This window comes from Procambarus clarkii, chromosome 17 (assembly GCF_040958095.1).
Source record: "Procambarus clarkii isolate CNS0578487 chromosome 17, FALCON_Pclarkii_2.0, whole genome shotgun sequence".
Lineage (NCBI taxonomy): Eukaryota > Metazoa > Arthropoda > Malacostraca > Decapoda > Cambaridae > Procambarus > Procambarus clarkii.
The window spans coordinates 19,496,715-19,568,803 of record NC_091166.1 but is presented as its reverse complement, the minus strand read 5'-3'; the positions used below and the strand labels follow the sequence as shown (position 1 = coordinate 19,568,803).

The window sequence follows — 72,089 nt, the reverse complement described above, 5'->3', positions numbered from 1 at the left end:
GCGCCATCTGTTGTATGTAGGAGCAACACACACCAAAATCTTTGAAAGTTCTTCACCGATTGCTTTGAAATTTTGACACAACGTTTCGTTCGAATAGGAGCGTGGTTTAATTTGCTCACTATATAGATGCCATCCCTGTGACAGGTAAAAACAAGCGTTTTTAAAAAAACAGCGCCATCTGTTGCACATAATAGCACCATGCACGCTATACTGAATATGTCACGAATTCCACTTCAATGTTTCCGATTGCATTGATAAATTTTATTTTCATAGATTTCGATTTATTAAATTTTTTCTTGAATTATTTTGTGTGATATTGATTTGGAATTGAGCTGTGTTGTTTACCATACCGTTCATTTCGTATATATAAGTATAGATACCACATCTGTGACAGGTAAAACTATGCTTTTCTTGAAAAACAGCGCCATCTGTTGCATGTAAGAGCAACACACATACTGTACTAAATATCTTTAATTCCTTTTCAATGTTTCTGATTGCATTGATAAATTGAATTTTCATAGATTTTGATTTATTTTCATCTTGATTTAATTACTTTGTGGGAATTGCATTGGAATTGAGCTGTGTTGTTTACCATACAGTTCAGTTCATGAGTACAGTTTATTTTTATATTTTGTTCATATTTTCATTTCATTTTTTAACTGTTTTTCTTATATTTCAGTGATGGGAACTTCAGATCACTTGATGTTCCCAATTCTCTGATGGGAACATCAGACCATTTGAGAAGGCATCGGACAAGGGAGTGGGGAATGTTGGGGATGATGAGAGGACAGAAGTGAGAGATGGTGGGGAGGACAAGGGGACTGGGGTGTGGGGCATGGTGGGAAGGAAGAGGGGATGGTGGAGTGTCTAGCAACCTAAAATAAACTATACTCACGAAATGAACGGTATGGTAAACAACACAGGTCAATTCCAAATCAATATCACACAACGCTTGGACCGTTGGTATAATCCAAAACCTAGAACAGAAACCACAACACCTCCAATAAAATTATATTACAAATCAACCATGCACAGTGAACATATAAAAGAGGAAAGAATAATGAAAGAAATAATCCGTAAAGGAGTAAAAAGCACTACTCCTAACCAAAACATAAACCAGATAATATTCTACAAAACCAGAAGACTTCCGAACTCCTTATCAAAAACAGCCCGAAGCCGACGGAGAACCCTCTACAGCAGTCAAGCTTTATATACATGTACACTTGCCCCCACGAAGGATGTAACCTTCAATCTAAGTACATAGGTATGACGTCGACCAAGCTGACGAGGCGTTTGACATGCCATCTTCAATCCGGGTCCCCTAGGAATCACATGAGACAAGCCCATGACATCACTCTAACAAGAGAAAAGTTGAACAAAAATACCTGCATAATAGACAAAACCCAAGATGCAAGAAGATTACAAATTCTTGAGGCAATTCACATAAGAATGGAACAACCTACCATGAACACCCAAATCACGGAACTATTTACTCTACCCACCATGAGAGTAAAGACAAGACCAGAACATAACGATGCCAACACAGAAGACAATGTCCAACATAACAGGCCAATTACACTGGATTAATCTTTGTGTTTAGATAGGAGCTGCCTCGTATGGGCCAATAAGCCTTCTGCAGTTACCTCTATGTTTCACCTTACATTTATCCTTTATGTATCCCCCCATGTTTTCACCTTTATTGTATTATCACCTGACCCAGTGCGGGTATAAAATCAACCAGCATTGCAAGATCTATTCACTTGAGAATGAACCATGGAGGTTCGAAACGTTGTGCAAATTGTATAAATAAATGTAATACACTCTATAGTAAATCACTTCTTTTCTTCACCTTAAAAGTACGAAAATGAGTTTTGGAGAACTCCTATTTCAACTAAGCCCAGATGCTAAGAAAACAGTTAGAGGGATAGAAGCCCTAAACCAGAAAATAATAACTACAGAATATGTGGTCATATTCAATGAAACATGTTTGAAAGAAAACCTGCTGCCAGTATACACCTATATATATATATATATATATATATATATATATATATATATATATATATATATATATATATATATATATATATATATATATATATATATATTCATATATATATATATATATATATATATATATATATATATATATATATATATATATATATATATATATATATATACTTTGGGAACCGACCTGTGAGATTTATATATATATATAATTTGTGTACATTTATATATATTTAATATTTGTGTACATTGAAGAGGTTCCTTATCTTATTTGTACAGCAGGCCTTAGTCCACCAGGTATAACTAGGATGTAGACACCAAATTTTCCTCGTGTGAGGTAGCTTCCATCACCCTGGTAACTGATACACAAATCATGCTTCCTCATCTTGGCCTGTCAAAAGGGCACTAGCTATGAAGCCGGAATCATAATATATGACAGCTATATCAGAGAAAACACTGTACAATGAACCATAAAGACCAAGGCTTAATTACCTTGTTTGAGTCGATCATTTGTGATCTCACCGGCTCACCCAATATCTACCTAACATTAATGGCCAAAAGTGAATAGATAAACGGGTTTCGGAAAAACACCTCTCTTGTATTTGCTGACAGCGTGTTGATGATGGAAGACCACTACTCTGATCTTCGTCACACTTTGTCCAAGAGAATTTATAGGAGCAGTTACTAGCTCCAATGACTCTGGTCTTAAAAACAATAACAATGGCTGACTACTTCTTTCTCACTCCAGACGCCTCCCTCACTTTGTAGAGATGTCAGGAAGTGATAGAGAGGACACATTTACTCTATTTTAATATTGATAATTAAGTTAATTTATATGAGATGTTTTATGATGGTAAAGTCCAAAGACTAATGTATTTAAGAAATAATTCCCAGCAGAATAGCTGGTGAATTTATAATAGTATGTGGCAATGATATCCCATTTTCTATAGACGGAAAGTTCCACTACAAGCTACATTTTCTATGGGGTAACTTGTTTATACAATACAGCAGCAATATTATCTGCCTGCATGTAATATTATTAAATGGTGCTCGATTTTCCGACATAATTCCCCAGGGGCTGCTCACGGGTCGCAGTCCTATTTAGAACAGATGAACACCGATACTCCTCCTTCGAATTATTAGATTAATTTGATGTTAGGAGTTAGTAATCTCACATTTGTGCGTCTGTTCGCACAGGACGTATGTCCAGTACTAGACTTACAGGGGTTAGAAGTCTATTACGAATTCATTTCCCTGTTAACTCTTGAAAGGCTAAAATTCAAGCCTAATTACATATTATTTAACCCAGAAGACTGGATGTGATCAAGTACTACAGTCAAGTATGATTCAGGGACTGCAATGAGATCAGTGACATTAGATATAACTTGAAGCTTGTTCAGGTAACTGGTCACTGATATATAAACACTGAGGCCCATGGAATTCATCTTGATTAAATAATAAATGTATCAAATCAGTCATCAGATTTATTGGGGTTTAATTTAGTTAATTGATTCAGAGGATTGAATAGCCCATCATTAAAGTAAAGAATGGTTCTGAGACTGCAGTGGGTTCAGTGACATTGGTCGCAGTGACTTGTAGCTGTTTAGGCTACTGTTCACTGATTTGCCACTGAGGCCTCATGAACTCATCTTCAGCTTTAAAATGATTATGTTATCAACCTCTGTTACGATAGTCAGCTGTAATCTCCTTAGTATAATGCTACTGGAGAAATATAATCAGCTGACAAATTAGATTTCTACTAGTATTGTTTATCTGCAGCCATAGGTCTCCTCAGGCTTGATACTGGGCTTGAGAGTAATTTACCTCCTGCAGAATTTAACATGGTTATGCCCTGATATTTAGTAGAGCTACCGATGAATCGATGGCAATAGTCTGTCTCTACAAGGAGACCTATTTGGCATTTGATTTGCTAAAATTTACCTGCAGCTGCTTGATAATAGCTTTCCAGGTCAGCATAATCAACTTGAGATTGTTGTGACAAATCTTCACATTTCTTGATCTGTCTTGTTAAGTGGCCTTTAAGACCTGCAAGGGTTCTTTTCATTCTCCCTGCATTATCCATATTGGCTAGTTGGTAAAGCCTTGTGGGGCTTGTACTTGGGTCGCTCATAATACTGAACAAGCCAAACCAAACTAAGCCAAATTAGTTTAGCCAAACGTACTAACAGGAAAGTGTTAGATGCCTTGAGAGTCACGTTGAATTTTGATAACAACAATTGGGATGATTTTATACCCTTAATTCAGTGTGCTATAAATTCTTCAATTAATGTTTCTACAGGTGACACACCTCATGCTATTCTTTATGGTACAGATAAGATCCTCTCTAATGAATTGATTAACGTACCTCCTACTCCCTTATATAACGTAGATGATTTTGTTCAAGTGAAGCGTAGACAGATGCAATTAGTATTCAAGAAAATACGAGAACAACTGTCCAAAGCTACAGCCGAGTTCACTCTAGCAAGGAATGCACGAGCTAAACCCCGTAAAATAACTATCGGATCTGTAGTAATGATACTTAACCAACACAGGTCTGGCCCTACGTACAAGTTAACTAAGAAATTTTTGGGTCCATATACGGTAACCGAGCTTATCAAAGGTAACAAGTACAGACTTAAGAACTTAGTAACAGGAGAGTATATAAATGAACATCTAGACCACATGAAGTTAGCTAAAATGACTGTTGATGAGACTGATGAGGAAGATGACAATGAACTTACCCAGACAGATCCTCCTATTGGGACACCACCTTCTGTGGTTGACAGACCACTTGATGTTCAGCAACCCCATACTAGCACTTATAATCTTAGATCTAGACCTCTCGTTTCAACTGTGCACTCACCACATGTCCATTGGCTAGATGTTAACGAGGTTATCTCTCAAGATGATAGTTTGTCACATGCAGTTTCATCTGTTCCTGACCTTCAGTCAGCCAGAGTTGTATAGTGCTCTGGATGAGCTAAGTGTAGATATCCGCAGAATTTATAATTGAGTGCACTCTGCAGTTATTCTGTTTTGCTTTGAAAAATTCATTTGCAGTATTTCCACCACATGTGTCTTATTATTACCATTATATATATATAGTATAATGAAGTTTTCTCAACTTTATTTTGTGTTATAAATTAGATGCCATTGTTAAGTCTACTGCCATTTGTATTTTTACAGTGCTTGTCTTAAGAGTTTATTAATGTTCTAGAAACCACACTGAGGCCAGTGAATCCTGACTGCAATCACGCAGATGTTAGTCTTCTTGATCCAGGTCTTGTATATAGCTTGTAAATATATTGTACATTAAATATATTGTACATTGGTCTTATAAATATATTGTACATTAACAAAAAAAAATCCACATTATCTAATCTTAAAATTCATTTGTGGTTGTTAAGTCAGAACTTTGTTCCATTAATGTAATAATTGTTTAATTTTGTATTGTTTCAAGCACATGCCATTGATACATGTTACTAATTTGTTTAGGCAATACCTTAAGTTGTATTGTTCATATCTGATCAGTAGACATACACATGTTCTTAATACTCTGGTTTATATAAAGCATTGTTACCATGATTTTCACCTATTATGTTCAATTTTTTTTGGTGCATATGCCGAGGTGTTAGTATTACGCACACCTGATCACCTTTTCAATGTTTATTATGCAAATTTCACATGTAAGCCATTATTGAATGCCACCGAGGTCCTTTCAGCTTCATTGTAACTATATAGCTAGCCAAAGCTTGTCGACAAGGGACGTCGACTTGGTAGCGTGTCCGAGCGGTGTTATACTCAAATAATATGGTGGTTGAGATATAACCAATCACAGGCGAGTAGGCCTCTGACGTCATGCCAGACAGACAGTCACTAGCCGTGCTCCCAGCAGGCTCAGTATTCCCGACAGACTCAGAGTGGGTGGACCTCGGCTGGCCAGTTATACACCTTGCTGTCTTAGTCAATAAAACTACAGAAGTGCCTACTGTGTATAATATTCAACCCAACAAGGCAACGGATAAATATAATAAGTAACTGTGATCAGAATTAGTGTCACATGTACTCACCTAGTGAGTACATGTGACTTAGTGACGAGTACATGTGTCTTAGAGCAGGTGATTGCCTATGTAGCAGTGAAGAATCATTAGCGACAATCGCTGTGAAGAGATCTAAGAGCAATGTTAAAAACTTGATGGTTTTGAAACTCGTGAAAGTTCGTATAATCGGAGTCGAGGGGAGAGTGTGCGTTTCTTACCCAGGACCGAGCGTGCTCGCACATGCCAAGTCAAACCCGTCATGCGATGTGTGTGTGTGTGTGTGTGTGTGTCTGTAGGATAGTGGGTGGGTGTAGGAGAGTGGGTCCAAAGTGACCCAGGAGTCATGACGGACAATAATTAATGTGGAAGTTTCAGGACTATGCTGGAGCTCTTTATGGTCGGTGTCTGCTGATTGGCCAGCTCGTGTGGTGAAATCAAGTTACTCCTGTGACGTGGAAGGAAAAATGGGCAACCGGAAGTGTAGAAATTAATCTGATGCAGCTTGAAGTGGTAGTAAATCGACTTTGTGTGGATTCAAGGTCGGGCTGTGGGATATTTGGGGCCTGACTCAAATATTTTAATTTTTAAATTAATGAAATCAATTACGAAGGACCACCCAATTTTAAGAAAAGAGGTAAACCAATAATAAGTGATCATTAGAAACACAAAGAAGAACCAGTGTCTATGGATAAATGGATAAATGGACCAGTGTCTATGGATAAATATTATGAAGCATAATCACTTAAATAATGAATGGGCTGTATAGTTAATTAACTTAAATCAAAGCCTCAAACACCTACATTGGGGGGTATTGCTAGAACTTCATATACGTCTAGGAACTAGTGTTTTCGTGCACCAGTTCATTGTGTAATAACTAATCTTATAACCAAATTATTAAAGAATCAGAAGACGATTATCACCAGAAATTATAAAGATTATTAGCATTGGAAAATAATCATCAAAATAAACACATTTTGTCTCCAGTGTACATGACGAGCATCCTATTAAATAGAATCGTGACTAAGTAACAAGATTTGGAGTAATTAAATGGGTACAAAAAAGTCTTAGCTTTAAGACGATTTCTAAGACATCATTCACATCTCGTCCTAGTGATCTCCGGAATTCCTCGTAGAAGCACTTAGAGGTGAATAACACGAAGTTAGGTAAAAGCTCATTGACTCCTTACATGCGAGCTGTAATTTAAGGGATATTATGTAGCATTGAACTAGGCTACTTGAATCACAATATCCATGAAATATAAATTAAAATTTAGTGCGGTACTAACGTTGGATTTGTTATAGTCGTACGATAAAACGACAAGCTGCCCACGACACATACAATCTCTAATGATGCATCAAAAAAGAACTATATACTTATCAGAGGGTGCAAATTATGCTGAAGCTTGCCGGTATCGCGTCCCAGGCTCAAACTTCCACAATGTCGTACACGTGGTTGATAGCTTGGCCTGAATATCGACGCGCTATTAGTTGACCGAGCTCTGAAGATCACGTAGAACAATAATAATCCATTCAGGGTTGAGTATCAGGGTAATTCTTGCTGACAATCTCAACGTCACGTGTCTCAGACTCTGACGCCACGACCTATATTGCTCAATTCCGCAACACGAGACTACCACGCGACACACAATGGCGTCTCGATACACAATGGCTTCTCCCTCCTCAACCGCGTCCCGCATTCGCCACAGAAATTATTTATCACGAATATTATTATTTCACGCAATTGTGGTTGAAATATTTAAAAAAAGACTGGGTTGTAATTCTAGGGATTTAAATATTATTACTTTCTCGTCTTATGGTAGTAAACAAGAAATGGAGAAGATTTTAGTTTTCTCCATGGCATTCAAAATTGACGGTAAAATTATTACTCGATAACAATTGTAACTAAAAACTCTCAATTTTGAATTATTTGGGAGTTTTGTTATCCATAAATAATAATCACACGGAATACTGATGATTTTAGAGAATCACATTCAATTCTGTAACACACTGGTTACAAATGTGTTTAATTAGATATAATCTGACGCAATACTGGTGCTTGGTTTCGTAAGAATTCCAGTATCCATATGCAGATATATTGGTTAGTTTATGTGAACATTACTGTTAGTAAGTTTTAGTAACTACAGTAGTTAGTATATTTTAATACTAATTTATTATAATACAATAGTATTGTATTAGTGTTGGAAATTTCCAACATAACTCCGGGGGGAGATTTCTCGGGTCGCAGTGCAATGTTGAGTACTGACATATTTATCCCGAAGTTAGTATTAAGGTTAATATGTTAGTATGTTTGTACACACATAACGGATGTCCCGTAATTGTCAAGGACATACAAGAAACTTAAGTCTTACAAGGAAATTCATGTTGAATGGAACATGTTATTGGAAATCATCTAAAGTTAATGACTAATAATGCCTACAATAAACTCTGTGACTGGTGTCGCTATGACATGTAATGTTTATGTTACTAAGTCTTAGAGTCTTGTAAACTCTAAGATACTCTAGTCGAAATAATGTTATTATTAATAGCCTATACAAACAAATTAAGAATTAAATCAAACAATTTAAAGTAACTAATTTGTCACTTGACATCACAACACAGTATCATCATGATTACTCAAATTGGATGGGAAATTATTTGCTCTTAGAGCTATAATAGGCTTGTAGTTTCCGTTTGCATTGTTGAACAACTGCTCTAGTGGAAACGTGTATTAAATATTGAAATATTAAATGATTAGGTTATCGGTAATCAGGAACTCTCTAAAGCTTACAATAAACTCAACAACTAGAATCGCAGTGACATGTAATGGTGTATTACGTAGTAGCTGAATCGTAGGCAAACTCAGAAAAAGTTCCTAAGAACTGATAACATTATTGGATAAGTTGTATTCTACATTATTATACAGTAAAGTATTATTGGGTCATTCAAGATCAAGGAGACTATGACACTACAGTAAGGTCACTGTCTAGGGTCGCTGTGACTTGTAACTATTGAGTTACTAGACAATAACATCACGCAGCATCATGATCACCCCAAAATCAAATGAGGAAATTTAATTTAATGTGCACTGCCGTGCAGTAGTCATTCTGACTAATGGTACAACTAATTTGCTAACTAGCTAAAATAGTGGAAAATTAGAAAACTGAAAAGGTTTGTTCATTAAATCAAGGAAGATTCTGAGTCGACAGTGAGATTAGTAGCCTAGTCATTCTGACTTATGAGCTAATTGAATTGCAGCTCATAGGCTTGACACTGTAAACTCATTAATACATCCTCAACTTTTAGATAAAAATTGAGTTTATTAAATCAGTCTCTATAAGTATAGTCAACTGTAATTGATGGTGAGTACAGACTAGGCTAGTACTTAGTTGACACTAACTAAAGTCCCTAAACCTACCTAAATAAATGGTTTAAATTTCTAACCTACCTAAGTAAGGGACTAAGCTAATTGTAAGTAAAAATATACTCAAATTAACATTATGAGCTGTATTGAGCTCGTTAACAGGTTGAGCTATATTGAGCTCATTAACAGTTAACAGAGAGAGCTATATTGAGCTCGTTAACAGTTAACAGGGCGAGCTATATTGAGCTCGTGAACATGGTGAGCTATATTGAGCTCGTTAACAGAGTTAACAGGGTGAGCTATATTGAGCTCGTTAAAATGGGGAGCTATATTGAGCTCATTAAGCATGTCAACAGGGTGAGTTATATTGAACTCGTTAACAGGGTGAGTTATATTGAACTCGAATTAACGAGGTGGAGGGTTGTATCGTTCAATTATCATGGCGAGCAGTGCTCATGACATGGTGTTACGGACCCGAGCACAGCGTCCGAGCACGGAGCAGTGACGACCACGCCATCTGTGGGTCAGCTCCCGAAACCCCCTCCAAATGGACGACGCCATCTCATGAGGACGAGATATATCGGCCACAAGGGCAAGTTTCCCGTCCTGATCAGCTCATAACACAGCTGCTGCTGACCTCTGGTGAGGTGACGCTTAGACAGCAACGCCATCTATGGAGTGGATAGGTGGGCGTTTGTGTCTAAGCCAGTAAGTGAGGTGCACCAGAGTGTAACCGGTACTGATGACATGCCTGATTACAGAGTCGACCTGGGACTGCTGTAATGAACATTGGATCAGTCTACCCAAGGCAGCCGTAGAACCTCCACGCATTTGCCACTGAAACTGTGAGTCACCCCCCCAGATGAACACTGTTGTGTTAGCCTGCCTGTGAGGTGGCAGATGCAGGGATTGTCGTACCCGGGGCTGACTAGTGGAGAAGACTAACCACTGGGGTGTTGTGGTGAGGAGAGTGACCTGTAAAGTCACATGAGGCTCCTGCCTAGGGCTCGCAACCCTAGTATCGGTCGTGGAGTGGCCTAACCAACGGAACTGATTGGAACCTGCCAGCTACAGGCTGGATTTGTGGTTGATGGCCTCCACGACAGTGCCCCCAGTGGAGCTGTGATTTGGCTGGCCTGTGGCCAGGGTAGACTCGAGAGAATCAAAGGATTCATCGTGAGGCCACAAGAGGACCAAGGGCTAAGCATCGTTGAGCACTGTGGAACACTCCGCGTCTTCAGAGGAAGACCATATTGTACATAATAGTGTTTATACCTCCCCCGTGTGATAAAATATATATTATTTATGGTGACGGTGATAATTATATATTTAAGTTGTTGCCTTTGTCTCCCTTCCCCTTTAATTTACTTGCGTTACGGAACGCACCCCTTGAAAGCCACTACTAACTTGGGGCCGGATACCCAAACTCTATTGACATCAGAGAAAGAACCCAGTTGCGACCCAATAGGGCCGTAACACATGGGGAACATTAAAGCGTTCAATTATCATGGCGAGCAATATTGAGCTCGTATTCACATGGGGAACAATAAGCACTCAATTGTTACGTTAATTCTAAGGTGAGCTATATTGAGCTCATTAAGCATGTTAATTAACAATGCTGATGTTTAATGATAATGCATTAAACAAAGGGAAACCTAAGATTGCTGGAAATTAAATTACTGCTGAGATTAATCCTATTCAAGATAATTTGTAACATTTTCCCAACCTAAACGTTTCATGGGTTATTAGTTCTCTGTAGACTCACGTATAGGTAAGTTTGCAAGTTTGTTCGTGCTGCACTCCTACAATAATTAAGCAGAAACGAAAGAAAAACAACTCAAACAAAATTGATGCAAGTATTTATCGCTAACTCTTAGTGCAGAAAACATTGTATTAATAAGGTTTTCTTGGCAAACCTCAAGCGCAAGTATTGTGGACCTTGGTCCCAGTGAATTTATAATTATAGAAGTTGCTTGATGACTTCACAGTATTGCTAAATTCAGGAAATGCTAGACGCATTGATTGCTAGATTCTCTAGCCTAATATCATTAATTACCTAGGGAGTGCTAGATTCTCTAGCCTAATATTATTAATTACCTAGGGAGTGCTAGATTCTCTAGCCTAATATTATCAATTACCTAGGGAGACTGAGTGTGGTCAATTATTACTTGTCGAGAATAATTCTAGCTCTGCAGTGGATTCAATGGCTTGGTCGCGGTGACTTGTACTTGTTTAGGTACGGACCACTGGTTTTCCACTGAGAGCTATGAAACATCTCGGCGAATTCTTATTGCACCACATTCAATCTGAGTTTATTACTCAGCTGTGTTACTCCTTTTAGCTTGCTGCTGGGGAATTGATTTACTGCTGACTAATTTATTATTGTTGGCAGGCTTAGGCTTGTTCACATTCAGAACTTTACCAGTAAGTAAGTAGCCACCTGCAGATTGGAGCATATTCATGCCCAATCGTTTAACATGTCCAGTTATGAACTGGTAATAGTAGTCTGCTCCTATTAGTACATTTACATTGTTAAGGCGGTCAGACGTTAACTTGTTGTCAGCCAAATTAATTTCACGTTCCTGCAGGAAGTGGGCTGTGTACCCCAGACCCTTAATATTTAAGTCAAAAGGTATTTGATCTACATTTATGGCTTGAACAGCCTTGGCATGACTACCTAGTCGTACAAGCGGTTGAACTACTGAGTATTCATGGGTTCCTCGATTTATCATGAACCCTGACCAGTTTAATTTTACCTGTCTGATTGGTTGCAAATTGAGTGCCTCTGCCGCTTTCTGAGTTATGAAAGTTCTCTGGGAACCTTGATCAAATAGTCCACGAGTGGTGATCTTGGCTTCTCTGTTCTTTACTTGAAGTTGGGCATTAGGCAATGCAGCATCCACTTGAGATGTTTGTGAAATTACGCTGTACACATCTCGCACCTTGCAGCACTGTACTGGTGTAGATTCTCTACCTCCTATTCTAGGATTGGCATAATTTGTCCTAACTAATTTGCACAGTCCAGCATGATGCTTGCCCCTTCTGCACCTATTGCAGGTGTTCAAGGGGGTGTCACAGCTATTAACATTATGTGATTTGAGACACCTAGTACATTTGTGTAACTGTTTGAGTCGTCTGACTCTTGTGTCTCCATTAGGGTAATTAGTACATTTGTACAGAGAATGTTTTTGATTGCAAAACAGGCACATTCCCCATCCTACAGCTCGTTTAGGGGTTACCGGTTTAGGTAAAACAGTACTTGCAGGTTGAGATGGTTTTGCTGCTTGCATTTGCTTGTTATTTATTCTCTTGTGAGTACTTGGTGTACTCTGGGGAGCCATTACTGGGCTCTTGGGAGTGCTCTTTGGACTATTAGGTCTCTTAGGAGCACCTGTGGAGTTATTGGGAGTGCTCTTTGGACTATTAGGTCTCTTAGGAGCATCTGTGGGGCTCTTGGGCCTTACTGATGGATCAGTGTTTGACTTATTGTTATTACATTGATTATTAGTACCCTTATTACCTGGTGACAGTGTCACGTTAGGAGTTTCAGGTAAGGAAACTGATGTGGATACAGTTTCAGTGCATTCAGATGAGGTATTAAGTGCCTGGTTTGCTGAATGATTGCTTATATTGCGCAAACCTGTAAATATATCCTGCATTGACAGGGCATTACCATTCTGGTATACATATAATTTATTGAGTGTGTCACCAGACAATTTTTTTTGGATGATAATTTTAGTCATCCATTCAGCAGTTGGGTGATCCACCTCTTTATTGAAGGAATTTAACAGTGACTCAAGCTGAAAACTAAAGGCTTGTAAAGAGTCAACTGATTGTTCTGGTGGAGATAAATCTAATAATTGGTGTACAAGGTTTATAATAGTCTTCTCATTGTTAGCACTTACTTTAGAAGGCTGGTGTGAGCAATTGTGACCATTACGTGTGTTGCTTAAGGCTTCTTGCTTAGCCTCAGCTTTAATTACAGCTTCGGCTGCTGCTGCAGCATTAGCTTTATCATTTTCTGGTTCAGATTCACTGATTATTGCAGCTTCACTAAGAGTTTCATCTGCAGTTTCACTTGTTTCTCTGGGTTCTTGTGAGGAGCTAGCTAATTCAGTAGCCTCATGCATTGAATTTATAGAATCCAGGGAACATTGAGAAGAGCTGTCTGAAAATTGATCAGACTCTGTAAACAAATTATTACGTGAAGTTGTATTAAATGAGATGTTAGAAAATGAAGGTTGAACTTCAGTTGTTGATCCTATATAGTGATCAGTATTGATTAGAGGATTCTCCTCATCTTGAGGTAGCTCATGTATTTCATCTGAGCTGGGTGCTTGCTCGGGTGTAGGTCTACTACGAAAATGTTCTATCCACTCAGGAACATTTTGTTTCGCAAGCACTTTGTTATAATGATCTAACTTGTTTTGAATTGTATTCTCATAGTTGGTAAGATCAGATTCTATCAGACGTAATTCGTCTGGGTCTGTATTACTGCTAAGGAGTTTGTTCCTATAAGACTCGATTGTATCCTTCACCTGGACATATTTTTGGCTAGCCGCCTCTGTGGAAAGGTTGAATTCAAAGAAGTCAATTGGGTTGGTTTCTAAACAGTTGTCACATTCGTCAAGTAGTTTTGACAGGTGATTTTGAAAACCTCTGAGGATAATACCGATTCTCCTTAATATTGCAGGAGTAGCCATTCTGGCTGTAAATTTGAGCCTTATAGGGCTTATATAGCTACTTGTACAGCTATGGATTTGCTCCTTTATGTAGAGCAGGTATAATTATTGACAGCCTGATATTTTCTTGAGGCTGATTGGAATTTACCTCATTTAGAGGTTAGCTACCTACCTAATAATAAGCAACTAAGATTTGAGTGGTACCTTGGTCTCACTACAGGTGTTCCTTAGCTTAGCTCTTCAAAATCAGCCTTGGATGGGTAGTGAACTTACAGTAACACTCAAAGATGTACATAGAAATAATATGGATATACTCTAATCAGAGTTATCTTAAGGTTTAATCCCACCCTTGATAGGGTCAGCACATGAATGAATAATATATGTACCACTAACTAGCTCAAGCCTAGTCGTGAGAATTTCTACTTAAGAAACTACAAATTTTTTAGTCTGCGTTTGTGCCAAATTCAGCACAATCACAGCCTAAATTCCTACCTAATAAAGGTTGGCAAAGATTATATTGTGGTGCAGTAATATGTAAATAGTTGTGCTGTATTTTTTTTTTTTTTTTAATTTTATATAATATATACACTGGTAGAACTTATGTGTATAAGAAATTAAATGAACACAAGAGAATTAATTGTGTTTGGCAAGTATTCTACTGCCGTAAATAACATTTAACTCCTGAATGTATATCCTAATTGTGGAATAAAATATGATCAGGGTTAGTAATGATTAATTAGTATGAGATCAGCAATTTATATTAGTATACTGGATCCTAAAATGTTAATGAATCCACTGACTTGAGTGAATCAGTAATTATGGATTGAATTTAGGCTATAATGGACAGTCTGCTGACAGCCGTATATTGAAATATTTGTATAGCCCAAATAGTTAACACATAATTGGTGTTAGTGAGGAATTAATATATAAATTATGAGCTGTTGCTCCTGGTGACCTAAAGATTCTTACCTTAGTATGAGGTATAGGTCTAAGTGTTGTGGGTAATTGACTGTGTCCCACGAGTGCTACCTTATACATAAGGTATAAGTAGCATTGACTTGGTGTGAATTAGGCTAACCTATGTGTTACGCTGCCGGTAGACACAATTAATTAAAATGGTTAGTCTAGACTACTTCACACGGTGATTAGTTATTACTAATTAGTATATTTATATTTATATCTATCCGGTTCGATAAGGACCATAATGTGGGATATTTGGGGCCTGACTCAATTTATTTAATTATTAAATTAATGAAATCAATTACGAAAGACCACCCACTTTTAAGAAAAGAGGGAAACTAATAAAAAGTGATCATTAGAAACACAAAGAAGAACCAGTGTCTATGGATAATTGGATAAATGGACCAGTGTCTATGAATAAATATCATGAAGCATAATCACTTAAATAATTAATGGGCTGTACAGTTAATTAACTTAAATCAAAGCCTCAAACACCTACATTGGGGGGGTATTGCTAGAACTTCATATACGTCTAGGAACTAGTGTGGTTCATGCACCAGTTCATTGTGTAATAACTAATCTTATGACCAAATTATTAAAGAATCAGAAGACGATTATCACCAGAAATTATAAAGATTATTAGCATTGGAAAATAATCATCAAAATAAACACATATTGTTTCCAGTGTACATGACGAGCATCCTATTAAATAGAATCGTGACTAAGTAACAAGATTTGGAGTAATTAAATGGGTACAAAAAAGTCTTAGCTTTAAGACGATATCTAAGACATCATTCACGTCTCGTCCTCATGATCTCCGGAATTCCTCGTAGAAGCACTTAGAGGTGAATAACACGAAGTTAGGTAACAGCTCGTTGACTCCTCACATGCGAGCTGTAATTTAAGGGATAATACGTAGCATTGAACTAGGCTACTTAAATCACAATATCCATGAAATATAAATTAAAATTTAGTGCGGTACTAACGTTGGATTTGCTGTAGTCGTACAATATAACGACAAGCTGCCCACAACATATACAATCTCTAATGATGCATCAAAAAAGAACTATATACTTATCAGAGGGTGCAAATTTTGCTGAAGTTTGCCGGTATCGCGTCCCAGGCTCAAACTTCCACAACGTCGTACACGTGGTTGATAGCTTGGCCTGAATATCGATGCGCTATTAGTTGACCAAGCTCTGAAGATCATGTAGAACAGTAATAATCTGTTCAGGGTTGAGTATCAGGGTAATTCTTGCTGACAATCTCAACGTCACGTGTCTCAGACTCTGACGCCACGACCTTTGTTGCTCAATTCCGCAACACGAGACTACCACGCCACACACAATGGCGTCTCGATACACAATGGCTTCTCCCTCCTCAACCGCGTCCCGCATTCGCCACAGAAACTATTTATCACGAATATTATTATTTCGTTCAATTATGGTTGAAATACTTTAATAGAGACTGGGTTGTAATTCTAGTGATTTAAATTTTATTACTTTCTCGTCTTATGGTAGTAAACAAGAAATGGAGAAGATTTTAGTTTTCTCCGTGGCATTCACGCGTGACGGTAAAATTATTACTCGATAACAATTGTAACTAAAAACTCTCGATTTTGAATTATTTGGGAGTTTTGTTATCCATAAATAATAATCACACGGAATACTGATGATTTTAGAGAATCACATTCAATTCTGTAACACACTGGTTACAAATGTGTTTAATTAGATATAATCTGACGCAATACTGGTGCTTGGTTTCGTAAGAATTCCAGTATCCATATGCAGATATATTGGTTAGTTTATGTGAACATTACTGTTAGTAAGTTTTAGTAACTACAGTAGTTAGTATATTTTAATACTAATTTATTATAATACAATAGTATTGTATTAGTGTTGGAAATTTCCAACACGGGCTTCCTCGCTGACGAAGTAGATATTCTTATCAGCATAACTCACCACCAGAGTAGCAACAGCCTGCTTGTCGTCTGAGGCCACCTATATCATCGTCGGGGAGAATGAATGTCAGTGTATTAAGAAGTAATCGAATGTAAAACGGGCCCATATCTCTTTTTGTAATATTTTAGGGATAAGTAATCACCCAATCTCTGATGGATCAACCAGAGTATATCTTGCGACGTGCTTCCTCTGTGCTGGGATCTATTGAGATTGTGAAGAGTCAAACTGTCATCTCGGTGTGAGTGACAGGTTTTAAGATTTCAAGGTGGTGTTGCACCACTGTGGAGTGACCGATGTGTGTGTGCCTCACTAGCCTCACATCTTGTCCGCAAAGTCTCGACATCTCATATCATGTCTCTTATTTACATATTTATTCTCTGCCCATGCTTCTAAACTATTCATCAATATTAGCCAAGCATCTAGTATTTATTCACATGTCTATATTTCCCTTGACCTCTCAGTTGGGTCTGGTTTGCTGAATACCTCTCACAGGGGGTAGACTCGTTTTTCAAGCTACCTGGGATCAAATAACTGCTCTCGCACAAGACTCACATATATGACTTATTGCTTATAGTCAATATTTTGCTTATGAATTAGTATATATGTGGTATATTCCCAGTTATATTTTTTCAAGGCCCAAACTCTTCCTCACGTACCAATTTACTTCTCACAGTACCCGTCCATCACTGTAGACAGCAGAATACAGAGCAGCTACATCCTATTGAAGGTTCGTAGTTTTGTTTTGAGAAATATTAGTTGTTCTTAGTAAATTATAATAAGCACTATAATTTATTACATAAAATAAAATTGCTTCACCAATCAAAATTATATACAGTAGTTTGTGCTATAAAGATCTTTAAAGAGTGTAGTGTTGGTACGTCAACAGAAAACGATATTATGTTGAAATGTCTATGGAGTAAACTACTGCAAACAGGATGGTATAGTGTCAACTACCAACTGTAGGATGGGTATAGGGGTCCACTTCCACCTGTTAGGTGGGTAAGGGGTCCATACCACTTGTAGGATGGGTCTGGGCCCATCAACTGCCCATAAGATGGGTATAGGGACCACTATCATCCACAGGATATCCATGGGGTGCACTACTGCCCACTGGATGGGTATGTGTTCCACTTCCACCCAAAGGATGTGTGTGGCATCCACTATACCGCCCACAGGCTGGGTATGGGGTCCACAATTACCCACAGGATGAAAATTTTGTCAACTACCACCCACAGGATGGGTATGGCCTCCCTTGCCGCCCACAGCGTGAAAATAGGGTCCAGTACTGTCCACGGAATGAGTATATGCTTAACTACTGCCGACATTATGAGTATATCGTCTACTACAGCCCACAGGATGGGTGTGGGGTTAACTACCACCCATAGGACGCATATGGAGTAAATTACCGCCCTTAGGGTGGGTATTGGGTCCATTACCGCCCACAGGATGGGCACGGTTCCCACTGCCGCCCACACGATAAGTATGGTGTCCACTAACGCCCAAAGGATGGGTATGGCCTCCACTGTCACATACAGGATGAGTATAGGGTCCAGTACCACCCACAGGTTGGGCATGGGTTCATTACACCCCACAATATGCTAATGGAATCAAACACCGCCCATAAGATAAGTATGGGGTCCACTACCGACCACAGGATGTGTTTGGGGACCACTATCTTCCACGGGATGGGTATGGGGGGTCGACGTCCGCCCACAGGGTAGGTATGGGGGTCATGGCCATCCACAGGATGGGTATATGCGCCACTACCGCCCACAAAATGAGTATGGGGTCCACTACCGCCTACAAGATGGGTATGAAGTCCACTACCGCCCACATGATGGATATTGGGTCAACAACCACTCACAGGATGGGTATGGGTTGGGGGCACTACTACCCCCCAGGATGGGTATGGGGTCACTACCACCCACAGGATTGATATGGGGTCCAATACCGCCAACAGGATGGGCATTGGGTACAATATCACCCACAGGATGCGTATGGGGTCCATTACCGCCCACAGGTAATGGGGTAATGAGCAAGGGGTCCTCTACCACCATCAGGAAGAGTATATTGGGTCCACTACTGCCCACAGGATGAGCATTGGGTCCAATGTCACCCACAGGATGGGTATGGGGTCCATTACCGCCCACAGGTAATGGGGTAATGAGCAAGGGGTCTTCTACCACCATCAGGATGAGTATTTTGGGTCCACCACTGCCCATAGGATGGGTATATGGGATTTATAATTATAATAAGCACTAATAGTTTATTATAATTTATTAGGTAAATTATTACTACCTAATTATTATAATTAAGTACCTATTTTCATCTTCATAGTTTCCTACTCTGTGATTTAAAATTGCTCTGTATCTAGTGTTACCCCAATCTCCCAATCTTTATGTACTTAATCCAATCAACTTTACCATTGTGATCATTGCTGTCTTCTTATATGTGCTAGCAATATGCTGTATTGTGCCTATTAATCTTTGTTAAATTATTATTCAAACTGTCAATGCAATCCATCTGAGCTACCTATGTGCTTTAATATACATTCAAATCTCTATCATCTCATTTTTTTCTTGCAATGTACCTGTTATCAATTTACAAATTTTGCTAGTGTTTACCTACTTAAAATTTTCTGTAAGATTAAGGACCTGCCCGAAATACTGCACTTTACAGTGTCTTTACAAGAATGTAATCACTATGCTATGTATCCTTACAATCCCAATATACCTTCCTGTATATATATATATATATATATATATATATATATATATATATATATATATATATATATATATATATATATATATATATATATATATATATATATATATATATATATAACTGAAAACTCACACCCCAGAAGTGACTCGAACCCATATTCCCAGAAGCAACGCAACTGGTATGTACAAGACGCCTTAATCCACTTGACCATCATGACCGGACAAAATGAGGTGATAGCCGAGGCTATTTGAACCACCCCACCGCCGGCACTCGGATAGTAATCTTGGGCATAGCATTTTACCAAATCACCTCATTCTTTGGGGCACACGTGAGGAACACAAATGCGAACAAGCCTGAATGGTCCCCAGGACAATATGCAACTGAAAACTCACACCCCAGAAGTGACTCGAACCCATACTCCCAGAAGCAACGCAACTGGTATGTACAAGACGCCTTAATCCACTTGACCATCACGACCGGACAAAATGAGGTGATAGCCGAGGCTATTTGAACCACCCCACCGCCGGCACTCGGATAGTAATCTTGGGCATAGCATTTTACCAAATCACCTCATTCTTTGGGGCACACGTGAGGAACACAAATGCGAACAAGCCTGAATGGTCCCCAGGACAATAAAAATGGTAAAATGCTATGCCCAAGATTACTATCCGAGTGCCGGCGGTGGGGTGGTTCAAATAGCCTCGGCTATCACCTCATTTTGTCCGGTCGTGATGGTCAAGTGGATTAAGGCGTCTTGTACATACCAGTTGCGTTGCTTCTGGGAGTATGGGTTCGAGTCACTTCTGGGGTGTGAGTTTTCAGTTGCATATTGTCCTGGGGACCATTCAGGCTTGTTCGCATTTGTGTTCCTCACGTGTGCCCCAAAGAATGAGGTGATTTGGTAAAATGCTATGCCCAAGATTACTATCCGAGTGCCGGCGGTGGGGTGGTTCAAATAGCCTCGGCTATCACCTCATTTTGTCCGGTCGTGATGGTCAAGTGGATTAAGGCGTCTTGTACATTCCAGTTGCGTTGCTTCTGGGAGTATGGGTTCGAGTCACTTCTGGGGTGTGAGTTTTCAGTTGCATATTGTCCTGGGGACCATTCAGGCTTGTTCGCATATATATATATATATATATATATATATATATATATATATATATATATATATATATATATATATATATATATATATATATATATATATAAATGGAAATGTTTGTTTGTTCAAAATCGCTAATCTCCGAAAGCTCTTCAACTATTACTTTGAAATTTTCACACAACGTTCCATTCGCATCCGCCCAGGTTTATATATATATATACTACATAGATGTCACGTCTGTGACGGTAAAAGCATGCTTTTTCGGAAAAACTGTGTTTTTCATGTTAGGAAAATTTTCGAAACCTCTTTTCCGATTGCTTTGAAATTTTGACACAAAGTTGCATTCGAATAAGCACGTCTTTTTATATATCTACTATATTCATGCCTCACCTGTGACAGGAAAAAACATGCTTTTTAGAAAAAAAAACGCCATCTGTTGGATGAAAGAGCAACACACGCTGTAATCTTTGAAAGTACTTCACCAATTGCTTCAAAATCTTGACACAACGTTGCGTTCGAATAGGAGCGTGGTTTTATATACCTACTATATAGATGCCACCACTGTGACAGGCAAAAACATGCGTTTTTTACAAAAACAGCGCCATCTGTTGCACATAATAGCAACATGCACGCTTTACTGATATGTCACGAATTCCACTTCAATGTTTCCGATTGCATTAATAAATTTTATTTTCATAGATTTCGATTTATTAAATTTTTTCTTGAATTATTTTGTGTGATATTGATTTGAAATTGAGCTGTGTTGTTCACCATACCGTTCATTTCGTAAATATAATTATAGATGCCACACCTGTGACAGGTAAAACTATGCTTTTTTTGAAAAACAGTGCCATCTGTTGCATGTAAGAGCAACACACATATTATACTAAATACCTTTAATTCCATTTCAAGGTTTCTGATTGCATTGATAAATTGAATTTTATTAGATTTTCATTTATTTTCATCTTGATTTAATTATTTTGTGGGAATTGCATTGGAATTGAGCTGTGTTGTTTACCATACAGTTCATTTCGTGAGTATAGTTTATTTATATATTTTTTCATATTTTCATTTCATTTTTTAACTGTTTTTCTTATATTTCAGTGATGGGAACATCAGATCACTTGATGTTCCCAATTCTCTGATGGGAACATCAGACCATTTGGGAAGGCATCGGACGAGGGAGTAGGGAATGTTGGGGATGAGGAGGGGACAGAAGTGGGAGATGTTGGGGAGTACGAAGGGGTAATGGTGGGGAAGGACAAGGGAAGGGGGAGTTTGGGATGGTGGGGACGAAGGGATGGGAGGAAATGAAAATGGTGGGGAGGACAAAGGGACTGAGGTGTGGGGCATGGTGGGAAGGAAGATGGGATGGTGGAGTGGCTAGCAACCTAAAATAAACTATACTCACGAAATGAACGGTATGGTAAACAACACAGCTCAATTCCAACAGAATTCAAACAAAATAATTATATCAAAATGAAAATAAATCAAAACCTATGAAAATTCTATTAATCAGTGAAATCAGAAACATTGAAATGGAATTGAAACATATTTAGTATAGCATGTGTGTTGCTCCTACATGCAACAGATGGTGCTGCTTTTCAAGAAAAACATAGTTTTACCTGTTTCAGGCGTGGCATATATACTTATACTTACAAAATGAACGGTATGGTAAACAACACAGCTCAATTCCAACAGAATTCAAACAAAATAATTATATCAAAATGAAAATAAATCAAAACCTATGAAAATTCAATTAATCAGTGAAATCAGAAACATTGAAATGGAATTGAAACATATTTAGTATAGAATGTGTGTTGCTCCTACATGGAAAATAGGTGCTGCTTTTCAAGAAAAACATAGTTTTACCTGTTTCAGGTGTGGCATATATACTTATACTTACAAAATGAACGGTATGGTAAACAACACAGCTGAATTCCAACACAATGTCACACAAAATAATAAAAAAAATAATAAAATAAATCAAAATCTATAAAAATAAAATTTATCAATGCAATCGGAAACATTGAAATGGAATTGTAACATATTTAGTATTGCGAATGTTTCTCCTACGTGCAACAGATGGCGCTGTTTAAAAAAACATGGTTTTACCTGTCATGGGTGTAGTATCTATATAGTAGGTATATAAAAACACACGTGCATTCGAATGAATCGTTGTGTCTAAATTTCAAAGCAATCGGTGAAAAACTTTCGAAGATTACATCGTGTGTTGCTCTCACATTCAACAGATGGCGCTGTTTTTTAAAAAAAATATTTTTTTCTTGTCAAATGTGAGGCATAAATATAGTAGATATAAAAAAAGATTCGCCAATTCGAATGCAATGTTGTGTCAAAATTTCAAAGCAGTCGGTAAAGAGGTTTTGAAGATTTCCCCTCATGAAAAACACAGTATTCCAAAAAAGCATGTGCTTCCCCGTCACAAGCATGACATCTATATAGCATATACATAAAAACGTGCTCGGATGCGAATGGAACGTTGTGTGAAAATTTAAAAGAATTTCGGTGAAAGAACTTTCGGAGATTAGCGATATTGAAAAAACGAACATTTCCATTTTTATTTGTATAGATTTACTAGCAGTACCCAGCCACGCGTTGCTGTGGCTTAGAAACACATGTGCGTTGCTGAGGCACAGTAACCTTCCCAGTCCTCCCCACCATTTCCCTCTCACCCATCTCCTCTGCCTCCCAACCGTTCCTCACTCCACTGTCCCCTCGTCCTCCCCACCATTCCCATCTCCCCACCATCTTCACCACCCTCTGCACCACCATCTTCACCACCACCTTCACCACCATCTTCACCACCACCTTCACCACCACCTTCACCACCATCTTCACCACCACCTTCACCACCATCTTCACCACCATCTTCACCACCATCTTCACCACCATCTTCACCACCACCTTCACCACCATCTTTACCACCATCTTCACCACCACCTTCACCACCACCTTCACCACCATCTTCACCACCACCTTCACCACCATCTTCACCACCATCTTCAACACCATCTTCACCACCATCTTCACCACCACCTTCACCACCACCTTCACCACCATCTTCAACACCATCTTCACCACCATCTTCACCACCACCTTCACCACCATCTTCACCACCACCTTCACCACCATCTTCACCACCATCTTCAACACCATCTTCACCACCACCTTCACCACCATCTTCACCACCACCTTCACCACCACCTTCACCACCATCTTCACCACCATCTTCAACACCATCTTCACCACCATCTTCACAACCATCTTCACCACAACTTTCGCCACCATCTTCACCACCCTCTGCACCACCATCTTCACCACCACCTTCACCACCACCTTCACCACCACCTTCACCACCACCTTCACCACCATCTTCACCACCATCTGCACCACCACCTTCACCACCCTCTTCACCACCACCTTCACCACCATCTGCACCACCATCTTCACCACCATCTGCACCACCATCTTCACCACCACCTTCACCACCATCTTCACCACCATCTTCACCACCATCTTCACCACCACCTTCACCACCATCTTCACCACCATCTGCACCACCAACATCACCACCACCTTCACCACCACCTTCACCACCATCTTCACCACCATCTTCAACACCAACTTCACCACCACCTTCACCACCACCTTCACCACCATCTTCACCACCATCTTCACCACCACCTGCACCACCACCTTCACCACCATCTTCACCACCATCTGCACCACCACCTTCACCACCATCTTCACCACCATCTGCACCACCACCTTCACCACCATCTTCACCACCATCTTCACCACCCTCTACACCACCATCTTCACCACCATCTTCACCACCACCTTCACCACCATCTTCACCACCATCTTCACCACCATCTTCACTACCACCTTCACCACCACCTTCACCACCACCTTCACCACCATCTTCACCACCATCTTCACCACCCTCTACACCACCATCTTCACCATTACCTTCACCACCATCTTCACCACCATCTTCACTACCACCTTCACCACCACCTTCACCACCACCTTCACCACCACCTTCACCACCATCTTCACCACCCTCTACACCACCATCTGCACCACCATCTTCACAACCACCTTCACCACCACCTTCACAGCCCTACTTCCAGTATTCCTAAATTTTAAAACCATTTCCCTTCCCTCTATCACTGATGGCTCTTAAGTCTTCTGGACAGAGCTCTCCTCCTCGCACTATATTACTGCTCCACATCTATATATATAATATATATAAATAAAAATGGAAATGTTCGTTTGTTCAAAATCGCTAATCTCCGAAAGTTCTTTCACCGAAATTCTTTGAAATTTTCGCACAACGTTCCGTTCGCATCCGAGCACGTTTTTATATACATGCTATATAGATGTCACGTCTGTGACGGGAAAGCACATGCTTTTTTGGATTACTGTGTTTTCATGTGAGGGGAAATCTTCGAAACCTCTTTACCGACTGCTTTGAAATTTTGACACAACGTTGCATTCGAATAGGCGAATGTTTTTATATACCTAATATATACATGTCTCACATTTGACAGGAAAAAACATACTTTTTTGAAAAACAGCGCCATCTGTTGAATGTAAGACTCAACTCAAAGAGTGTATTCTCCGAAAGTTCTTCACCGATTGCTTTGAAATTTTGACACAACGATCCATTTGAATACACGTGTGTCTTTATACACCTACTTTATAGATGCCACACCTGTGACAGGTAAAAACATGTTTTTTTTTTTAAACAGCGTTATCTTTTGCATGTACGAGCAACATTCGCAATGCTAAATATCTTACAATTCCATTTCAATGTTTCTGATTGCGTTGATAAATTTTATTTATATAGATTTCGATTTTATTTTTAATTATTTTGTGTTACAATGTGCTGGAATTCAGCTGTGTTGTTTACCATACCGTTCATTCTGTAAGTATAAGTATAGATGCCACACCTGTAACAGGTAAAACAATGTTTTTCTTGAAAAGCAGCACCATCTGTTGCATGTAGGAGCAACACACATGCTATACTAAATATGTTTCAATTCCATTTCAATGTTTCTGATTGCACTGATAAATTCAATTTTCATAGGTTTTGATTTATTTTCATTTAGATTTTATTATTTTGTTTGAATTGTGTTGGAATTGAGCTGTGTTGTTTATCATACCGTTCATTTTGTGAGTATAGTTTATTTTAGGTTGCTAGCCACTCCACCATCCCCTCTTCCTTCCCACCATGCCCCACACGACTCCTGGTTCTACCTTGAGGCCGAGCGGACGTCTGGACACCTCCTCCGCCTGGGAGCCGCCTGTTCACGTCTTGTTTTCGCGTTTTGGTTTTGCTACTGCCTTTTGGCATCCCTTTTCAACGGTCTGATTGTACGACGCCTGGCGCACATATCCCCTTGGGTCACGGGATTGTTGATAGATTTTTTTATTTTTTTTTGGCGTGTTCTGGCTGGATCTCCTGGTTTTTCAAAACAAGCATGTTTTTTTCCTGTCACAGGTGAGGCATGAATATAGTAGATATATAAAAAGACGTGTTTATTCGAATGCAACGTTGTGTTAAAATTTCAAAGCAATCGGTAATGTGGTTTTGAAGATTTTCCTCACATGAAAAACATGAAAAACACAGTTTTTCAGAAAAAGCATGCTTTTTACTTTCACAGACTATATAGTATATATATAAAAACCTGGCCGGATGCGAATGGAATGTTGTGTGAAAATTTCGAAGCAATCGATGAAGAACTTTCGGAGATTAGCGATTTTGAACAAACGAACATTTCCATTTTTATTTATATAGATACTAGATGTACCCGCCACGCGTTGCTGTGGTTCAGTCTGGGTAAATGGAAAGGAAAGAAAACAGAAAGCGCACAATTCTAATATGATTGATTTCACAATGCTTGTAGGTATACAATACTTTTTGTTGTTCCATTGTCTGGGAAGATATAGAGATTGTCTGTTTTGTCGACTCAAGAACACGCAACATATAATTGTCCATGTGAGAAGCAATCTGTGTCTAGATATAAACTGCACAATTCGAAAGATTGGCCCTGAGCTTTGTTGATGGTGATTGCAAACTCCAATCGAATTGGAAATTACAATCTCTTAAATTGAAATGGCATATCTGTTGGAATCATAGGAATGCGAGGAATAAGGACATCTTCACCTTTGTAAGGTCCTGTCAAGAATGTTGCTTCTACGACGTTGCTGAATATTTTTTTCACTGCAAGCCACGTGACGTTGCAAAGCTTTTCAATTGCAGTAAGTGCGGTGTTATTCCTGGCAGATCGAGTGAATTAATAAATTCTGTTTGGATAATTAACTGCTTCATCTGCTTCCACAACAATGACGACGGACTTGAATGTGACTTCCACACTTTGAATATAAGACTGAATAATATTGTTAAGTTCATAGACGTCTTCGTTCTTGGTCGCAAGAATAGCTCGTTCACTCAGCCAATCATGATTCTTATAATTGGTCTGAATATTGGGAAATACTTTTTCAACCAATTCCTCTTTTGACGTCACTAAATTGCAGAAGTTATGACGCAATGAAATTCGTCCTGAGGTCAGATGAACCGGCACGTTTCCGTTCCCTATCTCCAGAAATTGATGTGAGAATATCTCAACTGATGGATCGTTTTGCAGCTGGACATGCAAATTTGTAGTTAATTTTAACGTCTTTACGTGGCGCCACAAAGTTGAGTGTTTCAGGCAAGCATTTATTTCATCCGCTGGTGTCGATCGAGGAATTACAGGTAATGTTTGCCTGAAATCTCCTGCAACCAGTATTAATGCATTCCCAAATAGTCTGATGTTTCCACGCAAATCTTTCAATGATCGATCAGGAGCCTTGAGTGATTTTTTGTAGTCCATTGTGCATTCATCCCAAACAATAAGTTTGCATTTCTGCAATACTTTTCCCATGCTGGATGCTTTGGAAATATTGCACTTGGGAGTTTCAATAAATTTCATGTTCAATGTCAATTTAAAAGCCGAATGAGTAGTTCTTCCCCCTGGTAGTAATGTCGCAGCTATTCAGGACGATGCAAGAGCTAAGACTATGCCATTTTGGGATCGAATTGCTGCCAGAATCAATCTAATTAGGAAGGTTTTACCAGTTCCTCCTGGCACGTCTAAGAAGAAGATTTCTTCAAGCCCGTTATTGAAAATTTGAATTATATGATCGTAAATGACTTTTTGCTCAAACGTTAGCTTAGGGATATTTGATTGCACATACAACAACCGATCACCCGTGCTGTAATTTTGTTCACGACGCAATTCTACATCGAACGAAACAGCAGCAGATCGATTCGGTGACGGCATTCCCCATTGACTGAAAACTTTGTTCGCAATTTATAAGCACAAATCCTTAATCATTATCAATGCTTCGCTGTAGATTTCTGCTGTGAAATCCATGTTCATATTTAAATTTTCCTTGCGTATTCGACGGACAATATTTTAAGCTAAGTGCAATTTATATTTCTCCCATAACTCTGTTTGAGATGAAGGAAAAATGGCGGTCAATATGATTGCAAACAATACACGAATTTGATTTGGATGTGACGTGTTTGATGCATCATTAATGCATACATCCCAGTGTCTGTCGTTCTCCAATAAATACAGAGTTTGACATGCACTACGGAAAGTGGCATGTGTAACGCCGTTGAAAAATCTCAGTTGCTGGAAAGATGTTGGACTGAGCACATTTACCAACAGCATGCGAATAAAGAAGCATTTATCATGATTGGGATACATGGTGTACAGTGTGCCTATCATAGTTTATTTGAATATACCAGGTTGTCCATCGACTTGCTCTCCTCTTCTGCGTCGTTCAAATGATTTTCTGCTCGCATTCCATATGTAATATAAAGGCACTTCCGAATACAGCAGTGTTTTCACAAACGGGTCATTTTGACATAACGTTAAGAAAGCAGTTAACGTTGTAGCCGGTAGATTCATAGCTATTTGTTGCACATTTGCAGCAGTGAAATATACGCGTTGTCCATTTTCTTGTTTTTAAAAACAAAACAAAAAATACTAAAAAAATATTTCAATTAAAATGCAGATCAATTGACACAGTTCAATTCCTCCGCCAATAGCACTGAAAAATAAGAACAGTTAAAAAAAAACGAAATGAAAAAATAAAAAAATATACTATACTCACGAAATGAAAAGTATGATAAACAATACAGCTCAATTCCAATGCAATGTCACACAAAATAATTAAATCAAAATGAAAATCAATCGAAATCTATGAAAATTCAATTTATCAATGCAATCGGAAACATTGAAATGGGAATCAAAACATATTTTACACAACTTGTGTTGCTATTACGTGCAACAGATGACGCCGTTTTTCCAGCAAAGCATGTTTTTACCTGTCACAGGTGTGGCATATATATCGTAGGTACATCAAAACACACGCGAATTCGAAAAAAACGTTGTGTCAAAATTTCAAAGCAATTGGTGATGAGCTTTCGGAGATTACAGCGTTTGTTGCTCTTACGTCCATCAGATGGTGGCATTTTTCACAAAAAGCATGTTTTTTTCCTGTCCAAGGTGAGTCATGTATATAGTAGGTATATAAAAACATGCGCCTATTTCAATGAAACGTTGTGTCAAAATTTCAAAGCAATCGGTAAAGAGATTTCGAAGATTTCCCTCACATGAAAAACACATGACAATCACAGTTTTTCAGAAAAAGCATGTTTTTTCTGTCACAGACGTGATATTTATATAGTATGTATATAAAATCCTGCTCGGATGCGAATGGAACGTTATGTGAAAATTTCAAAGCAATCGGTGAGGAACTTTCGGAGATTAGCGATTTTGAACAAACGAAAATTTACATGGTTATTTATATAGATATAGTTGTGGAGCAGTAATATAGTGCGAGGAGGAGAGCTCTGTCCAGAAGACTTAAGAGCCATCAGTGATAGAGGGAAGGGAAATGGTTTTAAAATTTAGGAATACTGGAAGTAGGGCTGTGAAGGTGGTGGTGGTGAAGGTGGTGGTGAAGATGGTGGTGAAGATGCTGATGAAGGTGGTGGTGAAGGTGGTGGTGAAGGTGGTGGTGGTGAAGGTGGTGGTGAAGGTGGTAGTGAAGATGGTGGTGAAGATGGTGGTGAAGGTGGTGGTGAAGATGGTGGTGAAGGTGGTGGTGAAGATGGTGGTGAAGGGGGTGGTGAAGGGGGTGGTGAAGGTGGTGGTGAAGGTGGTGGTGAAGGTGGTGGTGAAGATGGTGGTGAAGGTGGTGGTGAAGGTGGTGGTGAAGATGGTGGTGAAGATGGTGGTGAAAGTGGTGGTGAAGATGGTGGTGAAGGTGGTGGTGAAGGTGGTAGTGAAGATGGTGGTGAAGATGGTGGTGAAGGTGGTGGTGAAGATGGTGGTGAAGGTGGTGGTGAAGATGGTGGTGAAGGTGGTGGTGAAGGTGGTGGTGAAGGTGATGGTGAAGATAGTGGTGAAGGTGGTGGTGAAGATGGTGGTGAAGATGGTGGTGAAGGTGGTGGTGAAGGTGGTAGTGAAGGTGGTAGTGAAGATGGTGGTGAAGATGGTGGTGAAGATGGTGGTGAAGGTGGTGGTGAAGGTGGTAGTGAAGGTGGTAGTGAAGATGGTGGTGAAGATGGTGGTGAAAATGGTGGTGAAGGTGGTGGTGAAGATGGTGGTGAAGGTGGTGGTGAAGATGGTGGTGAAGATGGTGGTGAAGATGGTGGTGAAGGTGGTGGTGAAGATGGTGGTGAAGGTGGTGGTGAAAGTGGTGGTGAAGATGGTGGTGAAGGTGGTGGTGAAGGTGGTGGTGAAGATGGTGGTGAAGGTGGTGGTGCAGATGGTGGTGAAGGTGGTGGTGAAGGTGATGGTGAAGGTGGTGGTGAAGGTGGTGGTGAAGGTGGTGGTGAAGGTGGTGGTGAAGATGGTGGTGAAGATGGTGGTGAAGGTGGTGGTGAAGATGGTGGTGAAAGGGGTGGTGAAGGTGGTGGTGAAGATGGTGGTGAAGGTGGTGGTGAAGGTGGTGGTGAAGGTGGTGGTGAAGGTGGTAGTGAAGATGGTGGTGAAGATGGTGGTGAAGGTGGTGGTGAAGATGGTGGTGAAGATGGTGGTGAAGGTGGTGGTGAAGGTGGTGGTGAAGGTGGTAGTGAAGATGGTGGTGAGGATGGTGGTGAAGATGGTGGTGAAGGTGGTGGTGAAGATGGTGGTGAAGGTGGTGGTGAAGATGGTGGTGAAGATGGTGGTGAAGATGGTGGTGAAGATGGTGGTGAAGGTGGTGGTGAAGATGGTGGTGAAGGTGGTGGTGAAGGTGGTGGTGAAGGTGGTAGTGAAGATGGTGGTGAAGATGGTGGTGAAGATGGTGGTGAAGGTGGTGGTGAAGATGGTGGTGAAGAGGGTGGTGAAGGTGGTGGTGAAGATGGTGGTGAAGGTGGTGGTGAAGGTGGTGGTGAAGGTGGTGGTGAAGGTGGTAGTGAAGATGGTGGTGAAGATGGTGGTGAAGATGGTGGTGAAGATGGTGGTGAAGGTGGTGGTGAAGGTGGTGGTGAAGGTGGTGGTGAAGGTGGTGGAGAAGGTGGTAGTGAAGATGGTGGTGAAGGTGGTAGTGAAGATGGTGGTGAAGGTGGTGGTGAAGGTGGTGGTGAAGGTGGTGGTGAAGGTGGTGGTGAAGGTGGTAGTGAAGATGGTGGTGAAGATGGTGGTGAAGGTGGTGGTGAAGATGGTGGTGAAGATGGTGGTGAAGGTGGTGGTGAAGGTGGTGGTGAAGGTGGTGGTGAAGATGGTGGTGAAGATGGTGGTGAAGGTGGTGGTGAAGATGGTGGTGACGGTGGTAGTGAAGATGGTGGTGAAGATGGTGGTGAAGATGGTGGTGAAGGTGGTGGTGAAGATGGTGGTGAAGGTGGTGGTGAAGATGGTGGTGAAGATGGTGGTGAAGATGGTGGTGAAGGTGGTGGTGAAGATGGTGGTGAACGTGGTGGTGAAGGTGGTGGTGAAGATGGTGGTGAAGGTGGTGGTGAAGGTGGTGGTGAAGATGGTGGTGAAGGTGGTGGTGAAGATGGTGGTGAAGGAGGTGGTGAAGGTGATGGTGAAGGTGGTGGTGAAGGTGGTGGTGAAGGTGGTGGTGAAGATGGTGGTGAAGGTGGTGGTGAAGATGGTGGTGAAGGTGGTGGTGAAGATGGTGGTGAAGATGGTGCTGAAGGTGGTGGTGAAGATGGTGGTGAAGGTGGTGGTGAAGATGGTGGTGAAGGGGGTGGTGAAGATGGTGGTGAAGGTGGTGGTGAAGGTGGTGGTGAAGATGCTGGTGAAGGTGGTAGTGAAGATGGTGGTGCAGAGGGTAGTACAGATGGTGGGGAGATGGGAATGGTGGGAAGGACGAGGGGACAGTGGAGTGGGGAATGGTTGGGAGGCCGAGGAGATGGAAGAGGGGGAAATGGTGGGGAGGACTGGGAAGGTTACTGTGGCTCAGCAACGCACATGCGTTTCTGAGCCACAGCAACACGTGGCCGGGTACTGCTAGTACATAAATAAATAAACAAATAAACAAATAAATAAATGAATCTATATAAATAAAATGGAAATGTTCGTTTGTTGAAAATCGATAATCTCCGAAAGTTCTTCACTGATTGGTTTGAAATTTTTACATAACGTTCCATTCGCATCCGAGCAGGTTTTTTATATACAAACTGTATAGGTGTCACGTCTGTGACGGTGTCGGAAAATCCGACACCATTTAATATCATACAGATAATAGCTGCTGTATTACCAACAAGTTAACCATAGAAAACGTAACTTGTAGTGGAATTACCGTCTAAAGAAAACGGGATATCATCACCACACACTATTATAATTCACCACCTATTCTGCTGGGAATTATTCTTAAATACATTAGTCTTTGGACTTTACCATCATAAAAACATCTTATATAAATTAACTTAATTATCAATATTAAAGTAGAGTAAATGTGACCCTTCTATCACTTTCTGAAATCTGGACAAAGTAGGCCAGGCGTCAGAGTGAGGAAGGAGGGAGCCATTGTTGTGTCACCTCCGAGACGTGTGGAGCAAACGGCTCCTATCATTCTGGACAATGTCGGCCAGTAACGTCAATAGTATGGAGTGTTAAACAGCCATTGTGTATACGAGACCAGAGGCACACGGGAGCAAATACGGCTCCTGTTAATTTTACTTGGACGTAGTGTTATGGAAACCAAAGGTACCATCTCCAACACGATGTCTACAATTCAAGTTAAGTGTCTATCCGAAACCCGTTTATCATTCATTTATGGCCATTAATGTCAGGATATAGGGTGACCCGGTTAGATCGCGAAATCGCCTCAAACTAAAGGTAATTAAGCCAGGTCTTCATGTTCCATGTACTGTATAGTGTTTTCTCTGATATACTTGTCATATATAGGATTCTGGCTTCACAGCTAGCGCACTTTTGACAGGTCAAGACGAGGAAGCAAGATTTGTGCACCAGTTACTGGGTGATATGGAAGCTACCTCAAAGAGGATAATTTGGTGTCTACACCCTAGTTATACCTGGTGGACTAACCTGCTGTACTATAAGATAAGGAACCTTTTCAATGTATGTAGTTACTGTAGTTTGATTGGCTGCATATATATATAAATATAAACCCCCCTAATGTGTAGAGGATCGATTTGTGAGATTATAAGAATATTGCAGAAATACAGTCCACTTATCATTATACAAATTGCTATCGAAGTATATAAATTAACGTAAATATAAATTCATATAAATTAAATAAATATAAATCTCACAGGTCGGTTCCCACATTATTTGGACCTTCGGAACCGGATTATTCGGTCCTTTGAACCCACATTTGGTCATCTTAGTACCGGATGAACCAGTTATCCAGTGGATTCATTAAATATACTAGTGCAGTGTTATTTAAACAAAGCCAGCAGTCAAGACGGCAGCGTAGCCTCGAGGGAGCTCAGGAGCCTCCCTCAGCCGAGTTCAGCTTCGTCAGCGGTTTCATGCACACCCACAGATATTTGGTGGTGTGTTATTCTGTGAAATGACAGCGCTATTATAGAAGCCAGCCAAATTAGTGACTGTGTCTTCGCGAGATTGTTCACGGATTTCGTGGTGTTACATTTCGCGAGAGATTATCCACGAATTTTGTGGACTTTATTTCGCGAGGTCACTAATAATATTTAATACTTCTAGATAATATTAGAAGTTTCATAGAGGCTAATTAAGAGGCTATTATCAATAATTGTGTATATTATTTCTCCAAAATAGAGAATTATTTAATATATATTACACTAGTGATCACAGTATAATATTTACTAATTGCCAACCCACAACAGGGTTGGATACTGAGTAGTTGAACTATTATCGTTCATCTTAGTCCCATTATTACCATAGTCAGTTGTACTATATTCAACAACCTAACACCATTAATGAATGGTCCAGACCCTATTTTGGGTGTAATTTTTATCAACTCGAGTTGAGTTGTGTATATAATAATTTACTTATGATCATTACACCTTTGAGTGATTAATTAGTGTCTCTACCATCCTAGGGTGATATAGAAGAGCTAACCTAAAGGTACTTCCAGTGACACTGGTTTATCACTCAAATTATTAGTGTGTATGATTGTATATATATAATGTGTATTAATTTTAAGTGCTAACCTCTAGTAGAGGTAGGATTATTGCCTAGTGAGTGCAGAATTTACCCTAGGCTACCATTAGTGTTTGTTCAGTATTATGAGCAGCCCAAGTACAAGTCCCACAAGGCTTCACCAACGAGCCAGTATGGATAATGCAGGGAGAATGAAAAGAACCCTTGCAGGTCTTAAAGGCCACTTAACAAGACAGATCAAGAAATGTGAAGATTTGTCACAACAATCTCAAGTTGATTATGCTGACCTGGAAAGCTATTATCAAGCAGCTGCAGGTAAATTTGAGCAAATCAAATGCCAAATGGCTGTCCTTGTGGGGGCAGACTACTACCATCGATTCATCGGTAGCCCTACTAAATATCAGGGCATAACCATGTTAAAGTCTGCAGGAGGTAAATTACTCTCAGGTCCAGTATCAAGCCTGAGGAGACCTAAGCCTGCAGATAAACAATACCAATAGAAATCTAAATTTGTCAGCTGATTATATTTCTCCAGTAGCATTATACTAAGGAGATTACAGCTGACTATACCAACAGAGGTTGATGTTAGTATCATCATTTGAAGCTGAAGATGAGTTCATGAGGCCTCAGTGGCAAATCAGTGAACAGTAGCCTAAAACAGCTACAAGTCACTGCGACCAATGTCACTGAACCCACTGCAGTCTCAGAACCATACTTTACATTAATGATGAGCTATTCAATCTTCTGAATCAATTAACTAAATTAAACCCTAATAAATCTGATGACTGATTTGATACATTTATTATTTAATCAAGATGTATTCCATGGGCCTCAGTGTTTATATATCAGTGACCAGTTACCTGAACAAACTTCAAGTTATATCTAATGTCACTGATCTCACTGCAGTCCCTGAATCATACTTGACTGTAGTACTTGATCACATCCAGTCTTCTGGGTTAAATAATATGTAATAAGGCTTGAATATTAGCCTTTCAAGAGTTGACAGGGAAATGAAATCGCATTAGACTTCTAACCCCTGCAACTCTAGTACGGGACATCCGTCCTGTACGAACAGACACACAAATGTGTGATTACTAACTACTAACATCAAATTAATGTAATAATTCGAAGGAGGAGTATCGGTGTTCGTCTGTTCTAAAGAGGACTTCGACCCGTGAGCAGCCCCCTGGGGAATTATGTCGGAAAATCCGACACCATTTAATATCATACAGATAATAGCTGCTGTATTACCAACAAGTTAACCATAGAAAACGTAACTTGTAGTGGAATTACCGTCTAAAGAAAACGGGATATCATCACCACACACTATTATAATTCACCACCTATTCTGCTGGGAATTATTCTTAAATACATTAGTCTTTGGACTTTACCATCATAAAAACATCTTATATAAATTAACTTAATTATCAATATTAAAGTAGAGTAAATGTGACCCTTCTATCACTTTCTGAAATCTGGACAAAGTAGGCCAGGCGTCAGAGTGAGGAAGGAGGGAGCCATTGTTGTGTCACCTCCGAGACGTGTGGAGCAAACGGCTCCTATCATTCTGGACAATGTCGGCCAGTAACGTCAATAGTATGGAGTGTTAAACAGCCATTGTGTATACGAGACCAGAGGCACACGGGAGCAAATACGGCTCCTGTTAATTTTACTTGGACGTAGTGTTATGGAAACCAAAGGTACCATCTCCAACACGATGTCTACAATTCAAGTTAAGTGTCTATCCGAAACCCGTTTATCATTCATTTATGGCCATTAATGTCAGGATATAGGGTGACCCGGTTAGATCGCGAAATCGCCTCAAACTAAAGGTAATTAAGCCAGGTCTTCATGTTCCATGTACTGTATAGTGTTTTCTCTGATATACTTGTCATATATAGGATTCTGGCTTCACAGCTAGCGCACTTTTGACAGGTCAAGACGAGGAAGCAAGATTTGTGCACCAGTTACTGGGTGATATGGAAGCTACCTCAAAGAGGATAATTTGGTGTCTACACCCTAGTTATACCTGGTGGACTAACCTGCTGTACTATAAGATAAGGAACCTTTTCAATGTATGTAGTTACTGTAGTTTGATTGGCTGCATATATATATAAATATAAACCCCCCTAATGTGTAGAGGATCGATTTGTGAGATTATAAGAATATTGCAGAAATACAGTCCACTTATCATTATACAAATTGCTATCGAAGTATATAAATTAACGTAAATATAAATTCATATAAATTAAATAAATATAAATCTCACAGGTCGGTTCCCACAGACGGGGAAAAACATGCTTTTTTGAAAGACTGTGTTTTTCATGTTTTTTTTATGTAAAGGAAATCTTTGGAACCTCTTTACCGATTGCATTGAAATTTTGACACAACGTTGCATTCGAAGAGGCGAGAGTTTTTATATACATACTATATACATGCCTCACATGTGAAAGGAAAAACATTATGAGAAGGATTAAGACTGATGAGGACAGCTTGAGGCTTCAAGAAGACCTAGACAAGCTGCAGGAATGATCGTGTGTGTGTACTTACCTAGTTGCACTCACCTAGTTGTGCTTGCGGGGGTTGAGCTCTGGCTCTTTGGTCCCGCCTCTCAACCGTCAATCAACAGGTGTACAGATTCCTGAGCCTATTGGGATCTATCATATCTACACTTGAAACTGTGTATGGAGTCAGCCTCCACCACATCACTTCCTAATGCATTCCATTTGTCAACCACTCTGACACTAAAAAAGTTCTTTCTAATATCTCTGTGGCTCATTTGGGCACTCAGTTTCCACCTGTGTCCCCTTGTGCGTGTTTCCCTTGTGTTAAATAGACTGTCTTTATCTACCCTATCAATTCCCTTCAGAATCTTGAATGTGGTGATCATGTCCCCCCTAACTCTTCTGTCTTCCAGCGAAGTGAGGTTTAATTCCCTTAGTCTCTCCTCGTAGCTCATACCTCTCAGCTCAGGTACTAGTCTGGTGGCAAACCTTTGAACCTTTTCCAGTTTAGTCTTATCCTTGACTAGATATTGACTGCATGCTGGGGTTGCATACTCCACGATTGCCCTGACATATGTGGTATACAATGTTCTGAATGATTCTATACACAAGTTTCTGAATGCCGTTCGTATGTTGGCCAGCCTGGCATATGCCGCTGATGTTATCCGCTTGATATGTGCTGCAGGAGACAGGTCTGGCGTGATATCAACCCCCAAGTCTTTTTCCTTCTCTGACTCCTGAAGAATTTCCTCTCCCAGATGATACCTTGTATTTGGCCTCCTGCTCCCTACACCTATCTTCATTACTTTACATTTGGTTGGGTTAAACTCTAACAAACCATTTGTTCGACCATTCCTTCAGCTTGTCTAGGTCTTCTTGAAGCCTCAAACAGTCCTCTTCTGTTTTAATCCTTTTCATAATTTTAGCAACGTCAGCAAACATTGAGAGAAATTAATCGATACCCTCCGGGAGATCATTTACATATATCAGAAACAAGATAGGACCGAGTACAGAGCCCTGTGGGACTCCACTGGTGACTTCACGCCAATCTGAGGTCTCACCCCTCACCGTAACTCTCTGCTTCCTATTGCTTAGATACTCCCTTATCCACTGGAGCACCTTACCAGCTACACCTGCCTGTCTCTCCAGCTTATGTACCAGCCTCCTATGCGGTACTGTGTCAAAGGCTTTCCGACAATCCAAGAAAATGCAGTCCGCCCAGCCCTCTCTTTCTTGCTTAATCTTTGTCTCCTGATCGTAGAATTCTATCAAACCTGTAAGGCAAGATTTACCCTCCCTGAACCCATGTTGGCGATTTGTCACGAAGTCCCTTCTCTCCAGATGTGTTACCAGGTTTTTTCTCACGATCTTCTCCATCACCTTGCATGGTATACAAGTCAAGGACACTGGCCTCTAGTTCAGTGCCTCTTGCCTGTCGCCCTTTTTGTATATTGGGACCACATTCGCCGTCTTCCATATTTCTGGTAGGTCTCCCGTCTCCAGTGACTTACTATACACTATGGAGAGTGGCAAGCAAAGTGCCTCTGCACACTCTTTCAGTATCCATGGTGAGATCCCATCTGGACCAACAGCCTTTCTAACATCCAGATCCAGCAGGTGTCTCTTGACCTCCTCTCTCATAATTTCGAACTCTTCCAAGGCCGCCTAGTTTACCTCCCTTTCTCCTAGCACAGTGACCTCACCTTGTTCTATTGTGAAGACCTCCTGGAACCTCTTGTTGAGTTCTTCATACACCTCTCTGTCATTCTCTGTATACCTGTCCTCGCCTGTTCGAAGTTTCAATACCTGTTCTTTCACTGTTGTTTTCCTTCTGATGTGACTGTGGAGTAGCTTTGGTTCGGTCTTGGCTTTGTTTGCTATATCATTTTCAAAACTTTTCTCTGCTTCTCTTCTCACCCTGACGTACTCATTCCTGGTTCTCTGGTATCTCTCTCTGCTTTCTGGTGTTCTGTTATTCCCGAAGTTCCTCCACGCCCTTTTGTTCAGTTTCTTCGCTTCCATACATGCCCTATTATACCATGGATTCTTCTGTTGCTTCTCGGATTTTTCCCTTTGGGCCAGGATGAACCTGTTTACTGCCTCCTGACACTTTTGGGTAACATAGTCCATCATACCCTGTACAGACTTGTCTCTGAGGTCTGTGTCCCAAGGTATTTCACAAAGGAAACTTCTCATCTGTTCATAATTCCCCTTTCGGTATGCCAGCCTTTTGATTCCTAGTTCTTTTTTTGGGGAGATAAGTCCTAGCTCTACCAGGCACTCAAAGTTCAATACACTGTGGTCACTCATTTCCAAGGGTGCTTCCATCTTAACTTCCCTTATATCCCATTCATTTACTGTAAATATGAAATCAAGCATTGCTGGTTCATCTTTTCCTCTCATTCTTGTTGGTTCTTTGATGTGCTGGCTTAGAAAGTTTCTTGTTGCCACGTCCAGCAGCTTAGCTCTCCATGTTTCTGGTCCTCCATGCGGGTCTCTGTTCTTCCAATCTGCGTGTGTGTGTGCGTGTGTGTGTGCGCGTGTGCGTGTGTGTGTGTGTGTGTGCACGTGTGTGTGTGTGCACGTGTGTGCGTGTGCGCGTGTGTGTGTGCGTGTGTGTGTGTGCGTGTGTGTTGAGTGCGGGGGTGTTTGTGTATAAGGGTAGGGGGTAAGGGGGTGTCTTGGGACAGTGTAAGGCGTGGGAAGGTGTGGGGGGAGGATGGGTGAGCGGTCACCAGGGTAGCATGTGTCAAGCCCCGTTCCCAAGTGAGCCACACGGAGTTGTATATTTGAGATATAGTGTGTTGTAGTTATATAGTAGAGTTGTTTGTGTGTGTGGGTGTGTGTGTGTGTGTGTGTGTCTGTGTGTGTGTGTGTGTGCGTGCGTGCGTGCGTGCGTGCATGCGTGTGTGCGTGTGTGTGTGTGTGTGTGTGTGTGTGTGTGTGTGTGTGTGTGTGTGCGCGTGCGTGTGTACTCACCTATTTGTGCTTGCAGGATCGTGCATTGATTCTTGGATCCCGCCTTTCCAGCCATCAGTTGTTTACAGCAATGACTCCTGTCCCATTTCCCTATCATACCTAATTTTAAAACTATGAATAGTGTTGGCTTCCACAACTATTTCCCCAAGTGCATTCTATTTTTCCACTACTCTCACGCAAAAAGAAAACTTCCTAACATCTCTGTGACTCATCTGAGTTTCCACCCATGTTCCCTCGTTCTGTTATTATTACGTGTGAACATTTCATCTATTTCCACTTTGTCAATTCCCTTGTGTATTTTTATATGTTCCTATCATATCTCCTCTCTCCCTTCTTTTCTCTATTGTCGTAAGGTTCAGTTCCCTCAGACGCTCTTCATATCCCATCCCTCGTAATTCTGGGACAATCGTCGTCGCAAACCTCTGAACCTTTTCCAGTTTCCTTATGTGTTATGTGTTTCTTCAGGTGGGGGCTCCACGATGGCGCGGCATTCTCTAAGACGGGTCTCACATAGGCAGTATAAAGCGCCCTAAATCCTCCTCACTTATGTTTCTGAATGAAGTTCTAGGTTTCGCCAGTGTAGAGTTCGCTGCTGTCGTTATCCTATTTATATGTGCCTCAGGAGTTAGATTAGGTGTCACATCCACTCCCAGGTCTCTTTCTCGAATCGTTTCAGGTAGGCAGGTCCCCTTCATTGTGTACTGTCCCTTTTGTCGTCTATCACCTGATCCCATTTCCATAACTTTACATTTACTGGTGTTAAACTCCAGTAGCCATTTCCCTGACCATCTCTGCAACCTGTTTAAGTCCTCTTGTAGGATCCTACAATCCTTATCAGTCACAACACTTCTCATTAATTTTGCGTCATCCGCAAACATTGACATGTATGATTCCACTCCTGTAAACATATCATTTACGTAAATTAGAAAGAGGATTGGGCCCAGCACCGATCCTTGAGGTACTCCACTCGCTACTGTTCGCCAGTCCGACTTCTCGCCCCTTACCATTACCCTCTGGCTCCTTCCTGTTAGGTAGTTCCTCACCCATGCTAGGGCCTTTCCGCTTACTCCTGCTTGCCTCTTAAGTTTGTATAGCAGTCTCATGTGTGGTACTGTATCAAAGGACTTTTGGCAGTCAAGAAATATGCAGTCTGCCCAGCCTTCTCTGTCCTGCCTTATCCCTGTTACTTTGTCATAGAATTCTAAAAGGCTTGTTAGGCATGATATCCCTGTTCAGAATCCATGTTGGTGCTTGTTTACAAACCCAATGCTCTCTAGGTGTTCAACAAGTCTTAGCCTAATTATTCTTTCAAGTATTTTGCAGGGGATGCTTGTCAGTGATACGGGTCTGTAGTTAAGTGCCTCCTCCCTATCACCTTTCTTGAAAATCGGTACGACATTTGCCTCCTTCCAGCAACTGGGCAATTCTCCTGACATAAGTGATTCATTAAAGATCATTGCCAGAGGCATGCTAAGAGCCTGCGCTGTCTCTTTTAGTATCCACGGCGATACTTTGTCTGGTCCAACCGCTTTAGTTTCATCCACTGTTGTTAACTGTTTCATTACCTCATTGTGTGTATGTGTGTGTGTGTGTGTGTGTGTGTGTGTGTGTGTGTGTACTCACCTAGTTGTGTTTGCGGGGGTTGAGCTCTGGCTCTTTGGTCCCGCCTCTCAACCGTCAATCAACAGGTGTACAGATTCCTGAGCCTATCGGGCTCTGTCATATCTGCACTTGAAACTGTGTATGGAGTCAGCCTCCACCACATCACCCCCTAATGCATTCCATTTGTCAACCACTCTGACACTAAAAAAGTTCTTTCTAATATCTCTGTGGCTCATTTGGGCACTCAGTTTCCACCTGTGTCCCCTTGTGCGTGTTCCCCTTGTGTTAAATAGACTGTCTTTATCTACCCTATCAATTCCCTTCAGAATCTTGAATGTGGTGATCATGTCCCCCCCTAACTCTTCTGTCTTCCAGCGAAGTGAGGTTTAATTCCCGTAGTCTCTCCTCGTAGGTCATACCTCTCAGCTCGGGTACTAGTCTGGTGGCAAACCTTTGAACCTTTTCCAGTTTAGTCTTATCCTTGACTAGATATGGACTCCATGCTGGGGCTGCATACTCCAGGATTGGCCTGACATATGTGGTATACAAAGTTCTGAATGTTTCTTTACACAAGTTTCTGAATGCCGTTCGTATGTTGGCCAGCCTGGCATATGCCGCTGATGTTATCCGCTTGATATGTGCTGCAGGAGACAGGTCTGGCGTGATATCAACCCCCAAGTCTTTTTCCTTCTCTGACTCCTGAAGAATTTCCTCTCCCAGATGATACCTTGTATTTGACCTCCTGCTCCCTACACCTATCTTCATTACATTACATTTGGTTGGGTTAAACTCTAACAACCATTTGTTCGACCATTCCTTCAGCTTGTCTAGGTCTTCTTGAAGCCTCAAACAGTCCTCTTCTGTTTTAATCCTTCTCATAATTTTAGCATCGTCCGCAAACATTGAGAGAAATGAATCGATACCCTCCGGGAGATCATTTACATATATCAAAAACAAGATAGGACCGAGTACAGAGCCCTGTGGGACTCCACTGGTGACTTCACGCCAAACGGAGGTCTCACCCCTCACCGTAACTCTCTGCTTCCTATTGCTTAGATACTCCCATATCCACTGGAGCACCTTACCAGCTACACCTGCCTGTCTCTGCAGCTTATGTACCAGCCTCTTATGCGGTACTGTGTCAAAGGCTTTCCGACAATCCAAGAAAATGCAGTCCGCCCAGCCCTCTCTTTCTTGCTTAATCTGTGTCACCTGATCGTAGAATTACAGGCTATCAAGCCTGTAATTCTACAGATATTATAGCCTGTAATGATACAGGCTATCAAGCCTGTAAGGCAAGATTTACCCTCCCTGAACCCATGTTGGCGATTTGTCACGAAGTCCCTTCTCTCCAGATGTGTTACCAGGTTTTTTCTCACAATCTTCTCCATCACCTTGCATGGTATACAAGTCAAGGACACTGGCCTGTAGTTCAGTGCCTCTTGCCTGTCGCCCTTTTTGTATATTGGGACCACATTCGCCGTCTTCCATATTTCTGGTAGGTCTCCTGTCTCTAGTGACTTACTATACACTATGGAGAGTGGCAAGCAAAGTGCCTCTGCACACTCTTTCAGTACCCATGGTGAGATCCCATCTGGACCAACAGCCTTTCTAACATCCAGATCCAGCAGGTGTCTCTTGACCTCCTCTCTCGTAATTTCGAACTCCTCCAAGGCCGCCTGGTTTACCTCCCTTTCTCCTAGCACAGTGACCTCACCCTGTTCTATTGTGAAGACCTCCTGGAACCTCTTGTTGAGTTCCTCACACACCTCTCTGTCATTCTCTGTATACCTGTCCTCGCCTGTTCTAAGTTTCAATACCTAGAACACAATACCTTTGTGTGTGTACTCACCTATATGTACTCACCTATATGTGCTTGCAGGATCGAGCATTGACTCTTGGATCCCACCTTTCTAGCTATCGGTTGTTTACAGCAATGACTCCTGTCCCATTTCCCTATCATACCTAGTTTTAAAAGTATGAATAGTATTTGCTTCCACAACCTGTTCCCCAAGTGCATTCCATTTTTCTACTACTCTCACGCTAAAAGAAAACTTCCTAACATCTCTGTGACTCATCTGAGTTTCCAGTTTCCACCCATGTCCCCTCATTCTGTTATTATTACGTGTGAACATTTGATCTATTTCCACTTTGTCAATTCCCCTGAGTATTTTATATGTCCCTATCATATCTCCTCTCTCCCTTCTTTTCTCTAGTGTCGTAAGGTTCAGTTCCTTCAGCCGCTCTTCATATCCCATCCCTCGTAGCTCTGGGACAAGCCTCGTCGCAAACCTCTGAACCTTCTCCAGTTTCTTTATGTGTTTCTTCAGGTGGGGGCTCCATGATGGCGCGGCATACTCTAAGACGGGTCTCACGTAGGCAGTGTAAAGCGCCCTAAAAGCTTCCTCATTTAGGTTTCTGAATGAAGTTCTAATTTTCGCCAGTGTAGAGTACGCTGCTGTCGTTATCCTATTTATATGTGCCTCAGGAGTTAGATTAGGTGTCACATCCACTCCCAGGTCTCTTTCTCGAATCGTTACAGGTAGGCTGTTCCCCTTCATTGTGTACTGTCCCTTTGGTCTCCTGTCACCTGATCCCATTTCCATAACTTTACATTTACTGGTGTTAAACTCCAGTAGCCATTTCTCTGACCATCTCTGCAGCCTGTTTAAGTCCTCTTGGAGGATCCTACAATCCTCGTCTGTCACAACTCTTCTCATTAATTTTGCGTCATCTGCAAACATCGACATGTATGATTCCACTCCTGTAAACATATCATTTACGTAAATTAGAAAGAGGATTGGTCCCAGCACCGATCCTTGAGGTACTCCACTTGTTACTGTTCGCCAGTCCGACTTTTCGCCCCTTACCATTACCCTCTGGCTCCTTCCTGTTAGGTAGTTCTTCACCCATACTAGGGCCTTTCCGCTTACTCCTGCCTGCCTCTCAAGTTTGTATAGCAGTCTCATGTGCGGTACCGTATCAAAGGCCTTTTGGCAGTCAAGAAATATGCAGTCTGCCCAGCCTTCTCTGTCCTGCCTTATCCTTGTTACTTTATCATAGAATTCTAAAAGGTTTGTTAGGCATGATTTCCCTGTCCAGAACCCATGTTGGTGCTTGTTTACAAACCCAATGCTCTCCAGGTGCTCAACAAGTCTTAGCCTAATTATTCTTTCAAGTATTTTGCAGGGGATGCTTATCAGTGATACGGGTCTGTAGTTAAGTGCCTCCTCCCTATCCCCCTTTTTGAAAATCGGTACGACATTTGCCTCCTTCCAGCAACTGGGCAATTCTCCCGACATAAGTGACTCATTGAAGATCATTGCCAGAGGCACGCTGAGAGCCTGCGCTGCCTCTTTAAGTATCCACGGTGATACTTTGTCTGGTCCAACAGCTTTATTTGCATCCAGTGTTGTCAACTGTTTCATTACATCCTCTGCTGTCACCTCTATATCTGATAGTCTTTCATCTTGGGTAATCTCTTCTAACAATGGGAGCTGCTCAGGCTCGGTAGTGAACACTCCATGGAATTTTGCATTCAGTACCTCGCAGATTTCCTTGTCGCTTTCTGTATATGCCCCTTCTGTTTTCCTCAGTCTTGTCACTTGGTCATTTACCGACATCTTCCTTCTTATATGGCTATGTAGTAATTTTGGTTGCTTTTTCGCTTTGACTGCAATATCGTTCTCATAATTTCTTTCCGACACTCGTCTTATGTTAATGTAATCATTCCTAGCTCTGTTATATCTAATCCTGTTGTCCTCTGTCCTTTGCCTTCTGTACTTCCTCCACTCCCTCCTGCTTCTCACCTTTGCTTCCTGACACTGTCTATTAAACCATGGGTTATTATATTCCCTCCTGCTTTTTTCCTTTATTGTTGGAATAAATCTATCTTCAGCCTCCTTGCATTTCAATATGACTTGGTTCATCATACCTTGCACTGTTTTTCCTCTAAGTTCTTCCTCCCACTGCACTTCTCCCAGGTAGTCCCTTATCCTTCTGTAGTCCCCTTTTCTGTAATCAAGTCTCCTTTCCCGGACCTCTTGTCCTTTGGTCACAATTTTAAGCTCCATCATGTAGTCAAAGGCTAGGACACAATGGTCACTAGCTCCTAGTGGTATTTCATGTTCCAACTGCTCGATGTCTTCTACATTCTGAGTGATAATGAGATCTAATAGGCTGGGCGTATCCCCTCCTCTTTCCCTAGTATCTTCTTTCACATGCTGTGTTAGGAAATTCCTGTCAATAACGTCTACCAGCTTCGCTCCCCAGGTCTCCTCCCCGCCATGGGGATTCCTCGTTTCCCAATCTATCTCTCCGTGATTTAGGTCCCCCATGACCAGCAGCTTCGCTCTCATTCTATGCGCTAAAGTTGCTGCCCTCTGCAGTTCATCCATACATGTCTTGTTGCTGTCCTCGTACTCCTGCCTGGGCCTTCTACTGTTTGGTGGGGGATTGTAGAGTATCAAGATTACAATCTTCTTCCCATCCACTGTCAGAGTTCCATGTATGAAGCTTGTGCTTTCATTGGTACCCGGATTTTCCAGCTCATCAAACTTCCATTTCCGCTTTATTAGTAGTGCCACTCCGCCTCCCTGTCTCTGTGTCCTTTCTTTTCTTATCACCTGGTACCCCTCTGGAAAGATTGCATCCGAGATCATGCCATTTATTTTAGTTTCCACTATTGCCACTATGTCTGGGTCTGCCTCACTAACTCTTTCTTTTATCTCTTCTGCTTTATTGGCTACCCCATCAGCATTGGTGTACCAAACCTTGAGACTCTTCTTGGAAACTCGGGTGTCAGAGTTCCCCCTTTCACCAGGGGTCTGGGGGGAACTGGGGGGTGTCTGGGGGGCAAGTGGGGGCTGTGGGGGTGAGTGGGGGGGTGCTAGGGGGGTGCCTGGGAGTGCCTGGTAGGCGAATGGGGTCTGGGCATCTAGGGGGGTAGGAAGGGCATAATGGGTCTGAAAGTTAGGGGTCTGAATAGCATAGGGGGGTTGAGAAATAGAGTGAGACTGAGAGTCAGATAGAGGTTGAGAGGTTGGGGGGAAGAGGGCTACTGAGGGTGGAGAGTTGAGATGAGAATGGAGCATGGGTGCTGGGAGTGGAAGAGAGGGTATATTAGTTAGGAGGGAATCGGGGGTAGGTGGGGGTTTTGGGGTAGAAGAGGGGAAGAGGGAGATGGGGGAAGGTGTTAGGGGGTCACAAGGTGAGGGGGTTAAATGTGGGCTGGAGGTGCATAGGAGGGGTGAGGGTTGGGTGGGGTTTGGGGGTGAGTGGAAGAGGGGTGCAGTGGAAGCTGGGATGGAGTAGATGGAATTGAAGTCAATGGGGTAGAAGGGGCAGGGGAGTGGGAAGGGGTATTTGGGGAGGGGGGATGGGAAGGTGGGTTTGGGGAGGGCATTGCTTGACCCACTGGGGTCGCTGACAAGTGTGATGTAACAGGGGCAGGGGAATCGTTGTGGAGGTGCAAATGTGGAAGGGACAGGGGGGTTTTGGGAGGCTGAGGCAGGGGGGATGTATAGGAGGGCTGAGTTGGGGAGGATGCGACCTGGGAGATGACCTGGGAGGTGACCTGGGAGGTGACCTGGGATGTGACCTGGGAGGTGAGACTACCTGAGACGCTAGTACGTTGTCGTTGTTGCCATCTATTTTTGTGGGCTGTTTGCTCATCTTTCGTCATAAACCTCTCTATAAACACATTGTAATGGGTTTCACTTCCTCTGAGTAAATGCTTGCTCCTCATTATGTACTCCACTGCCTCCTCATTGGAGAATTGCACCAGAACAGGTCTATTCTTGGTACAATTGTAGGGTCCAACCCGTCGATTGATATCCACCTCGCGTTCTGCCATCTCTGCTCCAATACACCTCAATATCTCGTGCAATTCGTATTTTTCTGTTTCTATTCTCTCTTGTCTAGTTGGTGCCCTAGATTCGAATAATCCATGTATTATAATAGACCGTCTCCTCAGTAATTCATTGTCATGCTGGTAGCCTGTCCCCTGGGGATTCCCCATCCCAACCGCAGTCACTAACCCATCTCCCACTAATCCTCTATCCTTAGCCATGCTGCTAAACCTTCCTAATTCGTTTGTGATACGAGCACATTCCCTCTCCCAGTCCTCTCTTCCCTTCCTAATCTCTTCCTGAACATAGAGCATAAGTTCTTGTTTCTGCCTCTCTACCGCATCCTGTATTTGCTGAAATACCTCACTTTTAATCCCCTGGATTAGATCCTCCAACCAATCACTCCTTCTCTCTACAAATTTCCCTATTAATTTGTCTATAAATCTGTCCTCCTCCTCATCCCTGCTGGTGATTGACCTTGAACCCCTTCTAGTCATTGCAGTAACAATCTAGCCAAAAAGGCGCTCCTCAATACCTTGCACAATCTGCTAACACAATAGGTGAGTGAATCTCCAATCGTCGTCCCACGTGGTGGTATAAGGGTTGCTGCCGAGGTGAGGTCACGCGGTCAGAGGTCGGTGAGGTCTGGTTTCACACTGCACAGTATTTCCTCAACTATTTTGAATTACGCTAATTAAACTGTTTTTCTTCACTACCTTATGGCTCTGGTCAAAACCCAAGGTTTTTTCATTCACTTGTACATTCACTTATAGTCTTTTTCACTTCGAAGTTGCCTGATTACCCCTCCCACTCCACTAGTGATCCAGGAGCTCCCAACCCACGTCCACCCAACACGATGGTCACAAGACAAGGTGTGTGTGTGTGTGTGTGTGTGTGTGTGTGTGTGTGTGTGTGTGTGTGTGTGTGTGTGTTGGGGGTGGGGGCGGGTGGTGCGGGAAACCCTTGGTAAGCGAGAGTTTTTTTTTATTATTATTATTATTTTCTACCACAGACGTGGCCACACATTTACAATGCTAACCAGCATATATACATTTTCTTCTGTCCTCCATGGGTTAGGGTTAGAGAAGTGTTAAACATATAGACAAGTGAATTTTGTGGAGTCCACCTCGTGGTGCCAGAACCCACCCCATAGGCGCACGTCCCGTGTGTCCTCCGTGTGTGTGTGTGTGTGCTTACTAGCAAATTGGTTTCCAACAAGTGTAATAGGGGAATGTGGATCGAGAAATTAGTAATAGAGAAAGTGAATACTATTGCAAGTCGGAAATAAAGCAGAAAATCCCTTATTGTAATACAAGCGAATTAATATAGCAGTGTATAACCTAAGTAACTGACAACTGAGGGCTTCCAGCCGCGGCCTGGGACAACAACGTGTCAACTGTACAGCCTCTGGGACCCTCACCCTCCACCGTGCGATAAGTACTGACCATACAGTAGAACTAATAAACATATATATTATTACAAATATACGATATACATATAATATTATAAATATAAAGATATATACAACAAAACAAGGCAAAATGGGAGCAAATAAACAAATTTGTGGCCACTGTAATAACTCCTTAAAGTCGAAGGTAACGGGAATTGAATGTTATATTCCGTAAGAATAGATTTCATTAGGCTTGCACAGGAGTGAGTAACACTACGGCACTGAGAGCTGGCCACTTGCTCTGGGTGTGTAAAAATGACCTGCCAGCTTGGAATATCCTAAAAAACCTTTTAGATAACATGACGCATGAACGGAAAACATCATTCATTGGAAGCCTACCAGCCATAAAGAAGGAGTGGGAAAGGAACAACAACAATTCTAATATACCAGGGGCGGAGGCTATAGTCAGGGATGAAACTGAGGCTGAAACTCAGGAAGTTGTAAACTCTGACTCACTAGGCCCGGATGTAGATGACAGTAAACTAGAAAGCGTAACAGACAGCACTGACAGCTCGATAGGTACAGACACTACGACGGTTCCCGATAGAGCAATTCAGAACAGAAGGACAGACTTATGCAAATTTTATGCAAAGGGCATATGCAGACATAGATATGCTGGTAATAAGAAAGGATTAGAATGCAGTTACCAACATCCCAAAAAATGTTTAAATATGCTTAGGAAAGGTGAGTGTCGATTTGGATCAATATGTAGGTTTTTCCATCCTGACATGTGCCAAACCTCACTGGAGGACAGAAAATGCTATGACCACAGCTGCCCACACTTCACGTGAAAGGAACGGAACGCTACATAAAGAGTGGCAAGCAGGATAATGAATTTGGAGGAAACTATAAATTTTTTATACCAGACCGAAAGAGAATTCAAAAGGAGTAGCATGGAGAGTATATGGAACTGGATGCCAGATCCACTTGCATTCCAGAATTACAGATACAATTACACACCGAAAGGGAACTACAACTACGACAGGCAACTGCCCTACAACAATCAGTACTGGTCAGAACAAACTCATTATGTCCACGCATAATGGGCTTGCCGAAAAAGTCTCCCATTCAAACTATCACTAATAGAGTAACCTCATTCATCTTTGCCAACATACAAGGACTGAAAACAAGAACAAACAACAAAGTACAGTTCATAAATGGCCTCCTCACGGAGTTAAATGCAGTATTTGGAGCTTTCACAGACACCCATGCAGGGGAATTGTTGGACAGTAAGATCTGGATTCCAGGATATAGCCTATACAGGTGTGATAGGAAAATTAGGTCACATGGAGGAGTGGGTCTGTATATTAGGGAAGACCTTGTATGCTCGGAGCTCCTAAACGTTACAAATGAGGTGGTAGAGGTACTGGGATTAAAAATAGAGAAAATAAATTTCGTGATTATTCTATTATACAAACCGCCAGATGCAACGGCTGAAGAATGCACAGAACAGATAAGCAAAATAGAGAATAGCCTTGATAATTTGGAGAACCCGATACCTGATATTATCTTCCTAGGTGACTTCAACTTGCCTAGTCTCAGGTGGAAAATAGCAAACAAAAATATTATACCAGGAAATTTATCGGGACCTAACCAACCACAGATTAGAGAACTACTTAGATTCTGTGACAAATTTTCACTCAATCAGCAGATATCAGAGATAACGAGAAATGAAAATATTTTAGATCTGGTCTTTACGAACAATGAAGACATTATCAGAGACATTACGATATCAGATACAACATACTCAGATCACAAGCTCATTGAAGTGCAAACGACCATCAATACTCAGAATTGACCTAAAACGTTGATAAAGCGAGAGGGGCTATTCAGTAAATTCAATTTTAATAATAAAAGGATAGACTGGGAGATAATAAACAGGGAACTTACAAACATTCCATGGGAAACTGTTCTAAGTAATACAAGTCCTACAGAAGGAATAGAAAAACTGACTTCGGAAGCGTATCAAGTCTGTCTAAAACATATTCCTTTGAGGAAAGCCAGAAAGAGATCCAACGTAGAAAGAGAACTTTGACGACACTATATACGCAGGAAAAAAATAACGGAACTGCTTATGCAGACACGAATTTCCCGTCAAAGAAGGAATAATTTAAATAGGGAGATTGAAGAAATTGAGTGGAAATTGAAACACTCATATGAAACTGAAGCAAGGCAGTTAGAACAGAAAGCAATTCAGGAAATAAAGAAAAATCCAAAATATTTCTTCTCATATGCGAAATCAAAAGCAAAAACCACTGCCAGTATTGGACCTATTCGTACAAGTGAAGGTTCATACACGGAGGATGACAAAGAAATTAGTGAAATCCTAAAAAAGCAGCATGAGGACATGTTTAGCACTCCAATAAACAACATGAAAGTGGAAGATCCAGACAATTTCTTTATGCGGGATATTCAAACCCATGTAAATATAACTGATATCAACACGAGCGCACTAAATTTTGAAAGAGAAATTGAAAACATGCCCATGCACTCGGCCCCAGGTCCAGACTCATGGAATTCAATATTTATAAAGAAATGCAAAGTGCTGGTAGCACAGGCACACAGTATATTGTGGAGGAAGAGCTTGGACACGGGGTAGATACCAGATGCACTTAAAGTAGCAGACATAGCCCCTCTACACAAGGGAGGGAGCAAAGCATTGGCAAAGAATTATAGACCAGTTGCACTAACATCGCACATCATAAAAGTATTTGAGAGAGTGATTATGAGTCAGGTCACCAATTTCATGGAGACCAATGACCTTCTCAACCCAGGCCAACATGGATTTCGAGCGGGAAGATCGTGTTTCTCACAGCTACTTGAGCACTACGACAAAATCACTGAGGCATTAGAAGAAAAACAGAATGCTGATGTGATATACACGGACTTCGCAAAGGCTTTCGATAAATGTGACCATGGCGTGATAGCACACAAAATGAAGTCAATGGAAATAACCGGTAAAGTAGGACGCTGGATACTCAGTTTTCTGTCAAACAGGACTCAGCGAGTAACGGTCAACCATATAAAATCTAGTCCAAGTGCAGTTAAAAGCTCTGTACCTCAGGATACAGTCCTTGCACCGCTGCTTTTCCTTATTCTCATATCAGATATAGACAAAAATACAAGTCACAGCTTCGTATCATCCTTTGCAGATGACACAAAAATCAGTATGAAAATTATCTCGGCTGAAGACACTGAAAAACTTCAAGCTGATATTAATAAAGTTTTCAACTGGGCATCAGAAAATAACATGATGTTTAACAGTGATAAATTCCAGGTACTCAGGTACGGTAAAAATGAGGACCTTAAACATAATACAGAGTACAAAACACAATCAAATTTACCCATAGTAGGAAAACAGCATGTAGAGGATTAGGGAATAATAATGTCTGACGACCTAACGTTTAAGGAGCACAACCAAGCAAATATTGCGACAGCCAGAAAAATGATAGGATGGAATACGAGAACTTTCAAATCCAGGGATCCCATCACAATGGTTGTACTCTTCAAGTCACTTGTGTTGTCCCGTCTTGAGTATTGCTCAGTACTCACTTTCCCCTTAAGAGCAGGAGAGATTGCTGAAATAGAGGGAATACAGAGAACATATACGGCACGCATAGACGCAATAAAGCACCTAAATTATTGGGATCGTCTCAAAGCCCTCCAAATGTACTCACTAGAAAGAAGACGAAAGATATATCAAATAATATACACCTGGAAGATACTGGAGGGCCAAGTACCAAATCTACATAGTAAAATAACAACGTACTGGAATGAACGATATGGAAGAAAATGCAGAATAGAACCAGTGAAGAGCAGAGGTGCCATAGGCACAATCAGAGAACACTGTATAAACATCAGAGGTCCGCGGTTGTTCAACGTCCTCCCAGCAAGCATAAGAAATATTGCCGGAACAACCGTGGACATCTTCAAGAGGAAACTAGATTTATTCCTCCAAGGAGTGCCGGACCAACCGGGCTGTGGTGGGTATGTGGGCCTGCGGGCCGCTCCAAGCAACAGCCTAGTGGACCAAACTCTCACAAGTCAAGCCTGGCCTCGGGCCGGGCTTGGGGAGTAGAACTCCCAGAACCCCATCAATCAGGTATCAACCAGGTATAGTTCAAGGGTTTATTGAACACTCAACCACAAAAGATGATTCGGTGCTTTAAAAAGCTAAGCTAACCTACATACGTAAATACATAGATACACAGATTTACGTATGCCATACATAAAGTGTTTGATGTGTCTTTTACATAGTGTCATTAATGTACATTCACAAAGGTGAAATGCATTTCTAATCAGCTTCCATATATGCTTTATACCCATACATATACATACACACACACATATACATACATATATATACACACATGCATTCACATACATTTGTCTCATTTACTCTGACAGGGTGACATAGCTGATAAAGAAACTAGTGTGCAATTAAGCACTTAATCACTGAAGGTGATGAAGATGCTTTTACAAGCTCAGGTTATATAGTTACATCATATATATACATTGTATAATTATATTATAAGCCAGAGTGGCAGGTAACCTTAGACGTTCTGTGGTCAACACGGGGGGGGGGGGGTGGGGGGTGGGGAAGGTAAAACCCACCCTCCAACATCTGGGCATAATACCAGCAGCCTCCACAACACTCCCCCAGCCTCCAGCTGAGGCTTGTAGATGCCTCATCTAAGCTCACTTATGTCACACATTAACCTACAATTTCTGTGATATTTAAACTCCTCATCACAGTGGCGTCTCACCAATATAAACTGTATTGGATTTTGTCCCGAAATAGCTATATGCTGACTGGACGTTAATGTATGCATGTATGTATGTATGTATGTATGTATGTATGTATGTATGTATGTAGGTATGTATGTATACTCACCTAATTGTGCTTGCGGGGTTGAGCTCTGGCTCTTTGGTCCCGCCTCTCAACTGTCAATCAACAGGTGTACAGGTTCCTAAGTCTATCGGGCTCTATCATATCTACACTTGAAACTGTGTATAGCGTCAGCCTCCACCACATCACTTCCTAATGCATTCCATTTGTCAACCACTCTGACACTAAAAAAGTTCTTTCTAATATCTCTGTGGCTCATTTGGGCGCTCAGTTTCCACCTGTGTCCCCTTGTGCGTGTGCCCCTTTTGTTAAATAGCCTGTCTTTATTTACCCTATCAATTCCCTTGAGAATCTTGAATGTGGTGATCATGTCCCCCCTAACTCTTCTGTCTTCCAGCGAAGTGAGATTTAATTCCCGTAGTCTCTCCTCGCAGCTCATACCTCTCAGCTCGGGTACTAGTCTGGTGGCAAATCTTTGAACCTTTTCCAGTTTAGTCTTATCCTTGACTAGATATGGACTCCATGCTGGGGCTGCATACTCCAGGATTGGCCTGACATATGTGGTATACAAAGTTCTGAATGATTCTTTACACAAATTTCTGAATGCCGTTCGTATGTTGGCCAGCCTGGCATATGCCGCTGATGTTATCCTCTTGATATATGCTGCAGGAGACAGGTCTGGCGTGATATCAACTCCCAAGTCTTTTTCTTTCTCTGACTCCTGAAGAATTTCCTCTCCCAGATGATACCTTGTATTTGGCCTCCTGCTCCCTACACCTATCTTCATTATATTACATTTGGTTGGGTTAAACTCTAACAACCACTTGTTCGACCATTCCTGCAGTTTGTCTAGGTCTTCTTGAAGCCTCAAACAGTCCTCTTCTGTCTTAATCCTTCTCATAATTTTGGCAACGTCCGCAAACATTGAGAGAAATGAATCTATACCCTCCGGGAGATGATTTACATATATCAGAAACAAGATAGGACCGAGTACAGAGCCCTGTGGGACTCCACTGGTGACTTCACGCCAATCGGAGGTCTCACCCCTCACCGTAACTCTGTGCTTCCTATTGCTTAGGTACTCCCTTATCCACTGGAGCACCTTACCAACTACACCGGCCTGTCTCTCCAGCTTATGTACCAGCCTCCTATGCGGTACTGTGTCAAAGGCTTTCCGACAATCCAAGAAAATGCAGTCCGCCTAGCCCTCTCTTTCTTGCTTAATCTGTGTTACCTGGTCATAGAATTCTATTAAGCCAGTCAGGCAAGATTTACTCTCCCTGAACCCATGTTGTCGATTTGTCACGAAGTCCCTTCTCTCCAGATGTGCTACCATTTTTTTTCTCACGATCTTCTCCATTACCTTGCATGGTATACAAGTGAAGGATATGGATGTATGTATGTATGTATGTATGTATGTATGTATGTATGTATGTATGTATGTATGTATGTATGTATGTATGTATGTATGTATGTATGTATGTATATATGTATGTATGTACATATGTATGTATGTATGCATGTATGTACTCACCTAATTGTGCTTGCGGGGGTTGAGCTCTGGCTCTTTGGTCCCGCCTCTCAACCGTCAATTAACTAATGTACAGATTCCTGAGCCTTTTGGGCTCTATCATATCTACATTTGAAACTGTGTATGGAGTCAGCCTCCAACACATCACATGAATATATGTATGTATGTGTGTATGTATGTATGTATGTATGTATGTATGTATGTATGTATGTATGTATGTATGTATGTATGTATGTATGTATGTATGTATGTATGTTTGTATGTATGTATGTATGTATGTATGTATGTATGTATGTATGTATGTATGTATGTATGTATGTATGTATGTATGTATGTATGTATGTATGTATGTGTGTGTGTGTGTGTGTATGTATGTATGTATGTATGTATGTATGTATGTATGTATGTATGTATGTATGTATGTATGTATGTATGTATGTATGTATGTATGTATGTATGTATGTATGTATGTATTTATGTATGCATGTATGTACTCACCTAATTGTGTTTGCGGGGGTTGAGGTCTGGCTTTTTGGTCCCGCCTCTCAACTGTCAATCAACTGGTGTACAGATTCCTGAGCCTACTGGGCTCTGTCATATCTACATTTGAAACTGTGTATGGAGTCAGCCTCCACCACATCACTGCCTAATGCATTCCATCCGTTAACTACTCTGACACTGAAAAAGTTCTTTCTAACGTCTTCGTGGCTCATGTGGGTACTCAGTTTCCACCTGTGTCCCCTTCTTCGCGTCCCACCAGTGTTGAACAGTTTATCCCTGTTTACCCGGTCGATTCCTCTGAGGATTTTATAGGTTGTGATCATGTCTCCCCTTACTCTTCTGTCTTCCAGTGTCGTAAGGTGCATTACGCGCAGCCTTTTCTCGTAACTCATGCCTCTTAGTTCTGGGACTAGTCTAGTGGCATACCTTTGGACTTTTTCCAGCTTCGTCTTGTGCTTGACAAGGTACGGGCTCCATGCTGGGGCCTAATACTCCAGGATTGGTCTTACATATTTGGTGTATAAGATTCTGAATGATTCCTTACACAGGTTCCTGAACGCTGTTCTGATGTTAGCCAGCCTCGCATATGCCGCAGACGTAATTCTTTTTATGTGGTCTTCAGGAGACAGGCTTGGTGTAATATCAACTCCTAGATCTTTCTCTCTGTCCGTTTCATTAAGTACTTCATCCCCTATTCTGTATGCTGTGTCTGGCCTCCTGTTTCCACTGCCTAGTTTCATTACTTTGCATTTACTCGGGTTGAACTTCAACAGCCATTTGTTGGACCATTCACTCAGTCTGTCTAAGTCATCTTGTAGCCTCCTACTATCGTCCTCAGTTTCAATCCTCCTCATAATTTTTGCATCATCGACAAACATTGAGACAAACGATTCTATACCCTCTGGGAAATCATTTACATATATCAGAAACAGTATAGGTCCAAGGACTGACCCCCTGCGGGACTCCACTCGTAACGTCTCGCCAATCCGAGACCTCACCCCTTACACTGACTCGTTGTCTCCTGTTGCTTAGGTACTCCTTTATCCAATGGAGTACCTTCCCTTTCACTCCAGCCTGCATCTCCAGCTTTTTCGCTAGCCTCTTGTGTGGCACTGTATCAAAGGCTTTCTGACAATCCCAAAATATGCAGTCTGCCCACCCGCCTCTTTCTTGCCTTATTTTTGTTGCCTGGTCGTAGAATTCAAGTAACCCTGTGAGGCAGAACCTGCCATCCCTGAACCCATGTTGATGCTGTGTTACAAAGTTCTTTCGCTCCAGGTGCTCCAATAGCTTTCTTTGCACAATCTTCTCCATCAGCTTGCATGGTATAAAGATTAGGGACACTTGCCTGTAATTCAGTGCCTCCTGTCTATCCCCTTTCTTGTATATCGGGACTACTTTAGCTGCTTTCCAAATTTCTTGCAGTTCCCCTGTTGCCAGTGATTTGTTTTACACTAAGGAGAGTGGTAGGCACAGTTCTTCTGCTCCTTCCTTTAGTATCCAAGGGGAGATTCCATCTGGGCCTATAGCCTTTGTCACATCCAACTCTAGTAAACACTTCCTTACTTCCCCGCTGGTAATCTCAAACTCTTCCAGTGGTTCCTGGTTAGCTATTCCCTCTCTTATCTCTGGAATTTCTCCTTGCTCTAAGGTGAAGACCTGGAATTTCATATTCAATTCCTCACACACTTCTTTATCGTTTGTAGTGAATCCTTCTGCCCCTATCCTTAATTTCATAACCTTTTCCTTTACTGTTTTTTTCTCCTGATGTGGCTATGCAGCAATTTAGGCTGAATCTTTGCCTTGCTTGCGATGTCATTTTCGTATTGTCCCATATGTATGTATATATGTATACATACATATGTATGTGTGTATACATATATACATAGATATATACATACATACCATATATACCCCATATGTATGTATGTATGTATGTATGTATGTATGTATGTATGTATGTATGTATGTATGTATGTATGTATGTATGTATGTATGTATGTATGTATGTATGTATGTATGTTTGTATGTATGTATGTATGTATGTGAGTATGTATTCCCAGTCCCGTTAAAGATTGCCTCTCATCCAATTTAAGAGAAAAGCAACTAAGTACTACATAATCAACTCCTTGTAACTTACCTTATCTCCTAAATGTCAACATATGTCAGTTCAGTTCATGCTGTTGATCTCAATTAGTCTTAAGTCTTAGTTTTTAAGGTTTCCCCAGATCTTGCCCAAAACACTGTGCATATTAGTGCTTTAGGCATAGTATATACTAGTTCTATTTTGAAATCCAACATTCTACTTGTAACTCCCAACCATTCCCATCACCACAACCACTCCCAACACCACCCCCGCTCCCAACACCACACCCACTCCCAACATCAACTCCCCGTGGGAAGTAGTGGAATGTATATCAATCCTTGAGTTGTAGTTAACACCATACCCATCTTGTGGGGGGTAGTGGACCCCATACCCATATTGTGGGTGGTAGTGGACCCCCATACCCATCTTGTGAGTGGTAGTGGACCCCATACCCTTCCTGTGGATGGTCGTGAATCTAATACCCATCTTGTAGGTAGTATTGGACCCCATACCCATCTTGTAGTTGGTAGTAGACACAATATTTATCCTGTGGGTGTTAGTGAGTAGTGAAAATGGCCCCAAATCTGCGCCGTTTTGCTTTTTCCGACGGCGCCAACTTGGCGCAGGGTTTTTTCCATATTTTCCTGACGGCGCCAATTTGGCGCATTGGTATTACGTTGCAAATGGCTACGTTCCCAACTTGGGGTATGGGTTTTTTCCATATTTTCCTAACGGCCCCAACTTGGCGCATGGGTTTTTACATTACAAATAGCTACAGCCCCAAGTTGGGGCCTTTTAATCCCCTTGAGCGAAAATTTCGAGGAGTAGAAGCAATCACTTGCCGGGGGTAACGAAAAAGATAGGCCCCAAGTTGGGGCTGTACCTGTTTGTAATGTAAAAACCCATGCGCCAAGTTGTGGCTGTTAGGAAAATATTGAAAACTAGAAATGTTCTACAAATTTAGGGACCCAGAATGTGGAATGACCTCCCCAATCATGTCATAGGCTGTACCTCTCTCAACCAGTTTAAGATTCAGATTCAGATTCTTTATTTAGGTAAAGGTACATACATTGCAGATAAGTTACAAAAATAATGTTTGATTTAAAGAAAGAGCTAGTACATACAATACCTAAAGCCATTAGTACGTATAGCGTTTCGGGCAAGGTTAGGAAAGGGGGGGACACTTAGACTGAAACTTAACACTAATCTATAAAAATAAAAATGGAAATGTTCGTTTGTGCAAAATCGCTAATCTCCGAAAGTTCTTCACCGACTGCTTTGAAATATTCACACAACGTTCCATTCGAATCCGTCCAGATTTTTATATATATACTATATAGATGGCACGTCTGTGATGGTAAAAAACATGCTATTTCAGAAAAAAACTGTTTTTCATGTAAGGAAAATCTTCGAAACCTCTTTACCGATTACTTTGAAATTTTGTCACAACGTTGCATTCGAATAAGCACGTCTTTTTATATATCTACTATATTCATGCCTCACCTGTGACAGGAAAAAATATGCGTTTTTTGAAAAACCGCCATCTGTTGGATGAAAGAGCAACACACGCTGTAATCTTTGAAAGTTCTTCACCGATTGCTTTGAAATTTTGACATAACGTTGCGTTCGAATAGGAGCGTGGTTTTATATACCTACTATATAGATGCCACCCCTGTGACAGGTAAAAACATGCGTTTTTGAAAAACAGCGCCATCTGTTGCACATAATAGCAACATGCACGCTATACTGAATATGTCACGAATTCCACTTCAATGTTTCCGATTGCATTGATAAATTTTATTTGCATAGATTTCGATTTATTACATTTTTTCTTGAATTATTTTGTGTGATATTGATATGGAACTGAGCTGTGTTGTTCACCATACCGTTCATTTCGTATATATAAGTTAGATACCAAACCTGTAACAGGTAAAACTATGCTTTTCTTGAAAAACAGCGCCATCTGTTGCATGTAGGAGCAACACACATACTATACTAAATATCTTTAATTCCTTTTCAATGTTTCTGATTGCATTGATAAATTGAATTTTCATAGATTTTGATTTATTTTCATCTTGATTTAATTATTTTGTGTGGATTGAATTGGAATTGAGCTGTGTTGTTTACCATACAGTTCACTTTGTGAGTATAGGTTATTTTTATATTTTTTCATATTTTCATTTCATTTCTTAACTGTTTTTCTTATATTTCAGTGATGGGAACATCAGATCACTTGATGTTTCGAATTCTCAGATGGGAACATCAGACCATTTGGGAAGGTATCGGACGAGGGAGTGGGAAATGGTGGAGATGATGAGGGGACGGAAGTGAGAGATGGAGGGTAGGACGAGGGGGTAATGGTGGAGAAGGGTGATTTTGGGATGGTGGGAACGAGGGGATGGGGGGAAAGGAAAATGGTGGGGAGGACAAAGGGACTGGGGTGTGGGGCATGATGGGAAGGAAGAGGGGATGGTGGAGTGGCAAGCAACCTAAAATTAAGTATACTCACAAAATGAACGGTATGGTAAACAAAACAGCTCAATTCCAACCCAATTCAAACAAAATAAATAAATCAAAATGAAAATTAATCTAAACATATGAAAATTCAATTTATCACTGCAATCAGAAACATTGAAATGGAATTGAAATATATTTAGTATAGCATGTGTGTTGCTCTTACATGCAACAGATGGTGCTGCTTTTCAAGAAAAACATATTTTTACCTGTTACAGGTGTGGCATCTATACTTATACTTACAAAATGAACGGTATGGTAAACAACAGAGCTGAATTCCAACACAATGTAACACAAAATAATAAAAAAAAATCGGAATCTATAAAAATAAAATTTATCAATGCAATTGGAAACATTGAAATGGAATTGTAGCATATATAATATTGCAAATGTTGCTCCTACATGCAACAGATGGCGCTGTTCAAAAAAACATGTTTTTACCTGTCACAGGTGTGGCATCTATATATATAGGTGTATAAAAACACATGTGTATTCGAATGGATCATTGTGTCAAAATTTAAAAGCGATCGGTGAAGAACTTTTGGAGAATACACGGTGTGCTGCTCTTACATTCAACAGATGGCGCTGTTTTCAAGAAAAGTATGTTTTTTCTTGTTAAATGTGAGACATGTATATAGTAGGTATATAAAAACATTTGCCTATTTGAATGCAACGTTATGTCAAAATTTCAAAGTAGTCGGTAAAGAGGTTTCGAAGATTTTCCCTCACATGAAAAACACAGTTTTTCCAAAAAAGCATATGTTTTCCCGTCACAGACGTGACATCTATATAGCATGTATATAAAAATGGCTCTTGAAGGAATGAAGAACCAGACAAATCTTCATCTGCTACGTAACATTGCACAGATGCATATAGAAGTAAACATGGCATCCGACAGCTTCACTTACTTCACAGATGGATCAGTAGACCAGCAGGGACAAGAAACTGGAGCTGCAGTTAAAGCAGGAAACTCTGTAAATAGTTGGAGGCTCTCAAATGGGTGTTCGACTTTACAAACAGAGATGCTAGCCATTCAAAAGGCTTTGGAACATGCTCTTGCTGAACACCGACAACATGTTATCATACATACAGATTCGAGAACCGCCATTGAAATCTTGCAACAAGAACACATCTGTGATAAGGGATGTGTGGGAGGGATTGAGATGTGGGGAGGGATTGAGATGTGGGGAGGGATTGACAAGGCTTGGGTTGCGTTCGCTGGAGGGGCGAAGAGTTGGGGGTGACATGATAGAGGTTTACAAGTGGATGAATGGACATAACCGGGGGGATATTAATAGGGTATTAAAAGTATCAACACAGGACAGAACACGAAACAATGGATATAAATTGGATAAGTTTAGATTTAGGAAAGACTTGGGTAAATACTGGTTCAGTAACAGGGTTGTTGATTTGTGGAACCAATTGCCGCGTAACATTGTGGAGGTGGGGTCCCTCGATTGTTTCAAGCACGGGTTGGACAAGTATATGAGTGGGATTGGGTGGTTATAGAATAGGAGCTGCCTCGTATGGGCCAATAGGCCTTCTGCAGTTACCTTTGTTCTTATGTTCTTATGTTCTTATAACATCCATCTGATCACAAATGTCTTATCATTCATGCACACACTCAAACGACAAGGCCGACGGGTACTTATCAACTGGGTGCCAAGTCATGTGGGAATAATAGGAAATGACATTGCAGACGAAGCTGCAAAACTTGCTACTAAGAGGAGAAATGTAGACATTTACATACCACAGAGTCTAACACAGATGAAGAAAGTAATTCGAAACAGAGCAATGCAAAAGATGTACAGTGACCACAACACAGCAGTTGCAACATCAGGATCTGTGGGTTGGTACAAGAATTCAACCAACTACGAACCACTTAGTTTGATGAAAGGGAGCAGTAGAACAACAGAAGTGCACTTACATCGCATCAGGCTTGGATACCCATGTGCATGGGAAATAGGCTTACAGGTTCCGGAAGGTGAGAGGAAATGTCAACACTGTGGAGAAATGCCCGACAGACCACTGGAACATTATCTAACGCAGTGCACAGTTACAAACCCATTAAGATTTCAACTTAGATTCAACAGAGCAGAACCCAGCAAACAATTTAAGGTTGCCACAACATATCTGGAAAGTATTTGAAAGGATTGGAAACGTTTGTTTTATCGTATCAGATACGAATTTGTGTGTGGACTTAAATAGGTTTCCAAAACTTACAACCAAAACCTTCATACCTGACACTAATTTGAGATGTTGTGGCAACTTTACAATCCTACCATGAATCATTCATATACCAATATAAATCTCTTATGAAAGGTTTGAGCCTATAATCTGAACCCTTTTCACATCTTTGTGTTTAAAGTTAAATTTCTTGAAATTAAATTATATTATTTTATATTATATTATTATTTTTATTATATTTTATTTTATATTCTATTATTATTTTCAATTTATATATTAAAACCCATTTAAGGGTAAAAAAATCTAATAATTTATATTTCTTTTATTATTTACTAACAATTATAATTATTTACTAACGGAGAGTGGGGAGGCTGTACGGCGGAAAGTGGCGGCTGTGGCGGACAGTGGCGGCGGTGGCGGATAGTGGCGGCGGGCGGACAGTGGCGGATAGTGGCGGCGGTGGCGGACAGTGGCAGCGGTGGCGGAGAGTAGCGGCGGTGGCGGATAGTGGCGGCGGGCGGACAGTGGCGGCTGTGGCGGACAGTGGCGATGGTGGTGGACAGTGGCGGCGGGCGGACAGTGGTGGCGGTGGCGGATAGTGGCGGCGGGCGGACAGTGGCGGCGGTGGTGGACAGTGGCGGGGGGCGGACAGTGGTGGCGGTGGCGGACAGTGGTGGCAGTGGTGGCGGTGGCGGACAGTGGTGGCGGTGGCGGACAGTGGTGGCGGACAGTGGTAGTGGTGGCGGACAGTGGCGGCTGTGGCGGACAGTGGCGGCGGTGACGGACACTGGCGGCTGTGTCTGGCGGTGGCGGACAGTGGCGGCGGTGGCGATGGTGGCGGGCGGTAGTGGTGGGTGGGCGGTGGCGGGCGGCGGCGGCTGGCGGTGGCAGCTGATGGCGGCTGGTGGTGGTGGAGGTTGCGGCTGGTGGCGGGCGGTGGCGGCTGGTGGTGGCGGCGGTGATGGGTGGTGGCGGTGGTGGTGGGTGGCGGTGGCGGAGGTGATGGGTGGCGGCGGCTATGGTGGGTGGTGGTGGTGGCGGCGGTGATGGGGGGTGGCGGCTGGTGGTGGTGGCGGTGGCAGCTGGTGGTGGCGGCTGGTGGTGGGTGGTGGTGGGTGGTGGCGGTGGCGGCAGCTGGTGGTGGCGGCTGGTGGTGGGTGGTGGTGGGTGGTGGCGGCTGGTGGTGGCGGGTGGTGGTGGTGGGTGGCCGCTGGTGGTGGTGGGTGGTGACGGTGGCGGCTGGTGGTGGTGGGTGGTGGCGGGTGGCTGCTGGTGGTGGTGGGTGGTGGCGGGTGGCGGCTGGTGGTGTCGGCTGGTGGTGGCGGCTGGTGGTGGTGGGTGGTGGCGGTGGCGGCTGGTGGTGGCGGGCGGCGGTGGTGGCGGCTGGTGGTGGCGGGCGGCGGTGGTGGGTGGCGGCTGGTGGCGTGGCGGCTGGTGGTGGCGGGTGGCGGCTGGAGGCGGCGGGTGGCGGCTGGTGGTGGTGGGTTGTGGCGGGTGGCGGCTGCTGGTGGTGGCGGGTGGCGGGTGGGTGGTGGTGGCAGGTGGTGGCGGGTGGTGGCGGTGGTGGGTGGTTGCGGCTGGTGGTGGTGGGTGGTGGCGGCGGTGGTGGGTGGTGGCGGCTGGTGGTGGTGGGTGGTGGCGGCTGGCGGCTGGTGGTGGTGGTGGGTGGTGGTGGGTGGTGTCGGCGGGTGGCGGCTGGTGGTGGTGGCGGCTGGTGGTGGGTGGTGGTGGTGGCGGCTGGTGGTGGGTGGTGGTGGTGGCGGCTGGTGGTGGGTGGTGGTGTTAGCGGGTGGCGGCTGGTGGTGGGTGGCGGCTGGTGGTGGGTGGTGGGTGGTGGCGGGTGGCGGCTGGTGGTGGGTGGCGGCTGATGGTGGGTAGTGGTGGTGGCGGCTGGTGGTAGCGGGTGGCGGCTGGTGGTGGGTGGCGGCTTGTGGTGGGTGGTGGCGGCTGGTGGTGTTGGGTGGTGGTGGGTGGCGGTTGGTGGTGGGTGGTGGGTGGTGGCGGGTGGCGGCTGGTGGTGGGTGGTGGGTGGTGGCGGGTGGCGACTGGTGGTGGGTGGTGGCGGGTGGTGGCTGGTGGTGGGTGGTGGCGGGTAGCGGCTGGTGGCGGGTGGCGGCTGGTGGTGGGTGGCGGCTGGTGGTGGGTGGTGGTGGTGGCGGGTGGCGGCTGGTGGTGGGTGGTGGCGGCTGGTGGTGGGTGGCGGCTGGTGGTGGATGTTGGGTGGTGGCGGGTGGCGGCTGGTGGTGGGTGGTGGGTGGTGGCGGGTGGCGGCTGTTGGTGGGTGGTGGCGGATGGCGGCTAGTGGTGGGTGGTGGTGGGTGACGGCTGGTGGTGGGTGGTGGCGGGTTGCGGCTGGTGGTGGGTGGTGGCGGGTGGCGGCTGGTGGTGGGTTGTGGCGGGAGGCGGCTGGTGGTGGGTGGTGGTGGGTGGCGGCTGGTGGTGGGTGGTGGCGGGTGGCGGCTGGTGGTGGTTGGTGGCGGGTGGTGGTGGGTGGTGGCGGGTGGTGGCGGCTAGTGGCGGCTGGTGGTGGGTGGTGGCGGGTGGCGGCTGGTGGTGGTTGGTGGCGGGTGGCAGCTGGTGGTGGGTGGTGGTGGGTGGTGGCGGCGGGTGGCGGCTGGTGGCGGCCAGCTGGGACACACCCTTCACCACTGAAGGTCTGAGCACAACTAACCATATGTCTCTCTTACCACCAGCCCAGTGTTGCCAGCCCACGCTCTCAAAATGTTTCCTTCAAAGATTGTATATTATCTCTGAACAACAAGTTTGATTATCAAGGAAATAATGCATATATTATTGTCACATTAATACTGTGCAATATCTTATTACATTCCTGCTAAATAATTATAATTTGAAACAGGACAAAAAATCAAACATATATATATAAAAACCAACATTAGAGATTACGAGGCCTAGGCCTATCTGTGACCACACATCCTGCTTCCCTGGCCTGCTACCCTCTCACACCTCACGCTCTTAACTCACTCTCACTCTCAATCACTCTTATGCACTATTACTCACTCTTACTCTCAGTCATCCTTACTCACTCTTACCCACTCTTACTCACTCTCATACTCACTCTTACTCTTACTCTCAGTCACTCTTACTCTGTCACTCTTACTCTCAGTCACCCTTACCCATTCATACTCACTCTCTCACTCTTACTCTCATACTCTTACTCTCAATCACTCTTACTCGCACTCACTCTCAATTACTCTTACTCTCAATCACTCTTACTCCCAATCACTCTTACTCTCAATTACTCTTACTCCCAATCACTCTCAATTACTCTTACTCTCAATCACTCTTACTCTCATTCTTACTCTTACTCTCATTCTTACTCTTACTTACTCTCACTCTTACTCTCAATCACTCTTACTCACTCTCACTCTTACTCTTAACCCAAACACTCTTACTCTCATTCTTACTCTTATTCACTCTTACTCTCACTCTTACTCCTAATCACTCTAACTCTCAATCACTCTTACTCTCACTCTAACTCTCAATCACTCTTACTCTCACTCTAACTCTCAATCGCTCTTACTCTTACTCTCAACCACTCTTACTCTCACTCTAACTCTCAATCACTCTTACTCTCACTAACTCTTACTCTAACTCTCAATCACTCTTACTCTCATTCTCAATCACTCTTACTCTCATACTCACCCTTACTCACTCTATCACTCTTACTTTTACTCACTCTCACTCACTCTTACTCACACTTACACACTCTCTGGCTCTCTCACTCACCTTCAGTCACTCTTACTCTGTCACTCTTACCCACTCTCGCTCACTCTTACTCACTCTAGTTAATAAGAACACGCCAATATAAGACAACAAAACGTTTTCAGATTCTTTCACACCACTTTCCAGCAACTTTTATAATTTATATAAATTATCTTAGGGAATAATACATAAATTATATATTTAAACATGATATTAGTGTTTAGTGGAATGCATAAGGAGTCAAATTGTGTTAAAAACAACGATTTTTAGAAAATTTGGAAAACTACTTTTTTCTGATCATATTATAACTAAATGGATTTTGAACGTTTCACTGAGCCAATAAATATCATTCACAATTTATTAATGAATTTGACAAAAAACACCATAAATTTCATATTTAAACATGTAAAAACTATTTGTAATACATTAGGAACAAAATAGTTGTAGAAAAACCATTTATTATAAAACCTTTGTGGTTGGATTTTTTTATTAAAAGTTTCTCAAAGGCTCTCCTGCACCATTCTCAATGCAAATTATTCCCACACCTATGGGAAGAGATAGACGAACGTTTTCTAGATAATTTGTGTTTGCTGGGAAGAAGTTGTTAAACACATATGGCAAAATCTTACTGAAGCGACCATACGAGTCATAAATACTCATACTCCGCCCAAGTAAAACAGAAACAAGCAACACTTAGTGGGCCAGCCAGAGGCTTAGGGCTCGCGTAGGATTATCCCTGCAAAAAAAAAAAAAAGTATATAAAAACGTGCTCGGATCTGAACGGAACGTTGTGTGAAAATTACAAAGAATATCAGTTAAAGAACTGACATCTCCATTTATATATATATATATATATATATAAATATATATATATATATATATATATATATATATATATATACATATATATATATATATATATATATATATATATATATATATATATATATATATATATATATATATATATATATATATATATATATATATATATATATATATATGCAACAATGATCACAAAAACACTGATCCAAGTATGCAGAATAACCACATATGAAAAATAGAAAATGCTTAACGCGTTTTCGGCTAATTCGCCTTCATCAGAGCAAAGTAGAATCATTCTACTTTGCTCTGATGAAGGCGAATTAGCCGAAAACGTGTTAAGCATTTTCTATTTTTCATATGTGGTTATTCTGCATATATATATATATATATATATATATATATATATATATATATATATATATATATATATATATATATATATATATATGTCATACCTAGTAGCCAGAACGCACTTCTCAGCCTACTATGCAAGGCCCGATTTGCCTAATAAGCCAAGTTTTCATGAATTAATTGTTTTTTGACTACCTAACCTAACCTAACCTAACTTTTTCGGCTATCTAACCTAACCTAACCTATAAAGATAGGTTAGGTTAAGTTAGGTAGGGTTGGTTAGGTTCGGTCATATATCTACATTAATTTTAACTCCAATAAAAAAAAATTGTCCTCAAACATAATGTAATGGGTAGCTTTATCAATTCATAAGAAAAAAATTAGAGAAAATATATTAATTCAGGAAAACTTGGCTTATTAGGCAAATCGGGCCTTGCATAGTAGGCTGAGAAGTGCGTTCTGGCTACTAGGTACGACATATATATATATATATATATATATATATATATATATATATATATATATATATATATATATATATTAGTATATTTTGGTAGCAGTCTTTCCTGTAGACATATATTATTAAATATGACCGAAAAGTAAGATTAATAATTCTAACACGAATTTTCTCTATCTTTCTTACGTTTCTTTTCACTGTTGATGGTAATTCAAAGATCAATTCTGCAAAATTCATTTTTATTTCTAGTCTGACGCGACACTTGAGCGCGTTTCGTAAAACTTATTACATTTTCAAAGACTTTAGTTTACAAACACACAACTGAAACTGAATAGAGCTTACACATCTTCGAGGTTTATAGCTACATTTGGATGAGGTGAAAAACGAACTTTCAACAATGGGTATTCAATGGGTATTAAATTTCAACACAAGACAGAACATGAAACAATGGGTATTAAATCCAAACACAAGACAGAACACGAAACAATGGGTATTGAATGGAAGTAATTGTAGAAAGCCTATTGGTCCATATTTCTTGATGCTTCTATATTGGACGGGAGTCTTGAAGTGGGTAGAATATAGTTGTGCATTAATTGGCTGTTGATTGCTAGTGTTGACTTCTTGATGTGTAGTGCCTCGCAGACATCAAGCCGCCTGCTATCGCTGTATCTATCGATGATTTCTGTATTGTTTGCTAAGATTTCTCTGGTGATGGTTTGTTTGTGGGAAGAGATTATATGTTCCTTAATGGAGCCCTGTTGCTTATGCATCGTTAAACCCCTGGAAAGAAATGTTGTTGTCTTGCCTATATACTGTTTTTTTTTGAGGTTTACAGTCCCCAAGAGGGCATTTGAAGGCATAGACGACGTTGGTCTCTTTTAAAGCGTTCTGTTTTGTGTCTGGAGAGTTTCTCATGAGTAGGCTGGCCGTTTTTCTGGTTTTATAGTAAATCGTCAGTTGTATCTTCTGATTTTTGTCTGTAGGGATAACGTTTCTACTGACAATATCTTTCAGGACCCTTTCCTCCGTTTTATGGGCTGCGGAAAAGAAGTTCCTGTAAAATAGTCTAATAGGGGGTATAGGTGTTGTGTTAGTTGTCTCTTCAGAGGTTGCATGGCGTTTCACTTTCCTTCTTATGATGTCTTCCACGAAACCATTGGAGAAGCCGTTGTTGACGAGGACCTGCCTTACCCTACAGAGTTCTTCGTCGACTTGCTTCCATTCTGAGCTGTGGCTGAGGGCACGGTCGACATAAGCGTTAACAACACTCCTCTTGTACCTGTCCGGGCAGTTACTGTTGGCATTCAGGCACATTCCTATGTTTGTTTCCTTAGTGTAGACTGCAGTGTGGAAAACTCCGCTCCTTTCCATGACTGTTACATCTAGAAAGGGGAGCTTCCCATCCTTCTCCATCTCGTAAGTGAAACGCAACACAGAATTCTGCTCAAATGCCTCCTTTAACTCCTGCAGATGTCTGACATCAGGTACCTGTGTAAAAATGTCGTCAACATACCTGCACTATATGGCCGGTTTCAAGTTCATGTCGACTAGGACTTTTTGCTCGATGGTACCCATGTAGAAGTTTGCAAACAGGACACCTAGGGGAGAACCCATGGCGACCCCATCTACTTGCTTATACATGTGTCCATCCGGGCTCAAGAAGGGTGCCTCTTTAGTACAAGCTTGGAGTAGTTTCCTTAGACTGTTTTCTGGTATGTCAAGAGAAGTACAGGCCTGATCACGGTACACTCTGTCGGCTATCATCCCGATTGTATCATCCACAGGTACGTTGGTAAACAGAGATTCTACGTCCAACTGTGGGACATTTGGGGCTTGAATCTAATTATTTAAATATTAATATAGTAAATTAAATTACGAAGGACCACCCACTTTTATAGTAAAGAGGGAAACTGAGAAATTATGATCATTTGATAATTCCTAGATAAACCAGTAACTATGGATAAAATACTAGAGAATATGATCATATAAATAATTGATGGGCTGTATAATTAAATGAATCAAACCTCAAACACCGACATTGGGGGGTTATTACTGGAACTCAGTACGTCCAGGAACTAGTGTGGTTCGTTCACTAATCCAAGATATAATAATCTAATCCTATGAATTATTGTGAAATCAATGTCATTATCATTAATGGGAACATAGATTATGAATATAATAATGATAATCATAATAAACACATGTCAATCCAAAACAGAGTTCTGCAAGTAAATAATTCCAGATAATTATTAAAGGAATACAAAGGAATCTTAGCTTAATGACGATTCCTTAAAGTAAGTCACGACGCTTCCTCTTATTCTCCTGGACCTAGATTCAGGAAGCTCTGTGTATTTCTTCGTAAGTGGGTTTGCTACGAAGGTTCCTAAGTGCGCCCTAAGAAGATGCTTAGGTGCGATTCAATAAGGTCCACTTAGGAAGATATTTAGGTTTTGGGTCTTGTTCACTTACGTGCCGACAGAGGTCACTACTGTGTTTCGTTTGGCCAATCAGAGTGACTGTTACATTTCTAATCTGACCAATCACGCTAATGCAATATCAGCTGTGTTATGTAAACATTGTGGTTCCTCGTGGTATTGTTGTCAGAAAAATCATCTGTTGCAAACTCTACCTACTATCAAGAAGAAGAAATGATCTGTGCATCCAGTCATGTGCCTGAAACAATCAAACACTATCTCCTTCACTGGTTTCGACATCGTAGTGCCAGAGTAAATAAAACAAAAAAAATAGCGCACTTAAAATAACCTTTACCATCGTGTATATTACTAGGTGACATCTCGTTACATGAAAATTATCCAATAATCAAAGCACTGGCTAAATATCTCCAGTGACCAACAAAGTGGCCACATTTGACCTGTGCCACATTCATAGTTGGCGCAACCAACAGGCAAACACAGAAGACAAGTGTCTGGCCGCAGCACCAAGGATTAGCTGACGCCAGCACAAAACCACCCCGTCCTACAGTGCGGCGTCTCCCTCTAACACGCCTCTGTTTATTCACTTTATCTACAGTACAAGACATCAAACACTTTTGAAACCTAGTCATTCTCAACATTAACGCGTCTCCCAACATTTGTACTCGTGCAGTCATCGAGAGAATAGACACTTCACGCAAACTACACCTACTATCAAGAACCAAAACAAGCATACTACATCCTCTTAGTATTCATAAATAAATAAGACAAAGAAAATGTCTGGGATAAAAAGGAAAGCAAACTTCAGTGAAGAGGAGCTGACAGTTCTCGTTGATGAGGTTAAGAAGAGAGAACGCATAATTTTTGGGAAGCTATCAAGACAAGTCACTACCCAAGATAAACACTGTGCCTGGAGCCAAGTAGCTGTTGCTGTAAGTGGTGTTGGTCTCTGCTCAAGACAACAAGCCGATGTTCGCAAGAAATTTCAGGATCTTAAATCTTCAGTCAAGAAAAAATTGGCAGAAAATGCCCGGGAAATGAGAAAAACTGGTGAGTTAAGTAGATTTATGGTACGGTTAAGTAGATTTATGGTAGAAGGTCCACTCAGCTGTCAGGCACCTTTGAACACTTTACATTGAACAACTTTTTATTAGTTTACTAGATTTTGTATGACTATTTAAGTAATAATTAAGGCACAAAGATTATTTTTCTGCAGCATTATCCATAAGAAAGCATTGTTAGGATATCGGTGACTTTTCCAACATCATATATAATTATTTTGATATTTTACATGTAATCGTAGAATATCAAGTGAAATATTAATGTAATTGTACCTTTATGTTGTTTTTCCATGTAGCTTTTTCTTTATATAGGTGGTGGAGAATGTGACACTCAACCATTGACCAACTATGAAGAAAATTTGTCAACTTTACTAAGTTCCACATCAGTTGAAGGTATTGCTGGCATCAGTGATGCAGGACAGGATTATACCGTAGAAGGTACAATGTATTACTCTTTTTTTGTCTAAAGATTTTGTGTCGAGGACTAACTGAAATTTGTTTAGGTTCAATTGGTATATAAAAATTAATGACAAAGTAAAATTTTATGAATCAAATTTATATTTTTTTATTAATCACAAAAAATATATATTTATAGATCAAAGATTTGTATATTAAACAAATTAAGCATTTTGTAGAAGTGATACTTTTCACTACTTATGCAACTTGAGTTAAATTATCTTGGCAAACAGTTATATATAACCGTTAGGTAAAGTAATTA

At 41.5% G+C, this 72,089-nt stretch overlaps 1 protein-coding gene across 1 annotated transcript in view; it reads left to right on the top strand.

Annotated features, from left to right (window-relative positions):
- Positions 1-70,427: 70,427 nt before the first annotated feature.
- Positions 70,428-72,089, top strand: part of LOC123761017 (nuclear apoptosis-inducing factor 1-like) — a 2,578-nt gene continuing 916 nt past the window's right edge. Inside the window, exons 1-2 of the mRNA XM_045746831.2 lie at positions 70,428-71,360; positions 71,684-71,809. Coding sequence (XP_045602787.2) covers positions 71,087-71,360; positions 71,684-71,809 — 400 coding nt within the window. The 5' untranslated portion in view covers positions 70,428-71,086. The remainder of the gene's footprint in view (positions 71,361-71,683; positions 71,810-72,089) is intronic.